At 33.3% G+C, this 71,612-nt stretch overlaps 5 protein-coding genes and 2 long non-coding RNA genes across 11 annotated transcripts; 1 reads left to right on the forward strand and 6 right to left on the reverse strand.

Moving 5' to 3' along the window:
* Nucleotides 1-3,253: 3,253 nt before the first annotated feature.
* Nucleotides 3,254-10,587, reverse strand: LOC147411616 (Acid phosphatase/vanadium-dependent haloperoxidase-related protein). The gene is made up of 5 exons (XM_086450383.1): nucleotides 10,267-10,587; nucleotides 9,896-10,052; nucleotides 9,624-9,674; nucleotides 4,134-4,226; nucleotides 3,254-3,557 (listed from the first exon to the last, which is right to left on the reverse strand). Exons 1-5 carry the CDS (start codon nucleotides 10,410-10,412, stop codon nucleotides 3,498-3,500), a joined length of 507 nt encoding a protein of 168 aa, XP_086306509.1. The 5' UTR covers nucleotides 10,413-10,587; the 3' UTR covers nucleotides 3,254-3,497.
* Nucleotides 10,588-15,564: 4,977 nt separating this feature from the next.
* LOC147411617 (uncharacterized) lies at nucleotides 15,565-23,422 on the forward strand. Of its 3 annotated transcripts, none has more exons than XR_015180515.1 (4): nucleotides 15,565-15,691; nucleotides 17,514-17,652; nucleotides 18,746-18,812; nucleotides 22,858-23,422. It is a non-coding gene; the product is annotated as an uncharacterized LOC147411617 (long non-coding RNA). The 3 variants fall into 3 exon arrangements; XR_015180519.1 differs by having other exon boundaries at nucleotides 17,552-17,652; XR_015180517.1 differs by having other exon boundaries at nucleotides 17,563-17,652.
* On the reverse strand, nucleotides 22,566-29,177 carry LOC147411618 (lysine-specific demethylase JMJ26-like). Of its 2 annotated transcripts, XM_086450405.1 has the most exons (13): nucleotides 28,952-29,177; nucleotides 27,506-28,002; nucleotides 27,269-27,402; nucleotides 27,056-27,155; nucleotides 26,841-26,973; nucleotides 26,698-26,761; nucleotides 25,878-26,607; nucleotides 25,120-25,449; nucleotides 23,705-24,031; nucleotides 23,390-23,462; nucleotides 23,204-23,289; nucleotides 23,009-23,128; nucleotides 22,566-22,911 (listed from the first exon to the last, which is right to left on the reverse strand). In XM_086450405.1, the coding sequence occupies exons 1-13, from the start codon at nucleotides 29,004-29,006 to the stop codon at nucleotides 22,834-22,836; spliced, it is 2,727 nt and encodes a 908-aa protein (XP_086306531.1). In that variant the 5' UTR covers nucleotides 29,007-29,177; the 3' UTR covers nucleotides 22,566-22,833. The 2 variants fall into 2 exon arrangements, with proteins under 2 accessions (XP_086306531.1, XP_086306523.1); XM_086450397.1 differs by having other exon boundaries at nucleotides 22,566-23,128; nucleotides 28,952-29,176.
* A 4,471-nt stretch (nucleotides 29,178-33,648) lies between these two features.
* Nucleotides 33,649-38,807, reverse strand: LOC147411619 (uncharacterized). Its single transcript, XR_015181588.1, has 2 exons — nucleotides 38,582-38,807; nucleotides 33,649-34,366 (listed from the first exon to the last, which is right to left on the reverse strand). It is a non-coding gene; the product is annotated as an uncharacterized LOC147411619 (long non-coding RNA).
* Nucleotides 38,808-41,238: 2,431 nt separating this feature from the next.
* LOC147411620 (hyperosmolality-gated Ca2+ permeable channel 1.2-like) lies at nucleotides 41,239-56,059 on the reverse strand. 2 transcript variants are annotated; one of them, XM_086450435.1, is made up of 13 exons: nucleotides 55,891-56,059; nucleotides 55,735-55,776; nucleotides 54,595-54,942; nucleotides 52,380-52,532; nucleotides 50,941-51,076; nucleotides 49,517-49,618; nucleotides 49,028-49,147; nucleotides 48,837-48,917; nucleotides 47,771-48,111; nucleotides 47,386-47,631; nucleotides 43,948-44,272; nucleotides 42,813-43,046; nucleotides 41,239-41,824 (listed from the first exon to the last, which is right to left on the reverse strand). In XM_086450435.1, exons 3-13 carry the CDS (start codon nucleotides 54,906-54,908, stop codon nucleotides 41,570-41,572), a joined length of 2,307 nt encoding a protein of 768 aa, XP_086306561.1. In that variant the 5' UTR covers nucleotides 54,909-54,942; nucleotides 55,735-55,776; nucleotides 55,891-56,059; the 3' UTR covers nucleotides 41,239-41,569. The 2 variants fall into 2 exon arrangements, with proteins under 2 accessions (XP_086306561.1, XP_086306553.1); XM_086450427.1 differs by having other exon boundaries at nucleotides 55,735-56,059.
* Nucleotides 56,060-62,864: 6,805 nt separating this feature from the next.
* On the reverse strand, nucleotides 62,865-64,868 carry LOC147411621 (ribonuclease 3-like protein 3). Its single transcript, XM_086450447.1, has 3 exons — nucleotides 64,356-64,868; nucleotides 64,125-64,271; nucleotides 62,865-63,259 (listed from the first exon to the last, which is right to left on the reverse strand). The coding sequence occupies exons 1-3, from the start codon at nucleotides 64,767-64,769 to the stop codon at nucleotides 63,023-63,025; spliced, it is 798 nt and encodes a 265-aa protein (XP_086306573.1). The 5' UTR covers nucleotides 64,770-64,868; the 3' UTR covers nucleotides 62,865-63,022.
* Nucleotides 64,869-68,718: 3,850 nt separating this feature from the next.
* On the reverse strand, nucleotides 68,719-70,721 carry LOC147411622 (ribonuclease 3-like protein 3). The gene is made up of 3 exons (XM_086454425.1): nucleotides 70,294-70,721; nucleotides 70,060-70,206; nucleotides 68,719-69,119 (listed from the first exon to the last, which is right to left on the reverse strand). Exons 1-3 carry the CDS (start codon nucleotides 70,522-70,524, stop codon nucleotides 68,868-68,870), a joined length of 630 nt encoding a protein of 209 aa, XP_086310551.1. The 5' UTR covers nucleotides 70,525-70,721; the 3' UTR covers nucleotides 68,719-68,867.
* Nucleotides 70,722-71,612: the final 891 nt, after the last annotated feature.

The raw sequence follows: 71,612 nt of genomic DNA on the forward strand, positions 1-71,612 counted from the left end.
TTGTCATTTGGTGATAGTAATTAGGAGGTGATTTTTTGGGAAATAACTTTTGAGGCCTCTTAGGAGGACCAGGGGCGGAGCCAGGATTTTCTTGTAGTGGGGGCAAACTATGATTAGTTGTATAGTTGAAGAACTTGAATGGAGGGAGGTGAGGGTGTAGGGGCAAATGAGGAGAGAGGTGAGGAAGTGGGGACAAATGGGGCATGTAATTGGTTGAAAATATAAGTGTGTCTCAAAGTTGGATTGCCCCCACCAGCTCTGCCCCTGAGGAGGACCCTGTTAATGAGAGGAATTGGTGGGGGACAGAGTGTTTCCAGAGAAAGCGATTCTATTGAAGCATTTCTCTTTGAATCACTTCTATAAGAATCGTAGATGTTAATGTGTTGTTTGGTAATAGAAACAACTTCTTCAGACATTTTGGTAATTATATTTAATATTTTCAATATTTATAATAATTTACTTAATATCTTAGAAATTTAGCAAAAAAACTTAATATCTTAGAAATATAATGGAGAGTATTTTAGTCATTAATTAAAAAAAAACATTATCGCCCGAAAAATCCATAACTTTTGAGTTCCATCAACTTCTTTTAAACATTGGAAATGAGAAACAGGAAGTTGAGTCGTTACAAAAAGTGCTTTTCAGGGGTTGGAAGCCGCCCGAAAGCGTTCCAAAACGCTACCTAAAGTTATGCCCTATCACAGCCTACCTATTAATGGGCCTAGAATCAGTCTCCCAAGCCCAACTTACATACTTTTGAATAAAGTTCTGAATTCCGGTTCCATGTCTGCTAATGATGGTCAAGCCCATCAGGAAGGTTCTCTCTCTCTCCCTCGCTCTCGCTCTCTTATCCTATAAAGAAGAAAAAGTGAGCTTTGATAGAAGAAACTCCTCCACACCATCTTATATCCATTTGAGATCATTTTCACGTACAAACGTCATTTCTTGTCTTAGAAGGATCTAGATTCAATAAAGTGAAATTGGACCAAGAAGAGTCTTGGATGGATACATTTAATTGGAATATCCATTAAAGACTTCAAACCAACCATCCTTCCCTATATTTAGCTTTTGAGTTTATCCAAATCTCTTTATTTGCTCCCCAACCCAATCTCTCTCAGTCCAGATTATGATAATGCGTCACGCTTTCGATAGTTCTGTCATGCAAAATGAGTCTGAATCCTGTACTACAGGGACTTGGCTTATTACCCAACTCCCAATCTCCTCCTCGAAACCATGATTGATCCAAATGATCTACCATCACCGCAACAACAAAATAAGCCTTATTGCAAAGATTTGAGGTTGAATAAATGAATTATGTTCATCCATTATTTCAATTAGTTTAAATTGTCATTTTGTTTGTTATTGAAAGTGAGTTCATATATGTTTCCATTATCTCCATTCACGTTCAACGTTAAATGGTCCAGATGATTCGATCTTGTAATCAATGTATATTGATTAAAAGGTCGGTATGTTGAATCCAAAGAGTAATTTAAATGTTACTAGCTAAAGATTTCTTATTAAAGATAATTGTCATCCACTTTACTATCCCCTTTCTTTATAAATTTAAAGCTTTAAATTATAACTCAAGTTTCTAAAGTAATCTGAACCATAGACCATGTACTCACTCACCCCTTTGTCTCCTTATTTCTATTTTTGTCTCTAACGTCTTTATTTTTTGTAAGCATCTCTTATAACTTTATTAAATGTAAAAGATTTTACTTTTGTTGAGATCCACATATCTGTCTATTTCTATTTTTCCCTCTTAGATCTTTATGTAATATAATCTAGAAAAAAAAAAAAGATTGGGTTCATGTTCCTCCATTTAATTCTGTCTAAAATCATACCTTCTACTCATTCAATGTTTTCCTATCTTATAAAAATATCTTTCAATAATGTAAAAGATTTCGCTTTTCTATTTAATTGACATAGCTTTAGATTGAAAATTATGAAGTAACATTTACTGCACACAGTAACCAACAACCACCCCACCTTTCACCATCTTTATTATGCAAGAGATATCCTAATCTCTTTGCCAAATATCACAAAGTTGAGTTATCTTGGAATGCTTTCAACTTTGACGGAACTAAACATTGAATTTTCAGATACACTTTGAATTGTCTTGAAATGGTTTGAGTGGAGATTTTTTTTACGTTGAATTGTCATGAAGTGGTTAAGTGGAAAACATTTTTTTTATTTTTTTTTATTTTTCATTGATTTTTCTCCTGATCAAAACATTACATCCAACCACAATTTTAAACTTCAGCAAATACATTGTCTGATCCCCTCTGTTGGTGTTTTATAAGCTTTTCAAATTTCCTTGGCATGATATTTTGATAAAAATAATTTATTTAACGGCATTTTCAATACAAATGCAATTTTCAAAGTGTATTTATTGCATGGTTTTTAAACTCCATATCTCATCCCATTCATCATTGAGGCAATGGTTTTTAACCATTTAAAAAATCTGAAAAAAATCAGAAATGATTCCTATTAAAAAATAAATCTAAAAAAATATAATATAAAATAAATATCGATTTGAGGGTGAAAGAATAGAGGGTCAAGGCTTTAACTCGTTTGTCTCGATGAACTTAGACGAGATTTTGAAAATCTTATCCGATATATCCCATTTTAATCATGAGTCTGTATTGTCTCGTTTGTATCGCCTAAGATATTAGAAAATATCGTCTGAGACGACTCACTTATCTCATGACACGTGGTCGTCCCAAACACTTAGTGAGTTGATCTTGCTCAACTCCGATACCAAGTTAACTCGGACGATACATCTCGATCTCAAACAGGTTTAAAAAAACCATGATTTATTGAGGGCATCTGTTAAAAAAAATCCATCATAAAACACTTCTCCTTTTCAACAAAAGATAAGGGTCCTTAACAGGATTTCTTTGTAGTTTTGTTTGTTATATTACACAAATCTTTATTGATAATTTTACTTAACCCATAGGTATCCCCTTTATTGATAATTGTATTACACAAATATTTCCAAAGTGTATTTATTGAGGGCACACGTTAACAAAACCCATCATAAAAAACATCTCATTTTCGTCCCTAACAGGGTTTCTTTGCTGTTTTGTTTGTTATGTTACACAAATCTTTATTGATAAATTTACTTAACCCATAGGTATCTCCTTCTCTCTTTAATAATAAAGATATCTACTTACTTTAATTCAGTAGTTCTGCAAGATGAGGATAGAGGTGGTTGAGTTCAAGTGATCTTCAGAAAGTAGAAATAAGATGATGTGTCAAAGTTGAGCAGCAATTTATATATACTTTAAGCTCAAAGTCCAAAGTATGAATCCTTCCCAATAAAACCCTAACCCATTTCACAAACCTTCAATAATCAGACCCACAATAGAGGATCTTTTTCTTTTCTCTATCTTGATAATTAGTGGCCAAACAAGTGAGATGACACTGCTGCAAACAGACGGCCCTCATTAACAGTTCAATGAAAAATGGAAGATTACAAATGGTGATCTCATCCCCTAACCAGACTGAATCATCAAGGAGGATACAATACAACCCAAGATAGCACCCGCAACAACCTGCAACAAACCAGGGAGAAAAAAAAAAAAACAAGCTCTAGATCATTTATTGATAACAAACACTGCTATGAACTAGTAAGATACATGTGTGATATGTAACCAGGGGAGTCCATCTTCAAAAAATTTGCAGGCACGAATATACGTTTCAGGCACATACCAATGCTATCCACTCTCACTCATCCATTTATTATGATATATTTGATAGGTTTAGTGTGAATTCGTTCTCACAGTCTCAATCCGCATTTAAGTTGAACAATGCATATCTATAAATATATTGTAGACTTGTATGATCTAATATTTGTAAAATATCCATCAATATGTTTGAAGTATGAGATGCTGAGCCATTCTCCAGCACATTTGTAAGGACCTACTTATATCGGATTAAATTTTGTGCCCTTCAAAGTTACACACCAACCCTCACCAAAGAAAAGTTGGTTGGCAATACTGAAACCTTGCCAGAAGGTCCCAGAATCCATCATCCAAAAACCAAAAGTAGACGTGCTTAAAAGATTAATCCTGTAATTGACTGGTAGTTGATTAAAATCATCAGAAACATGTGTTAAAAGTGAAACACACCTGAAGCGGAGTATGACCAAGCAGTTCACGTAGAGGTCTGACATTAGATAAAGGGTGCTCTTGCGGTAGTTCACATACTATTTGGTTGAGCAACTGCAATGAGAGTTCAATTAAGTTAACCTTAGCAAATAGCAGCATAAAGAACAAGCACGCATTCTCCCTTGTTCTCCAAAAAACAGAACAAAAAGAGAAACAGCTTGGGTGAGGATCAACCAAGGCGATCACCAAGTATCTAAAAACCATTGGATTAATCAACATGAGCATATTCCTAAATAAGGATTCCTTCTGGATTCCATTGACCACGTAGTTTTTTTTTTCCCCATACAACAATATACCAACACTTTGCTAAGACGAGCTCTTAATTTGGATAAACAATATGACAAGTACGCAATTATGCCACTGGGAAGCTTTAATCCAAAGGTGATTTCAAAACATCTAAAACGAAGTGATTGAAGAGGAGCATTTGACGAATGTGAGGCATTCAGTCTTTGTTTTCTTCTGTGTGTGTGTGTGTGTGTGTGTGTGTGTGTGTGAATATTGTATTAATATTTTAGTGAAAATAACATTAAAGAGACTTCCCACTTGAAAAGCTTTCTCATTACACCACTTTCAGCAGGGACCTTTGTAACATCATTTGCCTCCATCAAGGTTTGGGACAAGATAATTGACCATCCTCCAATTAGCTCTATAATATGGTAGGTAGTGCTAGAAAGAAATCCAATGATCAATACCCTAAGTAATAAGACCATGAGCATCACAAATCATCTTTAAGACCCACACAACAATTCCACAAAGTAAATAATGAAAGACATGATTGGAAAAAAAAAAAAAACCTCTCCTTGGAGTAGTGTGCATGGTTTGAGAGGCTGTTTGACAGGGAGGTGTTCCAGGCCATCTCAGGAATAAGTGGCAACAAAACCTCGGGACCTGACAGATTCTCAATGGCTTTCTTCAAGTCTTGCTGGGAAACAATTAAGCATGACTTAATGGCAGTCATTTGGCACTTCTATAATGAGGGATTCTTGGGCCATGGCTTGAAGTGTACTTTTGTGGCGTTGATATCAAAAAAATTCAGCATGGATGATATCTCATATTTGAGGCCGATAAACTTAGTGGTGGCCACTTATAAAATTATCTCCAAGTTGCTTGCTTCTCGTTTGAAGACGGAAATTTCTGGAATTATTCGGCCTGCCTAGGGAGCATTTGCGTCTGGTAGACAGATTTTGGATAGTATCTTGATTGCAAATGAGTGTATCAACTCAACGCTTAAATCAGGTGTCCAGGGGTTGTGTGCATAGTTGATTTTGAGAAAGCATATCACCACGTCGGTAGGGGCTTCTTAAGGTATAAGTTGGGAAGGATAGGGTTCAAGGAGAGGTGAACTGGGTGGATCATGAAATGTGTATCATCCCCCACATTTTTTATCCCCATCAATGGATCCCCCTGCTGGTGATTTTAAAAGTTCAAGATGCTTGAGGCAAGGTGACCCTCTCTCCCCCTTCTTTTTTATCATCATTGAGGCTTTGGGGAGAAAGATTGGGAAAGAGATCAGCTCTAGGAGACCCAAAGCTATCGAATTTTTAGGTGGGGCAGAATGGTCCAGTTGTGTCCCATGAATGATTGGGAATCTGGGGACTATCAGGTTTTTAGGTGGTGCAGAACAGTCCGGTTGTGTCTCATCTTCAGTTGGCAGATGACACCATTGTGTTTTTGGAAGCTCAATTTGACCAGCTTAGATTCTTGTGTAGCCTTTTGTGTTGTTTCTTGGAAGTATCGGGATTGGCAATGAATTTGTGTAAGTCCACGTTCGGTGTAAGTGATATCCCAGAGTTGAGTTTGCTTGCAGCTCCGGTAGGCTTCCAGTTGGGATCATTTCTTCTTATCTAGGTCAACCATTTGGGGTGTGTTGCCCTTGATGGAACAATTTCCCTTCTTGTATTTAGTATCTCTAAAAAGAGCACCAAATTGCAGATTTCACTAGAAGAGCGACTACCTCCATGTATTTAGTATCTCTAATTTGATTGAGCTCGTTAGGTAGTTCCATTCCTTCGGATGATGATAGATGGATTTTGAAGAGATGGAGTTTTCTTAGTGAGCTCTCTTTACCACTATATGGACAAAATACCCTGTGTATGCCCTTCATTTCCCTACTTGCAAGTGTGGGGCCCCAAGGTTCCCTCAAGAGTCTCATGTTTCATTTGGTTAGCGGCCTCATTGAAGACCCTCACAATGGACAAGTTGATTTGTCATGCCAAATTTTTGCAACATGTGCAGGCAAGATGTTGAATCAGCTGATCACCTTCTTTTTGCATTGTAGGGAGGCCTCTAAGGTCCAGTTTTTCTCATCGTTTGATATTGTGGGTTGCCTTCCTAAATCTATCCCAGACACACTTGATGGGTGGTCTCGTCTCGCTTTCCCTTGCTCAGCCACAAAGAAAATCTTATGGAGCATTGCACCAACTGCCATTTGTTGGGGAATTTGAAAGGAAAGGAACTCCCGAGTTTTTGACAACAAAGAACAAACGATTTAAAGTATAATCATGTCAATTTTGGACTTTCTTTTCTTTTGGAGCAAGGTCTTTAAGGCATTTAGGGGTGTTTTCTTTGAAGCTCTTTTTTTTTTTTTCCTTTTTTTTGGATTGATGGCATGAAAAATAGTGACAAATTCCTTGACAAGCATTTAGAATTCGCTGATTTTGATTCATTCAAGGGAGGTTCTCCTGAAAGTTTCTTGGGCATTAGAATCTGATAATGGTGATAAGTGGCCAAGGTTGGTTAAGGAATCCTTTGCAACAGAAGTGCAGTAACGCTTGGTTGTGGTTAAAAAAAAGTTCTAAAAAATCTTGAATTTTGGATAGCAAACCGATCATTTGAAAAATATGGAATGTAAGTTGGTTTATTGTCATCAAAGTCTCATCCCAAAGATTTGGGAACGGCTGTACGACCCATGTTCCTCTATCCACGTTCTTTTGGTTGATACATAAATGACCACAACACATCTAGAAGAGATCAAATATGAAATAAAAATTAAGGACCACAAACATTTACACAGAAGATATGAAAATGCTAGATGTGGTAAATACAATGAACATGTAAAGATTTAATAAATTACAAAGTGTCGCGACAATAAGTAATACAGCGAATATATAAAGATCAAACAGATTATACAGTGCTAAAAGAACAAGTAACCGTGAATATATAACGATAAAATAGATTATACAGCAAGTGCTGTGAGAAAAAAGAACCGGCTACTTGTCAATTAATCTAGTCTTAGGTGAGGATATAGTCAACATTGTCAGTGCTTATGTAACATATAGACGAGCATACTGAAATAATTTTGGAAAACTACGGTTGACTTGTTACAAGTAAATTCTAGATGAAGAGAGACTATTTCCGTGAGAGAACCTAAATGGGCATGTAGAGACAGACAGTAAAGGATACGAGATGATACCTGAAGAACAAGGGTCTGGAGAGAGAACTGAATACAAGGTTACAGTTCTAGAGTTTAACATGACATATGACCTAATATTAGAAAATACATATATTTCTCGAAAGGAGAAATGAACATCTTATCACTTTAAAAATGGAAAAGGAAGAAGACAGAGAACTTTTTCTTCAAAGAAGGAAACAATATTCAATATGTAAAGATTGCAATGTTATCCTGAGGAAGATCTAAACTATGCCACATAGGTCACAGATTTTGGACTGCATGAAGAGGTGGAAGAAAAAAACTTTAAAAAAAAAAAAAATTGCTTAAGAATTAAGTGGTGGAATATAAAAGGACAACATAGTGAATTAGAGAAATACAGGAAGTGAAATGGACTTTAGAAGCAAAAAAATTGAGATCAACCTAAGCAAAAAATTGAGAGTATTAAAAGATTGGTAAAAGAGATCTTGAGGAATCTAAAGCTAAAAGTCACTCATAAGAAGAAACTTGATGATGAGTAATGAGGTTAAAAAGGTCAACCTAGTGACTTCCAAAAAAATAGATAAAGTAAAATGGACTATAGACGCAAAGCACCAAGAGTATCAAAAGATTGATACAAGAGATCTTGATGAATCAAAAGCTATAAATCAATCATAAAAAGAAACTTGGTGATATGTAATGAGATTCAAAAGGTTGTCAGACAATTTTCATTGAATATTGAAGTATATAAAATAAAGAAAAAGAAAGTATGTGGAAAAACATAGAGCTTATGAAAATCTATAAAATATATTTGTACAAGGGGTGAATGAAAAGATGTTTTAGAGAAAGATAGACTAAAAACATAAATCAAGTTAAATGCATGAAGAGTAACGAATAGAGAGTCTCGGTAAGGGGAAATAAATCAAGGAAAAATGAAAGTGCCAATTCTTTATAATTATTCTTTGATAGAGGAGAAGGTTATTTCCATAAATTATTACTGAAAATCATATAGAGAGTTCAAAACTAGTAGGAATCTTAAGAGAGACAATAAGGAATTTAATTTGTTGTAGGATAAAGGTTACATAAGTAAAATATACTTTTACCAAGATGACAAATCTTATGTAACACTGAAACTATGAGAGATATAAAGAAAAGGCTAAGTCAAAAAACAACATTATCAGAGAACCAATTTGGCTTCAAGATAGGTAGCTAAACTATTGAGTGTTGAAGTAATTTGTTAAACAAACAATGAAGTTCAAGAAAAAAACGTACTCCTGGTCCTTTTACTAAGGAAAAAAAACATACAGAGTGCTTAAAATGTAAACTTTGTGGGTTTTAAAAGGTGTGAGAAATGAATATATTGACATTATTAAGGACATGTAAGAAGAATTGCGGGAGTAGTTAATGGTGATATAAAGATGTTTCCACTTATAATGGTTGGTTGAACTAGGACTAGCCTTAAGTTTAAGGATCGCTACCTAAAATTGACATCAAATTTGAAGAATTAGAAACTTGAACATAGTTAAATAAAGATTCTAGTTACATCTAATCTAAGTCAGCTTCTCCAAGCATCCCTTACACCATTGCGTTACCTTATTCCAGTATGGCCAAGAGTCTAAGACAAAATGCCCCATTTTTCTCTCACTCACTTTGATTAATCATTATTGTTCTGTGTCTCCATTTTTTTGTGAATTCTACTAATGCATATAGTTATGTCTAATTAAATCCAAAACAAATTTTACTACAACGTTTACCATGTTTCATAAAATGAATAAAAACACAATTCTAGTTTGGTTCTAAGGTGAACATCTTTTGATCTAGAGGTCAAGACTGCAATTAATTCTTTTAGACAACAATGGTTGTGAGTTCAACTATAGGACATAATTTACTGTCGAAGATTCTTAATGAAAATGCTTCACAACATCCATGTGCATCCATTAATACAGAAACAGAAACTACATCATCAACAGAATAAACAAACTTCACCACAAATGTAGATCTTTTTCCCACTTAATAAAATCAATACAATTAACAACCAAACAATAAGTATAATGTATATAGATAGATGCCATTGAAAATCTTACTTCAGCTTGACGCCCGGCATGAAGTCTAACTCCACTAGCGTCATACATCACCTATAGGTATTCCAAAAGGATTAATCTCGACAACGCTAGCTCAAATAAATCCACATATAAAGTTCTAAACAAACATTAAAAGCAAACTAAGTCAAATATGTATAACATCAAGATGTCTGATTCCATGCTCACCCTATCGTGGAACGGGCAAAAGCGAACATAAGAAACAAACCTCCGAAAAAAGAAAAAAAAAAAATGAGACCTGGTTAATAAGTACGTACAACGGCGGCAAGAACAATGGCAAGGGCAAATGCCGATCCTCCAGTCCCGTCTTTGAACCCAACTGCCACTGCAAGAGCTGTCACAGTTGCTGAATGGGACGAAGGCATTCCGCCCGATCCAAACATTCTTTTAGAATCCCATCTCTTCTCCTTGAACCTGCACATCTAGGAGGATCATATTGAACGATTAAACCATTACGAATTCTATATACTACCAAGTTGATTAAATAGATTGAAAATTGATATTGTTAAACTAATATTTCAATTTCTCCCTGTTTCTTGGCACATATATGATTTTATGAAAGAAACCTAAAAAAATGTAAATTGAGAAAATCCAAAATTAGGGTTTTGTAGTTTGGAGTTGTACGGACCAATGGGTAAAGATCTTCAGAAACTGAGCTAGGGCACAGGCGAGTAAAGCGGCGAGGAGAGGAGAATTGGCGGGTAGAATCGACGGTGCAGATGAATTCGACCTAAAGTGAGAGGAAGCATCAGCGGCAGTGACCACCTCGTCCATAATCAAACAGTTGATGAATCCAACGATCAGAAATTACTCTCCGAAACAAACGCGAGAGAGAGAGAGAGAGAGAGGTCTATCGTCTCCCCTCACTCACCTACGTTTACCCCTCTTTCCCTTCCCCTGCAAGTTGTGCGAAAGAGAAAACCTCTGTGTGTGTCTATTTTCGCATGTTAGTTGTTTTGTTAATTTGTTTTGTTATTGATTGGTGCATCTGTGCTTCTTGGTCCACCAATGAGGTGTAATCGTGTAGATGGTCCCACTCAAGAATCCATTGAATTTGAATTCGGTTTCGTCCATTGAATTTGAATTCGGTTTCGTCTCATTTTTGGAAGTCGTTCTATTCATACGTACATATCTTTAATATTATATAACGAGCGAAGGTGGGAGTAGAATTCCATGATCCATGTCAAATTTTGGATTCGGATCACTTGGATTTTGGATAAATCCAATCCATTTTAAGTCTTATCTTGGACACCATCCATTTTATAAGATTCAATGGTATCCAACAGTGGTGTTGTAGAAGCATTGAAAAAATGGATAACATTGGATTCCACACATTATGGATTCGGATCACTTGAATTTTGGATAAAATCCGACCCACTTTACGTCTTATCTTAGATGCCATCCATTTTATAAGATTCAATGGCATCCGGTGATGGTGTAGAAAGCATTTGAAAAAATGGTTAACATTCAAGTGGTGGTTTCAAAAAAATTATAACTAACATTCAAGTGGTGGTTAGTATTTTCTATTACATTCTTTTTTCAATAAAACCTCTACAAATTTTGTCTTTTACTGAAAAAAAAAAAAAAAAAATTGGATGAGTTAGCCTTTTACATAATAAATACATTTATTATGCATTTCTCAAATGTAATTATATTTTTTATATTGATATTAATTGTCAAAGCATCTATTATAAATAATACATTTTGATTGTCAAAGCATCTATTATAAATAACACATTTAAAATGCTCTAATCATTTTTTTATCGATAAAATGCCTTTAATATTTATTATATAAAAGTTTAACATACCCTTATCTTTTTCACTAAAAGATAAAATGAGTAAATATATTATTGAAAAAAGAATGTTAACGTCATCATAAGAGAGATTGAGAAAGAGGGTTTTGTTCTGTGAAAAGATAGGAAAGAGACACAAAATATATTCTATTGTTGGGTTGATAGTGAGCAATGTGAGATCTAAAATTTCGTGGGGAACTAAAACATATAGAGGGGCTTGGTTTTAATTTTTAAGGGTTTACTTATAAATTTAAAAACTTTGTACGCAAAAAGTAGTTTACAATTAATTTATTCAATCTTAGCCATTCGATCCCACAATATCTAAGGCCTCCGAACAGTTTCGATATATATTAGGAGCAGGAAACAACCTTATTTTGACAACCTACTTTGACAATCAATGTCTAATATGAGTTACAAGTTTTGAAATTGACTAATTTTTGTGAAGATGATGTCCTTGCCATAAAGAATATATTCACAAAAAAAAAAAAAACAATCCATTTCAAAACTTTTAATCCCATCAAAATTAATTTATAAGCTAATAATAAAAATTAACGGTCCATAATTCTTCAACTTGCAAACCATGTTTGATGGGGTTAAAAGTTTCAAGATGGGTTCACTTTTTGTGAGGATGATCTCTTTGCTATAGAGATCATCCTCATAAAAGATAAGCCCATAAATATTGTAACACATAAAGAACAATGGTTGTCAGAGTAGATTGTTAAAATAAGGTTGTTACATCATTCCAACCCTGTGTGTGTGTGTGTGTGGGCGTGCGAAGGTGGAAGAGTACTAATTTTTATTACATTTAAATTTACCATTTTAAATTCAAATAAATATATATTCAAGTCGAATATGATGCACATTCATATCAAACCCTAAAAAACTATTGGGTAAAATAATTACATCTAATTTTATTCAAATTATTAATAAAAAAAATAAAATGTATCAACATTCGAATAATTAGGGGCAGATGAATCAAATAAGTAGATATTGTCAGACCTATTGTTAACCTTAAATGATGATAATGGTATTTTGACATCAAATACTGATTATTGAATTCATTATCATATTTTCATAGAGTTGACTAAAAAAATAGTCAGATTGACTCAGAATTTTGTTGAGCCAACTCAATCGAATGTCTAGGTGACTCAAACCCCAACCTCAATGGAATTAACTCTTTAGCTTCATTAACTTAACTTGAAAATATTTTAAGTCAACTTAGACATTCTTGTTAGTTGCATCTAAGTTTTGGAATTTTAAAGGGACGTTTGGTTATAGAACCCATTCTTGATTGTGATTATGAATTGTGAGAATTAGATTATAGAAATTAATTTTCAGAATCCAAAATCTCGTTTTGTTAACATCGTTTTTGAAAAACTGATCTTATGAAAAAACAACTCAATTGCATATCTTGAGATTGAAAATTAAAGTAAAAAAAATATTGTAGACAATGGATTTTTAAGAGAAAAACAGTTTTTTGGAAAGAGGTTGAAGATAAGAGAATTTAAGTCATTTTCTATTCAGCGGCTCGATTTGCACACTGAAATGGCTCACTGTACCCATTTTAAGTGAAAAATGTAAAAAAGAAAAATAAACCAATAATAATCACATTTTTACACTTTGTGTTTACTCATAGCACACAACATGACTTGCCAAGCAAAAAATCCATTTATTCTTCTTCTTCCCTTTCTTTCTTTCTCTCTGTAACTCTCTTTTCATATTCATCTCATTTTTTATTTTTGCGAGAGGTCAAATCAATGGAGTTTAGATTTTAGGTTATTATTTTTAATTTATTATTATTATTTTACAGTTAATCACTAAGGGAGATGGAAAACCAACTATTAAAACCTTTAAAATGATGATTTTGGATCAAAAAACTCAAAGATTGTTTGACAAATTTTTTTGGTAGGTTCAGACCGAACTTATTTAATCAAATTCGGTAGGTACCTACCAAATATTATCAAACAAATTCATTAGATACCTATTGACCAAAACTTTCTAACTACATATTACAAAATTGATTTGGTAGGTACCTATCAAACATTACAAAACATATTCGATAGGTACCTATTGAACATAACTTTCTTATATGAATGACTCCGACTTGATAGGAAGTGTTGGGATAAGAAAAACAAGTAAGATCAAAGTCTAAAACTCTCATTGAAACATTTATAAATGCAAAGAAGAATAATAAATGGGTTTGATAAGCTATTGGTGAGTGCAACGAGAACTTGACAAAAAAAATGAATTAAGGCCATGCTTGGTACACTACATATCATTTACATTTGCAAATGATTTGCATTGCAAATAGTTTGCGATGAATGATTTACTATTACTTGATAACCATTGGGAAATCTCTTGCGAATATTTTTTTGTGATTGGTTGATCTTTGCAATACAAAATTTCAGCGTGATTTTGCAACTAATTTATTGTACTTTTTGTGCTGCAAATCATTTGTTGAAATTTCTTAAGTAATTAGGTGATCCATGCAAATCATTTGCATTGTGTAACCAAGCTCCAGTAAAATTGATTTTAGAAAATTATTTGCATTTGCAAATGATTTGTAGCATACCAAGCAAGGCCTAAGTGTGTGCAATTCGGCATTTTGTCTTTGGATAATCACGAGTAAGTGGGTGCAATGAGAAATTTATGTGTGTGCAAATAGAACCACCCTTTTCTATTAATTTTTACTAGAAGGTGACATGAACACATGTGGTCAAAGGGCTTATCTATAGTTAAAAACATTAATTAAAGAATTTTTTTAATATTACATAGTACAAATTACATTTTTATAATTTTGAAAATTAACCAACGTGGTTCTAGGGTCTTGGATAATATTTTTCTATGACCTTGATTATGTCAAGTTTAAAGGTAGAGATGGGGGCATTCGTGGGATCCAAAATTTGGAGTCGAACCATTACCACTTCGCCTTCTCTCATTATAATAGTAAAGTTAGTTAAAGATTTTTTCTAACATTACATGGTATAATTTTTTTTTTTTTTTTTTTAAATTTTGCAAATTAACCAACGTAATTCCAAGTCTTGGATAGTAATTATCTCATTTTTTTAAACTAAAATGACTTTGATTATATCAAATTTAGATGTAGAAGTGGGGGCATTTGTGGAATCCAAAATTTAGTATTGAACCACTCCTACTCCACTTTCTCTCCTAGTAAAGACAAAGAAAAAGGATTCTATACTTAAGAGGCATGAGTAAATTATCCAAAGAAATATAATGGATTATATATGAGAAACAACTTGAGAACTATTTTGATTCTTCACATTTTTAGTTTTTGAGTATGAAAAAACCATATTGATAATCCGAACCAAATGATGTATCAGGAAATCCAATTATGAGCTAGAATTGATTCATAGAATCTGAACCAAACTCCACCAAAAACTATACTCTAGAATTAGATCCTGATTCTATGGTCCAGAATTATAAATTTTTTTTTTTCTTATTCCTTTACAAGTCATATGTACAATCTCATCCTATCACGTGTTACAGCAGATAAGTAGTCACTTTATGTAGAAGGGCATATAGAGACTTAAATGTACGATTTGAGGTGTAGACTGAGTCACTCTTATCATCTCAACTAATATCAGGTGGGGAATTAGATCTTGATTGGGTAATTCCATCAAAGAAAAAGAATTTTTAGAGTCCCTCGTTCACTCCCCCACATGGAACAGATTTTTTCATTAGAATACATACAACACATTTTTATAGAGATATGCCTTATGTATCCCGACAAAGAAAAAAAAAAAAAAAAAAAAGTTATGATTGTGTGCACAGCCATGGGGGGCAGAAAATCACGACTCCTCCTAAAGTTTCTTAACGCTTAGACAGGGTATCAATTGACGTGGCCCACACGCAAGGACTCTTTTCCCGGTTGAAAATCGGTGGCGATGGGAGTAGATATGGTTTCATTATTGCGTTTAAATACAGTTGCCTAATTGAGTGCTCCTTACATTTTCAAAAAGAACTACTACTCCATTTAATAATAATTATTTTAATATATTCCTAGATATCCGTTATATATTTGACCTATGAGTAGTCATTATAAGGGTATTTTTGTCTTTTCATGGATAAAAGCTTTTGAAAACCCTAAGTTTCTATAATGAGTTGTAGATGAAGTGGCCTCCCCTTCACTTCCTCTCCTATAAAAAGGGGAGAAGAGCTTCTTCAACTCCCAATTCTTTTTGGTGTTTTTGATGATTTTGGGTTTGAGGTTGTCTTCTCCCCTTCTCAGAAGAGGAAGAGGTAAGGTTTTGGAGTGCTTTTGAGTTTGAGATCATAGACTTATTTTTGTTTTTGATATAGATGATGATTTTAGATAAATTTTATCTTCAACTCCTTGAAAAAGTGTTAGAAATAGTGACTTTGGTTCTTTAATGGTGTGATGATTGTGCTTTTGATACTATGGGAGGTATATGGATAAATCTTTGTTTACTAACTTTTTCTTGCATTTATGTGATTTTCTTTGGGAATATTTTTTGGCTGAAATCTGTGGGAAAAAGGTGTAAACTTGTGTGGCATCTCTATTTCCTTAGATTTGATGGTTATTTAGAAGGAGGGTTTGAAGTTCTCTTTAGTATTAATTGGATTTAGTCAAGGCCATGTAGGTTATCTATCATTATGACTCACTTTTCAATGTGCTTAAGTCTTGTCCTTTTTACACTTTCTTTCCTTGTTAGGCCTTTAGTCAAGGGATCTGTAAGATTATCTTTTGATCTTACAACTGGATGATAAATCTTTTACAACATTTTTTGTTTGCGACAAATTTGTCTTGATTTTCCATTGTAATAACAATTGTATTATTACAATACATGTACAGAAGGAACAATTGCTCTTTCTTGGCCTTGTGGTTTTGCCACCAGTTAATAGGGTTGTAATTTGAGTGGATAGGCCTGAACTCAACCTGATTGATGGACGAGCCTAGGCCAAGTTATGTAAAAGATGAGTTGAACTTGGGTTAGAATATCTTAACTTTTTTTTAATTTTAGCTGAGGGTTCAGGCAACACAACTTTAACTTGAGCATGATGTTATATACTAATATAGGTTGATATATAGGCTTATTCTTTATGATGAGGAGATCATCATTGTCAAAAATCAACTCAATCAAAAACATTTAGCTCACATAGGACAAAACACGTTGTAAATATAAGAGTAGATATATGTGTACACAGATCTTGGTCCATATATATATAGTCTTTTGATTCCATCTTATTGTTATGGTTTGTGGACAATTGGATATTATTAATGTGGGTTATGGTTTAATATAATTTTTCTAAATATTCTATTTATGATGGATGGATTGGAAGGTTTTGTGCGGACTTTATTTATTAGTTTTGTTTTGAAGGTTTTGTGGACTTTATGTATAGGGAGCATTTAACAAACAATCCTAAGGGATAATTTTGGAAGACAAAATTTGTCCTATATGACTTAAATGCTTCAGATTGGGCCGATTTTATGTGATGATGATTTCTATGATGAGGGGATCATCCTCACAAAAATTTAGCCCAATCAGAAACTTGTAACCCTATTAAAAGTGATTTACAAACTTGAAGAATTGGGATCATTAATGTGTAAATCACTTTTAAGTCATATAGGACAAATTTTGTCTCCCAACGTTGTCCCCTTAAAATTGTTTGTCAAACACTACCCATATATATATATATATATATATATATATATATATTGTTAATCAAATGAAAAACGAGCTCAACCTGATCAAATTACCTTACTTGGGCTAACTCGAGCTCAAGTCGATTTTAGAATATCAAGCTTGGGTTAGTGAGCTCAAGCCCATTGGTTGGATTGAGTTGAGCTTGGGTAGAGGGTTATGCAACTCTAATTGAGTCTGGATTTACCTTCCCAACCTGCCTAGGTTGCAACCCTACCGGTTAACTTGGTTTGCTTTGTTTATTTTTTTTATTGATTATAGATTTCTATATTACTTATGCTTAGAGAATATTTGAACTAGAAATCATCATCCCATTGTTGTGTGATCATCTTGTTTTTTTATCTTTATTTACTTTCATAGTAAGTATTTTGAAGATTAAAAACTCGTTATTCAACTAGGTTAATTTACTTGAAATTGGATGATCTAATCATGAAAGGTGATTGTTAGATCTTGATATCATCATCTTACAAAATGCGAGGGTGATTCTCAACTTTGAGACAATGAGCCAAGTTTGCACTTATCCTCATCTTATGATAAGTAAGCAATTCTCTTTAATCTTCTTTAAAAAGTAAAATCAGTTGATTTATTAGATAAAAAAGGATCTCAAAGAAATTCATAATTTAGAATATCCTAATAAAGTATACCAAAATTTTAAATATCTAATAATATTATTTCGATTATGACCATCCATACATCACAACTTTCCATTATTGATGAGTTACACAAAATATGATATATTTATTGCATCATATGCTATGACACCTTCCAACAATTGCATGATCATTTTAAAAAGGATTAACGTTCATTTTATATTGCAGTGTATACTCAAACAATCTCTATAGGATTAAATTGCTCTAATTTTTCACAAGTCTACGATGTTTCCTATTTACTTAAAAAAAATTAATTAAAAAAATCATGGTACAAAACCTTTGTCGTTCCCCTTTCCATTTCCTTTAACAACACTTCTCCTCTTCTATTGCTTTTCTTATAATCCCTTGTCTATGTATCTCTTACCACTCTCTATTACATGTGTCTACGACTTGGGTATCCTCTTTGGGGGGGGGGGGGAGGTAAAATAGGAAATACAATAAAGTCGGAGGGTATTATTGAAAAAAGAGGGGAAAAGGAAAATAATAAGGTGGAAAAATGGAAAAGTGAAAAATTAGTATATAAAGTTTAAAGGGGTATTTTTGAAAATAGGTAGAAGAGGAAAGATAATAAAATTGTGAGCATTTCTGTAAGGAGGAGGAATAGAAAAGGCAATAAAGATAAGGAAAATGTTTTATTGCCTACGCTTGCGTTGGACATTGGATTCAACACTGAGTTGACTTGTTAGTGCATAGAGAACCGTTGATTTTCTAACTTATATCTCGAGGAAATAAATCTATGGTCATGTATGCACCTTACAGGTCAACTCAGTGTTGGACCCAATGTCCAATGCAGTCAATGTCGACTCGAAAAATAAAGCTTCTTTTCGAAATACTTTCTTATTAAGGTTGAGACAAAAGAGGGGAACAATTGTTGTGTTTTATTATATAGATATAGATATAAATATAAATATTCTCCTCTATATCTTTTACATCTCTTTTCATATTGCTCTGTCTGTCTCTCTCTCTCATGTACTTGGTAGGCAAAATCAGGCCAAGACAAAATCAAATAGCTTTTCAAGGATTCGAAAGAGAACAATCGTATTAGAGGTGAAGTCCTTCGTACTTTATTTTAGGATTTAAGTTTTACATCGTATATTTTTTTATCATTATTTTTTATGAAAATTAGGATTTAAATTTTACATTGTTTATTTTTTTCACTTTATTGCAATTCTAGAATTTGAAATATGATTTTAGATACATTGCACCTAACATTATATTAAATAATTCTATGAAAACCTTTTTTTTTTTTAAGTCAAAAGAGTAAATACATCGATTTCATTTGGTAGCTTAGAAAAATTGAATGGTTCATTTACTTAACTCCAATTCTTTGAGATAAAACTTGATGATGATGATGATGTAAGAGCTTTTGGGCCAACTCTCTTTTAGACGATGATGATGATTGGTTTATGGTTCTAATAATTATTTTGATTATGAGTCCCTATCATTGGAGGATTCGTCTAATAATGTTCATATCTAACCTACATGTAGGGTTGTTGTGGATCAGATTGACACCAATTTAAGAAGAAATTTATTAGACTTCGGCCTACCCAATCGTATTTTATTAGAATTTGCCACTTACCCAAGTGGTAAAGGTTTGAGGAGAGTTGATCCATGACCCAATTTCAAATCCCATTGAACCCACCTTTACTTCCATTGACCGCTAATCCATATTTGCGGATTTATTTCGATCCTAGAAAATCAATATCTATAGATCGTTTCTAATCCAACCTTCTTTTACTTAATTTATATCTATGTAATAAAATACAACCAAGTTGAAATAGTTGTATATAACATAAATGTCCAATCAATTTCAATATAGTGGGATTAAAACAAACCTCCCATCATTTACAATTTTATGCATTAAACTTCCTATCAAGTTATAGTGTCATGGGACCAACTTTATTTCCTTTATTATTTACCTCTTGTAATTTTATTTTATTTTCTCTTTTACCCCCTTGATGCACTTTATTCTTTTTCATCTTTTACTACTTTATTCTCAAATTTTTTTATAATACTCTTTCAATTCTATTTTTTTCACTTTTACCCCTTAACCCGAAAGAGGATGTCCCTTCTAACTTCTATATTTTCTCATTTACCCTTTTAATCCGTTTTATTGTTTTTCATTTTTTATTCTTTTAATCTCAATTTTTTTTAATAATACCCCTTCATCAAGTTATAGTTTCTTGAGACCCATTTTATTTTATTTATTCTTCACCTCCCCTAACTATACTATATTTATTCTTTTAATCCACTTTATTGTTTTTCATCTTTTACCGCTTAAATCTTATTTTTTTTTTATAATAATATCTCGCTAATTTTATTTTTTTCACTTTTATCCTTTAACACAATAGAGGATGCTCGTGCCTTAAGCACGTGTGAACTCTAACATATATATAGGGTTAGGTTCTGTAGACACATAAAGCTACAACGTTTTTGTCTTATATGGTTAAAAAGATTCGGAATAAGCTGATTTTTTGTGAGGATGATCTCTATGGTGAGAGGATCATCCTTGCAAAAAATCATCCCATTCCAAAACTTCTAACCCCATCAAAATTGATTTACAAAAATTGGACGATCTAAAAATTTTCAACTTGTAAACATGGGGCTAGAAGTTTCATAATAGGCTGATTTTTGGCAAGGATGATCTCTATGGGCAAGGATGATCTCCTCACCATAGAGATCATCCTCACAAAAAATCAGCCCATTCCAAACATTTTTGCCCATATAAGACAAACACGTTGTAGCTTTATAAGTAGCTTTATGTGTATACGGATCCTAATCCATATATATAATAAAACACAACTTAGTTTTTCTAGTTTTGTATTTTTTGAGTTGGATAAATGTCTCCTTAATTACAATTTTGTGGTTTGACAAATATCTTATCAATCTATACCAATTTTTTTTCCTCTTCACCCTCTCTAACTTTATTATAATTTTGTGAAATTCACTTTATTTTTATTACTCTTTACTCATTCTAATTTTACAATATTTTCTTTTTTATCCCTTTTAACATTTTTTTCTTTATTGTTTTTCATTCTTAACCCTTTTAACCTCAAAATTCTTTATTAGTATCTTTCCTAATTTTTTTTTCTTTACTTTTACTCATTTAATCTTCTCATCAAGTTATAGTTTTATGGATCAATTTTATTTTCTTTACACTTCACCCCATATAACTTTCTTATATATTCTACTTTTTACTATTTAAATCATTTGATTATTTTTCATCTTTTACCCTTTTAATCTTAAATCTTTTCAATAATACTCCTCTAACTTTATTTTTTTATGTTTTTACCCGAAAGAGGATGTCTATGCCTACCATATATAATAAAACACAATTGCGTTGTTACAGTTTTGTATTTTTTGAAGTAAGGATAATTATCATTTCTATTATAATTTTGTAGTTGGACAAATGTCCCATCGACGTACACCACAATTTTTTCCTCTTTACTCCTTTTAACTTTATTATATTTTCTATTTAACCATTTTATTATTTTTTTGCCTCTTAACCTCAATTTTCTATGTATTAACGATCGGGAATTGTCGAGGGATTTGTGCAAATAGTTATAATCCATGTAATTACAGAAACTATCATCCTCAATGGACTAAGGATGATTTCTATGATGAGGAGATCATCCTCACCAAAAATCAGTCCGTTTCGAAACTTCTAACCCCATCAATAGTGGCTTACAAAAATCGAACGGTCCACAATTCTTCAACTTGTAAATTAAGATTAGAAGTTTTAGAATGAGCTGATTTTTGGTAAGGATGATCTCTTCACCATAGACATCATCCTCACAAAAAATCAGCCCATTCCAAAACTTCCAACCCCTACTTTTAAAAATGTTTGGCTCTTTTTAGGGCCTAGGAAAGCCACCCATATATATATGTTAGAAGTTTTTGAATAGGCTAATTTTTTGTGAGTATGATCTCTGTGGTGAAGAGATCATCCTCACCAAAAATCAGCTCATTCTGAAACTTCTAAGCATAGTTTACAAGTTGAAGAATCATGAATCGTCTGATTTTTGTAAATCACTTTTGATAGGGTTGGAAATTTTAGAACAGACTAATTTTTTATGAGGATGATCTCCTCATCATAGAGATCATCCTCACAAAAAATCAGCCCATTTTGAAACTTCTAACCCATACATTGAAATGTTTGGCTCTGCCACCCATATTTAATAGGTTTTATTATTTTTTATATTTTATTACTTATTTTTTCTCATTACTATAATAGAATAGTAATATATGCTTTAATATTATTATTAGATTATTTGTTTATTTTATTAACTTTTCTTTTCTCATTATTACAATAAAACACTGCTATAATTTATTATTGTTACTGTTAATATTATTTTATTTTTTCATTATTATTAAAATAAATTAAATGTTAAAAGAATGGATGAGAGGAGAGTTCCTTTTAGAGTGAAATTTGAAATGCTCCAAGTTTAGGAGTTAATGACTCTTGTGAGTTCAGCCTTTCAAACACATACTACCGTCAGCAACTTTTGAAAGTTGCTCTCATATTTTCAACTTTCCCTATTTAAGGGGTCACACGTTAAAGTGCAAAAATATACGCATTGGAAATTGTATTTTGTTTCGAAAATGCCCTTAATAAAATTATTTTTTACCAGAATACTCTTAAATTCCAATTTCCTACACTCGTGTGCCCTATCTAAACCCTTCAAAAAGACCCCTAATTGTTTAATGAGCTGTTCATACTATTTAGCGGAAGTCATCAAACATTTTTAATACGCAGTTATGAAATATCTGAAATTTACAAGCATGAGTACAAATTGGGAGTAAGATGAAATTGAGGAGATTTATGGTTATTAAATCATAAAAAAAAGGATTTACAGTTTATAACCAACCATAAATCAAAGATGCAATTGTTCAATGTTGAAGAACTTCAATAATGTCTGCCACTAAATTATAGAACTATCCTAGATTTTGTTACAATTACCAACATATTGCCTAATAAAAGAAGATAAAAACAACAAATCTCATCTGGTGAGGGTCCTCTTATTTCATTGTTGGCTTTTCGGACGACCACTAGTTAATGGTATTCATTTTATTCATCTTTGGATGCCAACAGATCCTCTAAATCTTCCACAGCTTGTTTGATGGCATAAAGAAGCATTTTCTTGATCTGTTCCACATATGAACCAACAACATTCAGAACAACAAATAACAAGAAAAGAAAACTTCATGATAATATTGACCTCAAATTTGATCAATTTACTAACCTCTAGTTTGTCTTCTCTGGCCTTGTGATTCTTGGGAAGTTGTCGAAACTCCTCGGTCAAGCGGAAACATGTGCTGATGTTTTCAGGTGAGACAAAGTCAAGTGCTACCTTTGTACATGACTGTTCAAGGCAAGAAATTGAAGTTCATAAAACATGCTCATGGTTTTGAATATGAAAAAGCTTTCAATCAAATACCTTGAGATTTCTGACTTGATGTGGGCAACCAGCAGGAATAAATACTGCCTCTCCTCGTCTTTGCTCAAATGTCCATGGTTCAATTCCTTTAGAAATGTATCAAGGATTATATAAAGTTGCCGAATATAAAAATATAGTTTTGCCAAAACAAAAGAAAAAAAAATTAATGCCATGTAATATACTAACCATATTCCTTCTTGAGCTTCTTTTTGTGCTCCATGGTTAAGTAGAAAACTTGGTCATGAATGGGATGAGCAACCTAATCATAAAGGAAAAAAGAAAAAGAATTTCAAATTACAATGATAGATAAACAAGAAAGGCATTTGTATTACTAAGGTCATCTTTAAAAGACAAGATGTTAATAAGTGTGCCTAAATTCTATTCTATTTTAGATCAATTTAAAAGATTAAAACAAAACAAAATAAGTAAAAAATTATTTATTAATCATTTCTTTAGAAATGAACTTGGAAATAGAACTGCAAAAATTGGTATTACGGTTACCTTGTCAACTGGAGAGCAATATGCGTGCCTAAATTCTTTTGAATGATATCTAAGGTAAGCCAGCAGTTTAGGAACATCTTGTCTCCGAAAAATATCCCACAGAGCACCACCCGTTTCCTCTGTATTATTTCCTGTTTCAAAACCAGGAAAGCAAGTTCCAAACTTGTGAGTATCTTTTGATGATGCATGGAGTGCTCCATTAGTTTCAGTTGTGATGCCTGGAAGCTCCCTTTCATCTTGAGCTCTGTGCTTCTTTTTAAGCGTTTCTATCGCAGAGCGTTGCTCTTTAGTCACCCCTACTTCTGCTGTGTGTGTCAAAATATTTACCTGCATCAATAATAATAAAAGATTGGAAGGACTCAAGTTAAATGAAATATGTTCTTTCAAGATGAATATAAATATAATGGTATAGAGGGTTGTAAAAAGGAGGATAAGCAACTCTAATTCTTGAAGTCACATGGCATATATATATATATATATATCCAGACAATTGAAACGTTAGGCTACCCTTTAGAAACTTGACCATGTCCTTTTTCTTATGAGAGCTTTATACATTTTGCCACACCAACTTTTCTTTATAAAACATAATACAGAAATTGTATATAATATGAACTAAAAACGGATACATGTACACCAGGAAAAAGGTTCTGAAATTAGAAGAAAAAAGAAAAAGAAAAAGAAAAAAGAAGGTAGCAATTGTGATGGAAATCCAACAACAGCTAATCTTCCATTTATTCCTCAGCCACTTTCGCTATTTGGAGCACCAAGGCTTCTACCCAAGTAGAAACCCAAATCAAAAGAGCTTCTTCGGAGAAGGGTGTGGTTATTAAATAGTATAGTTATCCGCACCCAAACATTATAATGTGGCATGGCAAGCTCTCTTTCTTATTGATCAAATGAGGCTGACTTGCTTTTTATTTTTGAACTACAAAATTGATACTTTGGTATCATGGATGGTTAAAATCATTTTGATCTACATGCATGATAGTGGCCTATTGGGTCGTCAAGGAATTTAACATTTGGAAAGTCACAAAATCCACATCCAGAACATGCAACTTCATCCAGATGTATGTCCGGACAACATATAGCCCAACAAGCATGGGTAATCTTTTTGAAGAAAAGTCGATCCAAGAACACAAATCTCCTTGTTAAGTTTGATCAAAGCCAATTGGAAAAAAAGAAGTTACCCTTAAAAAATTAGGTGGTAGATTTGGAGATCAAGATCAAGAATGCAAGATGCTTATGGAATTTAATATTACAAAACTGAAACTCATTGATGGGTTCCAGAGTTCAACACTCATTTGGATAATGCAGACACTTAATTTTGTACCATAAGAAAAGAGAAAAGGGGCAATAGAAAAAGGAAAAATCAGTGTGAAATAAATCAGATGCTATGTCAGATAATGTAGGCATACCGCATCTGCCACATCGCAATGAAGCTTAGTTACAGAATCCCCTCTCCCGAGCTCTTCAGCAAACCCATAAGCAATATATGTTTTAGGCCCCAGGTCCGGCTTTATGATACCCTCCGGTAGCATAGCAGCAAGATTAAGAATACCAGACTTAGGATCTGTATATTCTTGGAATGGCAATGCACAGATGAATTCATCAAAATGGCGTGGCAGGAGATCCTCAAAATTAGCAGAGGGGGGCCAGTCCTTCAGCTTCAGCATCTCAGGCCAGGAATTCTCATATTTCCTACCCTCTGTATATCCTTTAAAAAATTCTTGAGTACTAATCTCAACCTGCATATTACAACTAACATTAGTGTTCTGATACATAATTCTTATAGAAAAACATTGATTCAATAATAAAATATACAAACCATCAATGAAACTGCCCATTAAGCATTCAGCTAATAAAACATTTTGATCAAGAATCGATCTTATTAGATGACTTTAACCACGCAAAATCACATTGTTTTACAATATCTCCTGGTTAGGACCCATCAAATGGAGTTCCTCACACTAGTGCATGTAACATGTGTATGGTCCTTAGCTATCACAGAGACCATGACAAGATGATCATTAAGGTAACCAGGGAAGAGGATTCCCTAAGAGGAACTTTATATCCTTCACACGTTAACATATGAGAGGAGATATATAAGAAATAAATATAAGTTTGTTAAGTTGAAATACTGTCAAGGCACAACGAGAAGGGAAATACAACTAACCTCACAACCAGCCAGGCAGTCAATAGTCTTCACTTCTGAAAGCTTCGATCTAGCCTTTTTATCCATATTGTTGCATAGTGCACGCAACATGACTGATGGCTCCCAGCTCAAACCAAATGTTCTTTCAAGCACATCACGTACGATCACCGGTTCACCATTAGCCCAATGTCTTTTGAAGTACTCTAGTTCTTCCTCCTTTAGTATATCTCTTGAAGCCGGACAATACAAGTAATTGTCAGAAGAACCTTTTCTAGAAGCTGCCCTCCTTATCATCTTATTCCCCATGATAATTGAGTTGTGATTGGAAGGGGCTTGTATAACCACACAATTTCTTTTTACTTCTTCTGCTTTTAGTTCTAGATCTGCAAGCCAACTTTCATGAAGGATTCGCTTAAGCTCTAAACTATAATACCCACAGCCACCCATTTCCTTTGGAGGGCAAGGTACAACTCCTTCACCATTGGCTTTCCAATCAACTCCTTTGCCATCGGCTTTCGAATCAATCAATGGTTCAAATTGATCCACAGATATTTTCAAATCACAAGAACCTGGAAGAGAGTATTCACCCTGGATGTACTCAAACCCTCTGTTTGGATAATTGAATAATACTTCCTCAGCACCTCCTAGAAGGTTCCCCTCACGAATCTCACGACAACAGCCAAGACATAGTTCATAATTACATTTTGGGCAGCTCCGATGAAGATCAAAAATTGAAGTTGCACAATTGTTACTACACCAAGATGAGAACAGATCAGTATGCAGAAGGGACAAATAACCCAATAGCGGGAACCACTACTATGAACAAAGAAGAGAAGCCTACCAATAGACGCGTTCATCATTGTAACTGGGAGCCTCGGCTACTTCGACTTTACTTGAAGACATCCCTGTTCATATACATGCCATGTTAATAATAAGACAACTAGAAAGATAAAGACCTGGGATCAAGAGTTGCGAAATCAATACCTCTAATCCTGGCCTCAATCTCCACCTCCATAGATTGTTCTTCACGTATTTTTTTCAGAGAGGGAAGAAGACACTGAATCAAGAATTGGGTATGCTGGATCTTTTCTTGTTTGGTAACATCCTTCTGTGAGGTCTTCAGGTCAAATCATTAAAGAGGTTAGCTGCTAACATATAAAAAAAAGTGCTATTATATTTCAAATGAAATGAAAGCGAACCTTGAAAGTTCCACTTGAGTTCAAGCACATGTTGCAGTTACAATTTCCACGACAGAATGGGCAAGCCTCTGCAATTTCTTCCTCCGACATTTGAGGATACCTAATTATGAGAAAGATCCATTATAACTAGAGATTAAATATGTGATACTGTTGGCCGTAATCAGAACTCTCATTCAAGAAAAAAAACACAACACAATTTTTAGAGGAATTTACCATCGTTTGATGCATTGAATACAATATAGTCTCTGGTTACACTTGCAGCATGGAACAACTGTTCTTGCATATCCTTTTGTACATTGATGGCACTTTGTTTCTTTGTCTCCCTTTCCCTGCTTATGGAAAGAATCCTAAAACAAGTAATGATGACCATCCTTCAGCAAGAAGAAAAACTTATTACATGGTAAACAGATGAAATGAAGGAAGAGAAAAGGATTATGAGATATTGCTTGCCTTAGTATTCCTTGTTCTGCTTCTTTGCATGCTAGCATCAATGTCTGAAACTGTAATGAAGGAAGAGGAAGAAGTAGACATAGAAGAACAAGCAAAATTATCAGACTCGGAATTTCTCTCTTTCGCCTCTATTGATCTTCTAATTACACTCATTTTTGTCGGAGTCAAATATTCAAATTCATCATCTAACGCCTTCAACTTAGTAATAGCACACTTCCTTTGACGTTTTTTCTTCTCTGGAAGCTCTTCAACATCTGAAAACTCAATTTCTGGGGTTCTATTCCTTTTCCTAGATAATGCTCGTCTCTTTGTTGGTGAAAATACTGCATCCATCTTTTCTTCTTTTGGTGATTGATCTTCATGGTCATTCTTAGAGCATATTCGAATGGGTTTACTTGTTGAAGTCCAAACATCATCGGAGTTTTCTCGTATCTTTTTCATTTCATTGTTAGCACAATTTTCTCGCCTTCTCTTTGAAATCAAAATGGCCATTTTATCTAGAGATAGAAAGAGAAAGAACTTTGTGGTAAGTTAGTGGTATCTGGAAAAGTTACATTGGAATATAAATTGGGATTTGTTTCATTATTCCATTTAACATAGTTAATAAAAGGATGACAAATACAATCTGCCAGTGAGAGATTGAAGTTGATATATAGTTATATTATTTTGAAAATAAACAAATTAAAATTTGTTATCGAATTAAACAATGCTCTTATTTAAAATACTAAACTAATGAAATCCACTCAATTAAAATAAGCACCAAATCCATACAAGCTTAATCTGATTCCGGCTTTATTACTGTAAACATGTACATGCCCATTCATGGGATTTGTCAAATATGTGGACAGACAGGGATCTGGTCGTGTAATACATGTGAACGAGAATCACGATTAGTGATATGGACCAAAATAAAAGACATTTTTCTTTTGGACAAGTTATTACGAGAGATTGCAGAAGTATGTGATCATATCAGACGGTTAATTTTGCACAATTAGAGTGATATTAACGAATCAAGCTTAATAAGGTCCAACCCATCAATTAATTTCTAATTTCAACGCAAAACCTTTGATGAAAAAGATGATAGTGACACCCATTTACCATTAAACCTAGTTGTGGTGCATAGGTCTGATTACATGAACATTACAATGTAGGTTTTGCCCACAATGCCACTCTGCAAATATCAATCTAACTATCCACAACCTATGGTCTTCATCAGATACATTAATCTACACCAAAAAACCTAGAAACTAGGGCATTATAAAGAATCAACAAACAAAAAAAAACTCAACCGATTTACTCGGATCCAGCTTTTAGTAGCACATAATTGAGTATCCGAATAACTAAAACCCTATATTCAGTAATAAAAATTTCACAGATATCTACAATCAAAATAACCTAAAAAAATCGGATTAAAAACCATTAGAAAAGGACCAACAACCAAGTTACCTGGAAAAAAGCTATCGAAGTGATTCCGAGCTCGAAAACAAGATTTCTGAAGCATTACATACCATTTTTTGAATCCAAATCCAGAAAAAACTGTTTCCTAGTTGTTGATATTGATGGATCGAGAGAGTGATAGAGTTTAAGAGGATAGAACTCGAAGAGGGATTTTTAAAAGGGGAAATAGAAGCATTAACGAAGTATAAACCAAGGACAAGGAAACCGATAAAATATCGTTACACAATTCTTTCCGCGTTACAGATACGACGAAGACTTATAAATGTTTTCCCTTTCTGATTCTAACTCTCTCTCTGATTTGGTGGGACCCATGCGGACGTTTGAAATAAGTAGAATAATGATGAATGCACGCGATTGAGTACGCGGATGACGTGTCAAGATCACAGGACCGTACATCTTTTTCTTATGTATCCCGATGAAAAAGATCTATGATTCTTGAGTCCCATTCAGCACCAAACATTTTGGCCAACCATTTTTGTCCTACATGGATTAAAAGTTTTGGAATGGACTGATTTTTGGTGAAGATGATCTCTACACTAATTTAAAAATCGTGGACCGTCCATTTTTTGTAAATCATTTTTGATGGGGTTAGAAGTTTTGGAATGGGCTAATTTTTAGTGAGGATGATCTCCTCTGATTTTTTATGAGGATAATATCCTCACCGTAAAGATCATCCTCACTAAAAATTAGCCAATTCTTAAACTTTTAACCTATGTAAGACAAAAATGATTAGTCAAAATGTTTGGTGCCGAACATTTCCCATGATTCTTTGCTCTTATCATGATAGTGGTTGCGTACATTCATCATTACTCTTATTTCTAATCATGAAGTCTTCATAGGTCAATACTCGGATGACGTGGTACAGATCGAAATCATAGATCTTTTTTCTTGGGATACACAATTGCCTATAAATTTGAATAATTGTGTATATCGAGGAAGAATCTATGATTTCGCTTCCGTACAATGTCAATAGAGTATTAATCGAGTGAAGAATTTCTTGTTCGAAAATCAGCACTCTTGAAATAAATCAAGTTAGGATAGCGTACTACTATTAGTTGATTAGCTACCTAACTCCATATTTATATTAATAATGTGTTAATATAGTAGGCCCACCATAAGTAGATTATATACATAATGTGTAAGAAATCAAGATCCCATCCCTATAGTTAATAGAAACGTTGTTTAGTTGGCACATTTCGATTGGTCTTTAAAACATATTGGCTCGGCAATTTTTCTGCATTGCACTCTGCTTATAGTTCAATGTATTTCATCTCCAACCAAAACATGCCACGTAGACACAACATGTTGATATGGGAACTGAGGCATCGTTCTGGATCACTATTCATGAATAAAAATTCTAATAACTCTAATCCAACGGCTATAACGCTTTAAGCAGGATGTACTTGATGCACAAGAGATCCCAAGTCGATCAAACACTACAGTCTCCTGAGTCAGTCGATCAAAAGGAATGTGTCAAATAGTGCATCAAAGAGAGGTGAGTAGCTTAGCTATACTACTAAGCTGAGTACGAAAACGATGCTCTAAATAAAGGGAGTGATTTAGAATTGATAAACCCTAAGATTCCACAATGTTTTAAACGAATAACATGTCCCTATCAAAATGACTAACCTGCCCTCGCCCCCAACCTTCATCCAAAATCCTTTGATTTTTCTACCCAAGGTAATCTTCAATCTTTTGGGTACATTTTTTTATCCCAATCTTCAACTTTAAAATCCTATCTCCTCCAATCTTCAGATTTTAAAAGAAAAATAGAATTTTTTGAAAAGTATGAGGTGAATTCTAAGAAAAAACAAGGGTTTTAGAAGTTATCACAAGATTGAAAATAATGTATTTAAGATGGTGATTGAAGCCATTGGATTAAAAACAAGGTCGAATGGCTTCAAAATAATTTATAATACAAATTGAAAAGCATTATTATTATTAGTTATTATTTATTATTTGCTAAGCAGATGAAAAACATTATAATAACACTTTTTTTAATAGAAAAATTAATGATTTTTTATTAGTGTTAAAGATGTCGAGTTTCTTCAAATTCATATAATAAAATAGGATTGTCGGGCCCTCTTTGCTATAGGGGGACAAACCTCCCATCAAGTTACAATTTTGTGGGATAAACATTCTATCCACCTACATTTTTTGTCGGCTCAAATTATTGCTTTTCACTTTACACCCTTTAACTTTACTATATTTTTTCTTTTACCCATTTAACTTATCTTGTTGTTTTTCATCTTTTACCTCTTAATCTCAATTTTTTTAATAATATTCTTTAACTTTTTTTTTTCATATATTTTAACCCTTAACTCCAAAGAGGATGCTCGTGCCAACATTTAATTTTAATATATTTTCTCTTTTACCCATTTAATCAACTTTATTAATTTTTATTTTTTACCCTTTAACCTTAATTTTTTTTAATAATACCCTTCCATTTTTATTTTTTTTTTGTACTTTTACCCTATTAACCCCAAAGAGATGCCTGTGTCATACATCTCATCGGGGGATAAGAAGTTTGTGAGATATAAACCTCCCAGTTCCCTTTCCTATAATTTTGTAAGAGAAAAAGTTCCCATTGTGAGGTCTACACTACCTACTTTATTACCTTCCCTCTTCACCCTCTTTCAATTTTATAATCTTTCCTCCCCTCCCTTAATAAAGTCCCTCTAATTTTATTGTCTTTCATCTTTTAATCATTTTCAAGAATACTCCTCTAATTTACTATCTTTCATCTTTTACCTCTTTAACTCACTTTATTGTCTTTCCTCATCTCCCCATTTCTTAATAATACTTCACCAACTATATTATTATTCCTCTCTTACCCCCATTAATCTCAATTTTTTTAATAATACCTGTCCAACTTTTTTTTTTTTTATTTTTTTTTTAGTTTTGTGTGTTTACCCCCTTAACCTCAAAGAGGATGTCATAAGCACATGTGAACTTTAGAATATCAATAATTCATAATTCTGGGAAAAGATTATACTCTCGAATCAAAACCAAATGCCTAACTATCAAGTATTACATGCAATTATTCATTTTCCTTGAAAATATATATTTAGGGGTGTCAATAAGTTGATTTTGGGTCGGTTTCACATATACCCAATACCAGAATCTAGATAAAATCTCGGTTACAATTCTCTTATCGATTTTGATTTTGATTCAGGGTATGAGATCATTGGAATCAAAGCCGACCCTACAAATAGCCAATAGCCATTAAGATAGAAAATATTTTTTTAAATGAGAAAACAAAAGAGATACATATGCAATTAAATAGACAATTATTTATGAATGTAATAAGTTGACTTGTAATTCCTCAATTCAAAATTCAGATCACCAACGAATTCTTCAAGCAAGTCAAACTTTTGATCATAAAACCATACAAAATTATATCACGGACCATTTATTTGCTGTTAAAATTATATTATATGTGAAAAATGACTAGACGTTTATGCAGAGAAAAGGTTAAAAAAAAAAAAAAAACCCCATACACTTAAAATTCTCTTTGTATTTTGATATCTCTTTGTTAATATTTAATTAAATTGCTAATTCGATTATAAATCAAATAGATAAACTAGTCTAGTACCCCTACCGGGTCCTTATGATAACTACCCAGAGCCGGACCAAAAATGATCGAGTCCATAATGGTACAACACCCAAAACGAACTAATCAATTTTCTTGAAAAATGTTTATATCATTTTCTTACGAATTGTCATCTAAAGTTCACACTACAAAAATATGGACAACTATTTAACGATTGGTGCCTAGAGTGGACATCTTCTTGAGATGGCATCAACATTTTCATGTCCGAACCGTGAGATTAGCTACCTTTGGTTGATGGCCTCAAGGTTGTTATGGTTTTGTCATTGAAACAAATTAAAAGACAGTTTGGATACACTTAAAAAAATTACTCTCTTACTTTTGAAAGTTGAAAAGTTAAAAAGTATAATGATTACAATCACGACGACTAAAAAAATAACTTGAATGCATAAGACTTTTTTTTTTTTTTTAAACCTTTTTTGCTAGGGTCCCTTTTACAGTCCTTTGGACATCTCCTGACTACCACGTGGCATTTCTCCATTGGTGCCCTTAGGCTTCTGTCGCCAACGCATACTCGGCCACGCGTCCCTTTCTCATTTGTTTCATGACAGACGCTATCGTGGTTGTACATACTCCCTGGCTCTAACGAGTATACAAACACCAAGTTGTCCACGCCAATCCACCCTTGACAAGGGTCATCATTTGATGCCTTGTCTCCCCACGATGTCTAATCCACGCGGCTCAAGCCCAAAACCGCCATCTGGCATTCCACATGACAAGAAGACACGTGGGGCATTGGTGTATGCCCTTGTGGCACACACTATTCTTCTTCTTGTCCCTTAAGGCCACTTGATGTCATGCACGTAGGTCATTCTTTTGATCCCAATACAAAAAGTTTGTTTGGATTAAGTTAAAAATATATATATAAAAACCTTGATTTTTTTAAAGGGTGTTATTAAAATGTTAAGATGCATTAAATACATCTAAAAATTTATTATCTAAAATACCTGGAAAAAAAATCACTTATTTCCAAGGTGTGTTTAATGCATATTAGCGTGTGCCCTTAGGGCATGTTCAACAAAATCTCATTTTTAAAAGCAAAAAGAAAATTACTTTCTAAAAATTACTTTAAAAAAAAAAAAAAAACTAAGAAAACATATTATCAGGCATAATAAATATTTGAAATGAAATGAAAACACTTTTAAGAGGGATGGAAAGCAATACATATTTATAAACGTATTTGTGAAGGTAGGGTTTGACACCAAGAATGTGGTATTATGGCATATACACTTTACTACCACACCAAGGTGGCATCTTTCACTACCAAAATACATTATAGAATAAGAGCATACAGACTCAAATTTCTCTCACTACTAACATCAAACTTTTATAATCTATGGACAATTTTAGAAAAAAAAAAAAAAAAAAAATCAAGCCATTCACGTCACAAAGGTTCTATTCCTATTGAATTTGATTGTGAGAGAAAATCAGCAAAAAATCAGTTTCCCTACAAAATCACCAAATATGAAAGTTCTAATTTGATTGTACTTTTTAAATGAAATGATTTTCTTGTTAAGGAAGGAAAATGATTTTATTATAGTCAAGAAGATATTAGTTGTGTGTGCCCAACCCTGGGCAAAGCAGTTTCTCTTCAACCAAAAAATTTATATGATGTTTTTGTCATGAGCACGAGGAATGTATTGGGGTCTAATATCTGCATATTAAGGATCGGAGAACAGAGAGGACAGCCTTTTCAGTTTGCATCAATATTTTTCTTATTCTGATACAATACGTACCTTTAACCCATGGGCGGTGAGTACTTGGTGATTCCAGTGCCGTTATAGCTTTGTCACCTGAATAAATTTGAAATGAAACAAAAATAAGTCTGAGGAGGAGATGTACATGTTAGGAATCCATTTGGATACACATAGAAAATAACTATTTTACTTTGAAAGTTAAAAAGTTTGTTCCGGGTTACTTTCAAAAAATTATTTTGAAAAAGTAAATAAAAAATTAATTTAAAAAAATAAAAAAAAATTACTGCCTACTTTTTAAAAGTTACTTTACTCCCTAAATAGTTACTTTCTACTCTATATTCAAACAGTTGAAACGAATTAAAAATACTTTATAGATCTTGATATTGAGATCTGATAAAATCCTATTAATCCAATTCCTATTGGATCAGTTCTATATCCAACCGGATCCTTATCAAATGTGTCAGATCCATTGACAACTCTCTAGATTGGGTAGCCAGTCTTTCCCTTGTAAAACAAATTCTATATTGACGACTATTTATTATTTAGAAAAAGTATTTTTTAATATTCTTCTAAATTAAATAAACTAATATTTAACTTGATTCTATCAACACTAATCTATACTAATATATTAAATGAACTTTAGATAGTTATTTCGAATCTAAGGTGCTGTTTGTTAAACTGAAAAAAATAAGTGTTGAATAGCATTAAGCGCTGAAACTTATAAGCGTTGAATTTAAGTGCTAAAAAAGTTGTTTGTTTAGATGCTGAATCATGTTTGTTACACATTGCTGAAACTGGTAAATTGTCTTTGTTACCCTTACAATCATATTATACATTGTTTACATGTTTTAAATGCTTATTTATTATCAAACACAATAAAATATATTATTTCTTATAAAATTAAAATACAATTTATTTTTAAATAATAAATAATACTCAAATCTTCAATTTAGAAATAATAATTTCTATTTATAAAAGCCCACAAATTTCAAATTAAAAATAATAATGTCATACAAGTCACCAAAATTTGAAATCAACTTTAAAAAGAACTTAATTTTTTATGAATAATTTTCGATGGAAATGAAGGATGTGTAATTATAAAAGCACCCTATGAATTAATAAGGGCAACCCACACTATAGCCATTTTTTGTTTTGTTTTATATGGATTAAAAATTTTGGAATGACCAAATTTTTAGTGAGGATAATTTATATGGTCTAGAGATCATCCTCACCAAAAATCAGTTTATTTTGAAACTTCTAACTCGTTAAAAATAGTTTTCAAAAAAAAAATGGACAATTTACTATTCTTGAACTTGTTTTGATAGGGTTAAAAGTTTCAAGATGTGCTGATTTTTTGTGAGAATGATCTCCTCATTGTAGAGATCATCCTCACCAAAAATCAACTCATTCCAAAAATTTTAACCCATATAAGACAAAATAATTTAGCTATGGTGTGGGTTTATTAATTTGTGGGGTGTCTATATACTTATCCATGGGATATAAGAGGTAATATCCTTTTAAGAATAAGGGCATAGTTGTCCATGCTCAAAAAAACAAAGGGCATACTTGTCCATGTTGAAAAAGTGAAGTGCTTACCGCTTCAGCACTTTTTTTCAGCATCAAAATAGTGCTGAATTTTTTTCACTTATTTTCAGCAATAAGCATGAGTAAACAAACGCGCTATTTTGACAAAAGTGCTGAATTTAATTTTTTTCAGCAATAAGCACTGAAAAATAGCGCAAACAAACACCACCTAAGTCGACATTATAATACCTTCACCTTTTAAGCAAACACATTAAAATATATTCTTAAACTAATATATATTGTTTATCAAAATTAGAGATAGTTACCTAACTCAGTAACCCTAGTTGTAGTCCTCTTTAACGAGAGGTGTTTCTCACACCATCTTCACATGACCATCATCTTGGCCATTTCCAATGGTATCCCCTGAACCAATCTAGAGCTAATTGGAGGTGATCCTTCAGAGTATCATCTTAGGTTCTCAATGACAAAGGACATCGTAAGATACAATGCTTAAGAGGAAGATTTGCACTGGAGGTCCATTGACATGTGACACACTCTATGTGTACATGTATGCCTAATCCTTTGCTCTAATTGTGGGTGAACAATAAACGAGAGCCCATTAGGAGTATTAAACAACATGCCTAGAGATTGGAATCGAAGACAGTCCTAATACCGTCAACGTAAAATAGATAGGGAAAGAAAGAATTTAGTTTAGGAATTAACCCCGCCCCAAGAGAATAAGTCACATTTAGTTGTGCATCACTAAAAGAAAAAATCAACTGTAGTGATGGAGAAAAAAAATCGTCACTAAAAATGTAGTTTCCATCACTAAAATTTTATAGTGATGGATTTTCTGTCATTCTATTGACATGGTAATTTGATATCAATAAAAGGTTTTATATAGCTACCCCAAGAAACCCAATTCCTAAGATCTAGAAAAGCTCAGAGGCAAGATAAAGATGGGACATTGTGAAAATTAAGTAAACAAAACAGAAGGCGGTATAAACACTCTCTAATTGCCTTGAATTAGTTTTTATGTGATTTTATTGAGTGCACACAAACTAGAGATTTGACTTTGGCATTTGAGTCTCTTTGGCGAAGGGTTGAACACTTTAATTTCTACGATATCATGAATCAGTCATTTTAAAGCTAAAATGATGAAATAATTTTCATTGACTTCTCACCAAGGAAAAAGAAGAGCACCCCATTTGTATCAAGAAAATTGAGCAAGATAATCAACTTAAGTCATTCATCACCTTTCCTCGTTTGACATACATTTTAAAAAGGTGATTGAGTTAATGAAGATTTGGTCAAGTCAATTGGGTTTTGTATTTTTATAAAAAAAATCATTATTTTTTAATAATTAAAATTTTTATAATCTATTTAAAAATAAAATTGGGACTATAATAAGAAAAAATTTATAATTCAGGTATAAATATATTAATTAATAATTTTAAAATGAGTTACATGGTTAATATAGGAGAAAATGAGATGAATCAAACAAGTCAACTTGATAACTTGACAAGACACTAGGACTGCAACTCGAGCCGGTTGAGCCAGGTTGGTTAGGTTGGGTTAGTTCATTCCCGTAGATAATTTAGTAATGATAAGGCATTATATAAAGATAAGTGGTATGTAAAAGAACTTAAAATTTATAGTTATTTGTCTTAAAAATGTATTTCAAAATTGACCTACATAAAATTATAAGTATACTTAAATACGAATATAAATATAATTATCTAAAGTAATCATTTATATTTATTTACTTTTAATTGCAATTTTCAACAAAACAAACCTTTAAAGCTGTGAAGGTGCCAATTAACTTATTTGGTTCAAATCCCATCAAAACCAAATCATTGGACTAATTAAAAATAGGCTCACTAATCAAAAAATAAATAAATATGGAATTGCAAGAAAAAAGAAGAAACCTTTATTCTGAAATATGAATGAGAAAGTAACTAAGATATAGAATAACAAGAAAAAAGAAGAAACCTTTATTCTGAAATATGAATGAGAAAGTAACTAAGATATAAGAAATATTTTGAATTATAACCCTATTAAGTTCGGTTCGGACTGGTTACCTGATTCCTATGCCAAAATCCAATCCGATTTGAATCAGGCATTTTTTTTTATTGCCCGAAACAAAATCCAAGCTAACTATGCACAGACCTGACCTAAGTTCGGATTCAACCCAACGGTTCGGGTTTGGGCCCCACCCAAGTTGGTGCCCTATGAGACACCAGAAAAACCATGCACGAAAAGGAAGAGCTAAACTAAACTAAACTACTTTTCCAAGCATATTTAACCACAAAAATATCTAAAATAAGAGCAAATACAAAAATTACAAAATCCAACCCTCAGCTTATTAACATGGTTTTCAATCTCGGTTTATGGTTAACGTTATCTCCGCCAAGAAGGACAACAAGAAGAAGAAATGGGGGTGACTCAGTAATGGCGACTCATCTAGTTCAAGTACCATCTTCAACTAAGTTTAAGTTGCAAACCCTAAAGAAAGCTTTGTCTGCTGCTTTAGATAATGATCTTATCCTTCTACAATGAAAACTATTTAACGTAAAATCTTACTCACCATCAATCGATCTAAATGATATCCATACCAGCAATCAGTTTTCATCTTTTAAACTTAATCTAGCAAATTAACTACTTCAAAATATCGAAACTCAAACTAAAAATTAGATGATCTACAGAAAACTCAATCAAGTTGAGAACCCTAGATTCAAAATAAGATCCCAAAACAAGAGAAATAATTAAGCATCAAAACAAACTCACTTTCATATCAGCGATGTTTGATAATGTGAGCTCAAAATCTTGATGACTGATGATGTGGTTAACGATCTTCGAGTCTGAAATCGGAAATCGTGTGCCAGTTCATGATCGAGAGAGCGATGGGGAAGAAGTTTCTTATTTGGTTTGGCTCTGTTGTATTGTTACGTGAGTTTCCGTATGGTCTCAGGTCTCTCTATATATAAAGCCTGAAGAATTTAGGGTTTCAGGTCAATTCTGCGTGACCCACATGTCTGTATGAAAAGTACACATATATGATCCTGTACTTCCGTGAGTCAAACAACGTGGTAGGTTAGTGGTTATCTGAGTATTGTGCCTCGTTATGCGCAAAGGAAAAGGTGGGCAGCAGAGCACACAATATTACAAATCCGGAAATACTAGTCTCAAACCACGTTTGAGATTCTCCATCAAACTAACAGCTGACAGGATTAATGTCCCTTGGGATTCTCACATAAATAGATATTTGTAAAAATTGTTCTGATCTTTTAGAAAATAGTATGGATCTCTAGAACAATTTTTTTTTTTTTTTTGGTTAACATGTGCGATAAGGGCACACGTTTAGGTGCATTAAATACAACTTGAAAATTGAATTTCTTGCAAAAATACCTTCAAAAGATTTTTTTTTTACCAAAACTAAAAATACAATCAAATGCTTATTTTCATGCGTTAACAAGGCCTTTTGAAAATGTTTGGGGAAATTATTTAAAGGACCTTAGTGGAGGGTTTTTTTTCTTCTTTTAAACATCCCTTAAATTTTGGGTAGTCTCTTAATAATTCATTTAGTAAATTTTTCTTTTCTTAACAGTCCTTGACCCCCATCTCATACGTATTAGGTCTTTGAGATACCCAAACTATCATTTTCTCATCTTCTTCATATAGTTAGGTCTTCTAATAGCAATAGCGATCTATGAACATGAATGACGAATAGAGAATGATATTCTCTTAATTTTGAAGATCTAGAAGTAATTTTTATTATTTATTTCAATGATTTATAAGGAAAAATGAATAATGAAGTTGAGATTCAATTTTTTTTTTTAATAATTAAGTTGTAATTTTTTATTTGCAACTATAATTTATGTATTTTAGGTATTTCAAGGAAATTTACCAAGTACCGAAGTTGGAAAAACAAAAAAAAATAAAATCCGATTCACATTTACAATGTCAAGTTTTCCATCTTTTATTGTCTAGTTCACCATAATTACTCTCGAGTTCAATGGCTTTTTCTTATGAAAATATTGTCGAGTTTGACAGTATTTTCATTAGAAAAAAAATCGTTGAACTCAGCAATAATTAAATGGTGAACTCGACATTGTAATGTGAATCAAAATATTTTTTTTTTTTTTTTTTTTTTCCGTTTTTCCAACTTCAATGCTTGGTAAATCTCCTTGAAATCACCAAAATGCATAAGTCGTACATGCAAATAAAAAATTATGATGTAATCATAAATAAATAAAAATTGATTCTGAACTTTGTTCTAATTTCTTTAAAATCATCGAAATAAATTGATAAAAAAACACGTTTAGATGTTCAAAATTAAAAGAATATCATTTTCCATTTGTCATGCATGATCAAAAATCGTAAAAAAATGATCAGCGATCTTTGGAAATGATCGTAATTACCATTGGAAAACCTAACTATATGAAGAAGATGAGAAAAGTATAGTTTAGGCATTTCAATGACATTATGCACGTGCGATGAGATCTAGGGACTGCTAAGAAAAGAAAAATTCACTAAATGGACTATTAAAGAGACCACTCAAAACTATTTACAAAATAGTCCCTCTGTCGGAATCCTTTAAGTAAATTTTTCCAAACGTTAGTTAAGTGTCATATATATATAAATGAATGCGTATCGTATGCACCCAAATGATAAAGTTTGCAGTTTTGGGATCAAAATCCTACCTTCACCTTCTTGCCTATTTTTTTTTTTTTTTTTAAATCAAGCCGAAGTAAAGAAACTCTTTTGAAAATTTAATGTAAAGGCATTGATTGAAGGGTAATTTCTCAAATAATTACCAAATTTTTTAATATTTTCGAAATGTTGCTAATGTTGACACAACTACCACATAATATTGACAAAATGTTATCAAATTGTCAACATTAACAGTATTTCGAAAATACCAAATTTTTTTGTAATTATTTGAGAATTTTATCCTATTATTTGCTTTTAATTAATAGGTTTCCAAACCTTATACAGGGAACCTTTTACCATTTGCGATTTGCGAGGATACAAAATATCATAATAATGATGATGAGGTTGGGTTTGTGTCCTAATTATATAGCTTGTCTTTCTTTTTATTCCCTCAACCTCCTTTGAGCATCCCATGGTGGCTGTTCTCTGAATTTTCCTGTAACTTATCAAACAAAGGAAGAGAGATAAACAGATTAGAAGGTCAATTTAAATATTATATTTGCAATTACAACGATGATTAGATAAACATTAAATATTTATAAGTTCGTTTGAACTATTTTAAATCGTATTTAATTATTTCTATGTAGCGAATTTTTTCTGACAATTACCATGTCTATATCGTAAACAATATATTCGGCATCTATTTATTTTATTTATTTCAAAAGAAATGCTAGAAAGCGTTGGCCCTAACTCTAGTCTAGCCAGCCTAACATAATCAAATTTCACAAAGCTTGTCAAACAGAATTTGCTCATTTAAAACAAACCAACAAACCAACAAACAAACAGACAGAATTTTCTTTTAGACACACAGATCAAACCCTTGAGCTAATACACATTTTCACAAACAAACTGCCACACAGTTACAGCCTTGGGCTACCTCTGGTTGATCTAAATTTCCTGCACAATCCCTTTTAACTTTCTGCAATGAAGCCACGGGGCTGCACGGATTAATTCCTTTCTTTACACATCAATCCGTCTTTCTCATGTCATTTACACTGCCAATACTAGGACTAAAACCTTCACAAGAGCCCAAATGTACAACGAAATACAAGTTCACGTAACCTAAGCTTGTTCTTGAACAACCTCAGGAAGGGAAGGTGAAGACGAACCACTGTATTTGCTAGGCAATGGTGTATTCCTTCGGGACTGACGTTTTGTTGGAACCAAACTCTCCTTTTCCCACTCTTGGGTGATTTCGTAACTGTCATCATCATCTTCACCCTTGAAGATCGGGTGTATATAAGCATTTTGAAGGTACCCTTTTAGATTCAGGTTTGGCTCCCTTGCACGTTCCAGCGTATCTTTCATCATTGCTTCCTAAAATCCACAACAAAAAAGGAATGAATCGGTTCCAGCACAAATTTCATGATAAAACATCATAAGAAAATAAAAAAGAGATACATTACTTGTAAGTACAGAGCATGCAATGTCACATTTCCTTTTAAGCAATAAGTTTCCTCATGTAGAATAACAAATCACAATGGGGGGATGAGAAATCATTCTCCCTACAATAGAATACTCTCATTTCGTGAAAATATTTATTTTTGAAAACCAATGAAATTGAAACTCTGTACATTTATAAAGGAAACCCAGAGAAACTTGTAGGAATCTGACAATGATTTGCAAAATCAGACATCCCACAACTAGCATTGAAGTTGATCAAAGGTAAGCCCTCTATAAACTCAACCTCATAGCTCATTAGTCAAAACAAAACATAGACTTTGCGGGGATTACTTTTGAAGACTTCATTTTTAGATGGAACACTTTTTCGTGATCTTTGATTTTTCTTTTCCTTGTATGGTTTCTTTTAGAGGCCATCTCAGCCTCCTTGATTGTTGTTTCTCTCCTTTTTATTAATATATTACAATTATCAAAAAAAAAAAAAAATTAATAGAACTGGACTTTGTTTCAGGACCAACCCGGTTCATTAGAAAAAATAAAAATCAATCCACTAAATCATTTTTTTTTTAAAGAATAAAAAATACCTATGTATATAATTCACGCTCAGATTTCCCATGTACTTTTATTGTCTTTATCTAAATCAAGTCACTACGTATAGCAAAGAAACATGTCTAATCACAACTGTAGCTTCTGTATTGAATTGTAGGAAAAAAATGGTGTCGAAAGCAATTTATAAGGAAAAAAGATGATCAACAGTCAGAAAAATCATATTATGGTCAATCCAAAAAACAAAAGGCACAATATATAAGCATAAAGATGGAAAATCAAGTTTCATCCATCATTAGAGCTATCAAATCAACTAATAAAGGAGTTCCAACTGTGCAAATTCTAACTTCCAACAAACCTGTAACGGATATTTAGTAAATGCGGATTCAAAACGGTTCTTGCAGAATATATAGAACCATATGGTCAATACAGGAAGCGCAAGGAGGAAAGGTGTTGACTGGGCAGCTTTTTTAGTACTCAACAATCCCATTAGAAGAAGCTGTGAGATAATCAATGCAGCTATAACACGCCCATGGACATCAGGCCAGAAGGCTGCACCACTCTCATATTCTTGATTATAAACATTTATAATCTACAACATAAAAGAATAACTTTAATTAGAAAAAAAATAAAATTACTGTACCGATATCTAGTATGATTTCAGACAGCATAAAGTCATTCAGAATTTCAACAGGAAGGGAAAGTTAAATGAAAGATCTTGAACACATTAAAAGAAAAGAAAAATTTGCTTATGCACACAATCTTGTAGAAATCAGAGACAGATTGATATAGCTTTCTTTCATCTCACATTACGAGATTAGGAGAATAAATATATTATCAAGCTGCAATTACATGCATTGGAGTACAATGGATTACAAATATGGTTACCCAATTCTGCTTGGATTTTAGAAGTGAAGAGAACCATTGGACAGTGTTTCTATAACTGCTCTGTTCCTGAGTCTACAAGTGTGTGTCGTATTGTCCGACACAATGCAAGCAGTAGTAACTTACACCTTAACAAAACAAAACAAACTCTGTCTAGAAGAACAGAAATCACGGATGAGAGATTATAAAGATGACAAGGATTCCTGTTGCAGGAAACACCTATCATGCACAAGGATTCATGAATCTTCGCTTATTAATGAAAGGGCAACACAAGCGACCGGAAAAACATCAACCACCTTCTTAGGGACTACCCATTCTGACCCAAACTTAGCAAGAAAAGACTCCATACTTCTCTAGCAAGATTTCCATGATAATAGTCTTAGCTGGCATATAGGAATTAATGAGACTGGATCTATTAAAAAGCTCAATGTCAACCTGATATAGGTGTTAAATTTTATTTATTTATTAATTGAATTTAAGAGGTGGGAACAAAAACTTTCAAAGGTCCTACATTCATGAATCAAAAGAGAAGAAACATACTTTTAACAATACTATGATATAGAAACACAAGGCCCAAGATTTCATGAACCAAAATGTCAAATATTTACCTGATGGCGGAATACAACATATGCCAATCCAAAGAATACTATTATGAAAGGAAGTAGTATGGGAGTCACCACAGCATAAACGAGGCCCAATAAGAAATAAAGTTGTATTTGAGGTTCGCCCGTGTTAAATCCAAGGCTTCCCGGATCCATTGCATCTTCCCTGTCCTTTTCAGTCTTCACCAAAAAGAAATTCTTCAAGTGGAAGATGATCAATGGTTTCAACCTTAAAATCTCCCCGGAAACTCCAGCCCATCCATCAACCATAATATAAGTAATGAAAAAAGTCGCTTTCATTGGAATTGAAACACCAATTGTCTTCGGAATGCTGCACACATATAATGACATGAATTCATACATGGCATCTCCAAATAGAGCAACACTTCATACAAAAGCAATATATTGAACATGAACAAAATAGACTTGGATTTTTTTTTTTTTTTTGATGAATAATATATTTGGAAATTTTATTGAAATAACATAAAAGAAAGTCAAGGATTATATACATTATGGTTAGAGGAGTATAATATAGTTACATAAGATAACAAGTGTGCTACTAATTTGCACAACCATGAAGGGAGAAGAATATTTTTTAGATGTATGGATCGGAAAAAAGTCCCAACGTGAGTGCTCCTTGAGAAAAATTCATGACTTAAAACAAAGAACATTTAGACACATCTCACACCATCGAGAAGCAAAACAAAACCATCTAGGTGCATTGAGTCTTAACTTCATATACAATTAAGTTAAACATTATATACAATCTGATCAAATAGAGATCATTCAATTATCCCAATCACAAGAAATAAAGCCAATGAACAATATTATGATATAAGCAAGTATGATATAGTATACTCAGTAGATGTTGGTGGCGTCATTTGTTGTATGTTTAAGAAAAGAAAAATTACAACTTTTAGTCTGTCCTAAAACAATGAAGTACGAAAAACAGAAAAAAAGAAGAAAAAAAGAATGATGGAAGTCAAATTCTTCCTCTTGTTATTCTATGTTTAACGTACAGGAACCCTTTATATAGAACTAGGAATTTTCCTGATTCTATGAAGGTAGTATCTACTACAATAGAAATTACTTATCTATGGTAGTCTGAAAATAGAAATTTTCTTTCCATATTATTTGTATTTGGAATTACAATTGGTGGAAGTCAATTGATTTCAACTTCTTACCTTCTCCCTTCAACTGCCATTTGTTAAACCACATCCAAACAGATTCTTCCTCGAGGAAATCACATCTTAATATGTGTCGATCATGTCGGCCTTACACTTTCGTTGTGATCTTAAAATATATTGAATGGGATGGGACCGGAAAATTCAAGAGGAAGTCACTATTTGAATCTCCTTAACACCAATTGATGAAGTCAAGGAAAAAATTTAACTAGGAAATTCAAGTTACATAATGCCTTATTAGTGTGCTTCCATAAGCTGCTCGATCTAATTTTAGTTTCATGTTGCTTCCATAGCTCTGCCATAAATATCTCTAAAACTATTAAAATCTTGTGTATTGACCAAGATTTTCAAGAATAAATCAAACAAAGAAAAACTCTAAGAATCTGTGAAAAACCCAATATCTTTCAAGATATTAATTTTTTTTTTTAAATTTTCTTGCAAAAATATCATGATAGTTTCACAGGGCTTTGATGTGCATGGTTAAAAAACAAAATTATTTAAGTTTATTATTTATTAGTTATAATTTAGCCATTCAATGCTTATAATTTCCCAACCTTTTCTTAAAAAACTTGACAAACACTGAATAATCAAAATGAATTCTATAGAAGCTCCCTTTCTGAAAAACTCACGAGGAGATTTTTTTTTTTTCATTTATCCCACAGCAGTTTCTCATTCACATTTTTCTGTTCTGTTGTAGTAAAACATCTTTTCTGCAGCTTATTTATGGAGTTCATTTCAGTGGGCCACAAGGAAAACATTGCAGTTTTCCTTTATGTTTCGAGTTAAAGTGGGCTACGATGTTAACTTCAAATGCAAACAACCTAAAATGAGATACAACATCTTATAACCATTAGCTTAGCTTTTGCACTATACACTATATAAACTATGTCTCGTCTTCGTTCTAGAGACCATGGCATTCCAACTGACACAGGATAGAGACGATAGAGATTAAATGCATTGATTGACAGAGGGTGACGGACAGGTGGAGTGTTCACATTTCATCCCAAAACCTAGGATGAAAAACTTGTGGGTGGTATCACATTAGTTTAAAATTCTATCAAATACAAACACATGTCATGGTTAACCAGTATATAATATGGGTGTACAAAGGCGATAAGAGATCAGAAATCGATGGTTCCTTGCAAATCCAACTCGTCAATGATGACTAATGCGCCTCGGTCAGATCACCCAATGAAGAATGCAAGAACAAGTATAATTAATCAATTAGTCACATGATAAACACAAACCAAGTTTTTTCCACAAAGATTCACTGTTTCCCATGTACCAAGGACTCTATTTTCTAAAAAAACTCCATGTCGAATACGGCGTTATACTCAGGTAAGACACATGAAGCAAACTCCTTCAAACAAATATCAAATTTTCCATATAGTTTGTTTCAGCTATTAACTTAATGCATTTTTTTTCCAGTATTCATCAGTTAACATTAGCTGAAGTACTTCAAAAAAATCTCTCTCAACATATGCAACAAGCTGGACAGACAAGTTGGTGTATCGTGTTTGTGGGGCATAGTGGGTTTGACAGCTGATATCAGTATCAATGTCAGACACTGTGTTGTATCCATGTCCTCATCATGCAGCTAATCATCAAAAATAAATATAGTAAGAAAAAAGATTTTTTTATCCAAGTGTCGAACTAGTGATCTACACCACTGATTACGTAGAAGCTACCATTTATTGGACATTGGCTCACCTAATGGGGTTGTTGTATTGATTCTGTATACATTTTGTGGGCATAACTCAGGTATCAAGGGAGCAGTTTCTCCGAACAGACAGCACACAGGAAGTAAGCACAAGGGGAGTTTTACATATGGCAGTTGAGGTATTGGACCAGTGGAGTCCATGTGTTATGCCATCTCACATTCTCACCTCATTCTGCATGAGGCAAGTTTCAGTGCAGCAGCCCTGTACTAAATGGCAAAAAAGGAGGCATATTCAAAAGGGTGAGGCAGTGAACATGTGGACCCCCTTTGCTGCTGACACCTCATATGACATGTGAGATAACCCCGGAACTTCTGTGTGCAGTTTTTCAGAAACCCTTTCCTGAAAACTATCCATTCAAATGTAATAATGGGGTTGAAGCTATTATCAACCACAAGATTTTCCTGACACAGGCACAAAATAAATAAATAGATAAAAAGATACAACACTATTTACCACAGTACACAACAAGATGGTCTTTTCGAAAGGATAGGGAGAAACCTAATAAACTTAATATGTGGTGAGTTGGTGAGAAAACGTACTCATTTGCTGATTGGTGGATAAAAGAATGTAGTTGTTGAAAAGCAGTTCCAGCGATGATGCTCGCAAGAAATACATTAACAAATATGAAAAGATAATATTTAGATGCGGATCTCCTCTCCAGAGATGACAGGGAGATATAGCCTTCAATTTTAGACATTAGCATCAATATTGTTGGCAGAAGAATGAGGAATATCTTTAAAGCAATCCCAGGTAGAAATCCTTGGATGACCGACTTGATGAATTCCCTGCATGACAGTCCCAATATCAACGTGGCTTGATATGAAACAAAATCTTAAATATTTTTTTGGAACAGACAACACATATGCCACGATTTGCACAAAGAAACTAACTCTACAAGATGTTTTGGAAGTATAGGGAACTCACTTTTCAATTATGGGCTTCAGAAATGGGGCTGCCTTCTCAATCCCTTCGATGTTTGCAAGGGACTGTACAAGTGCTATGGGGACTATAAAAAAGAAGGTAAGAAAGAAAAATGCAACAGCTATTATTAGCCTCCTAATTGTGAGTGAAACAAATGGAATTGCCAAGTTCTGCCAATATACATCCCGGGGTTCTGGAGCCCATTCAGTTAACCATAAAGTTGGATTTCTGGTTTGCTGAGTTTGTGCACAAACAGCCGCACCCCACCGAGTTTTAAAGGAAACAAAAGCTGCTGGCATGGTAGACTTTGGATCAGTTGAAATCCTTTCTCTCTCTTCTGCTATCTGCCATTCAAAAGAATCACAAAGAAATGGGAAATGAATAATAAAATCAGCAGCAATACTCAGATTGCAAAAAAAATAAGAATACAAAAATATCAAAGAAAGTTCAAGGCTCGAAATTAAAGCTCAAGTCAGTTCAATTATGTAACTGCAACATTATTGATGATAAAGAGACCCCAATTGAAAAGATGATTTTGAAGATCAAAGCCTTTCTTCATTTTTGGAATTCCCACTAACTCTGAATTAGGGGTGTGAAATTAGCCTTTTATATTAGATGGGACGATTGTTCATAGGATCAATAAATGTGGGGTATATTAGTATATTGTCTCCTATGGGTGTGAATTCCTTACCAATACAATTCATTCATTCATGTGTGTGTCAGGTTCCTTGCCCTCATAAAATTCACCAAATAACTGTATAGAGTCACGTATGCTTTCTTAACAAAGATCACAGGAGATTCATTCTCTTCCTTGGAACCCATTAATTCTGTAAGAGGATATGCTTCATAATTGATCTACATTATTGCCGACTCTAATATTTGGAATAACGCATAGATAATGATGTTGAAATAATTCAGGGGGAAAAAGGGAAAATTAATTTTTGGAAAATAGCATATAGTCACACATAGTAGGAGTTATAATACTATCGACAAACTACGAATTTGACCACCGTTAGGAATTGGGCAAAACAAAATGTACTACAGAAGGAACTCCAAGGGTAATACTTACTTCTTTCGATAGCCTATCAATCTCAGCCGTGTAAAACTCGATTGGGTCCACTCTATCTCCGAAAAGGCCAAGAAAACCAGTCTATTGAAACAATGCAATGATGGACGAGAGAGACATAGTCAAAACGAGAAAATATATGGAAAAACAAGGACACTAAACTGAGACTTTTCAATATGAGTTATTTAATGTACCTTCATAGTCAGATTTTTGGATTGATTTCTAGAAGATTTAATCTCATAATAATCAAGCCAGTTCTGCTTCTTTTTCTTCTCCTTGACCAGCTTTGCAAGTTTGTTTGCATTGTAGACAACCTGCATGACATTCTCTTGATAAGATATAGAAGTTTGAAGTCTCCCAACACTAGGATGATAATTAGTAATAGTAAAAGGTATATGGATCACCAGTGTTCAAAAAGAAATGAAACAAAACAGTTGAGTCAATATAACATTATGAATTAGAGCAATAATATTGTTTGTGACTAATTCCCTTGCTCACTGGAAACCAACTATGTTACAATGGTTATAACCTTAATCATTTATTAATAAAAATACCAAAAGAATTAATATGAAGCTACAACTTGTATACAAATGGAATACATACATCTCCTCCCACAAGTTTCAAAGTATTTTCATAGTTGAGAAAGAGGGGAAAAAACAAAAACAAAACAACGAGCATCAAACCTGATGTGTGAGATAATGATCTGGATGGTTGACCAGGAAAAAATGTTCCACAAGCTCACTAACAGATTCATCTGGATCTGGCGGCACATTTCTTACAAGTACCTGTAAAAGAACAAATCTCATTCTACCACTTAGGAATGGAAAGCATGATGTTGAAAGGGAACTCCAACTATCAAATGGAAGCATTGCGATGTATGAATATTTTTTGACATACTTAATCCTTTGAATTAAATGAAGAAAATAAACCAAATTGTTCCTACAATTTAAATTGCGATAGCTAAAATCTGATTAATCCCTACTGTTCTTATGCAGACCAAAATGATGGGGGCAATGACCAGTATTAAAGGGGGAAAAAATGATCAGACAAAAGATGTCTTAACGCTAAGAGTGAACATATATTCACAGTGCTATTAACAATCAGGAACTGACAAATAATATGATCCCATAATTCACGCTTAATATCACAAAAAATGTACAATAACAAAAAAGTTCAAAACAAAACATATACTAGCAGCCTCTTAATTCATTCAGTGGAAATTTTTCCATCATGAAGAGAGAGAAGCAAGGTACACAAACGTAGATACCGCACCAATATAAACAATAAAAGGGAAGAATAGAACATACAAGACCACCCAAGAACAATTAAAATAGTACATCCAAGGAAGCATTGACAAAGAATTACATGAGTTGTAGAACCATGAGAATACTGAGGTGGATGAATAGAAATGGTAGGAAATCAAAAAATAAGATAAGAGAGCATATGAGGGAGCCAACAGGTGGCTCCAAGAAAGAGAGAAAATAGAGGAAAGTCATTGCTTAAGACGGTTTGGCCATGTACAACTAAGAAATTTCATAGCACCAGAAGAAAAAAACGTCCTGGTTCAAGTTGAAGTCTCCAAGAGGAGGAGGAAAATTGACAAGGATGCCAATTAAAGTATCAAAAAAATAATAATAATAATAATTATTGAACAAGTACACTTTTATTGAAGATATGGTCTAAGACAAAGTAAATGGTCTCAAATGTTAAAAGGCATGCAACAAAATTGATCTGAGATCAATTTGCTGGATTCAAGCAAGATATGTTCCACAAGGGACATTGGGCAAACCAAAAAGTCTAGCACACAAGCAAGATTTGCCGCCTGGACATTTCAAAACCCAGATATGCAGGTTTGTAATTACTAAATTGCACTTTCTAGCTGAAGCAAGAATTGACACGCAGATCTAACTTCTTTGCTTGTATTTGGTCAATATTTATGTCCCTAACCCAGGGGGTTCCATAACTCATACATTCTCACATCAAAAAAGCTAAAATATCAGTTTCCAATCCTGGTAAAATATTACCGGGAAAAAAAAATCACACAATTACGAATTAATTCACTGGAAATTATATTAAATTGGTGTGAGAAACATAGAATTAATCTTACTGTAAACTGATCGGGGCGGCGTTGTTCTGTTGCGAGGAAGTGTAACCTCATGGATGCTACTCTTTCATACTCCTTGTGCAAAACATAGCATGTCCAAAAAGTAAAGGCATAAGCCATCATCAAATGAGCCCAAAACCTGCAATTTGGGAAGTGAGAAGAGAACTTCATTGCACTAGACAGAAAAATAACAATAATAATAATAAAAGGAAAGAAAAGATTTAAGTTATGCTCTCTATGTTCTTGAGCCGGTTGAGCCAAGATCTCTCGGGAATATGGTGAAGCAATGTAATGAAAAAGAAAATGACAACCATTCAAACCATTTGAAGTACTGAACAGAGACATTTGGGTGTATGCATTTCATATAATTGGCAGGTACACCATTGAGTATCCTTTCAACATTCAACAAGAAACATATAATTTTATGTGATGAACAACATCAATATTTCAAGCAAGAGATGCAATTTTCTGACATTCCTATGCTACAACAGGTACGTTCATGGCCGGAATACAGGTCAGGCCTTTGGTGAGAAGCCGAAAACCCTATATGGATGTGCAAACCACACCCATATAAACTCATCTAAAATGCTGAACTTTTTAATTGTAGAAATATTAGTAATGTTGAAAGTTTCATTGCCTATGAAAATGAGAAAATCACATAACAATGTTTAAAAGTCAGAGAATTGTGAATAATGCAGATGGAAATGTAAATAAACTCATCAACATCAAGTAACTAATGCATTATGATAGTACCAAAATGCTCAAGTACCCACATCTACATGATAAGATACCCCGGGTACTCCATGAATACCTCGATCCTCTACCCAACAATTTTCATATTTACTATTTTATAATTGTTTTATCACTGTTTATAGAAATAAGAGAATCAAATAACAGTGTTTAAAAATCAGGCAATTGTGAACAATGCAGATGGAATGACATGAATATCCAATAACTAATGGCCTATGATATACTTGAATGCAAATGGGATGAAATTAAGCTCATCAAAATCCAACAACTAATGGCCTATGATATATCTGAATAGTTCCACATTGCTTAACATACCCACATCCATGTGCTAAGGCAGTGGCAATGATAAAGGGTACGGCATGGCACTTCAATCCCTTGTCTTCAATTTTCTTATTTATTATTTTATTAATTGGTTATCTTCTAAACTAAATCCTTCACACTTAGAAGTTTCTAAATGATAAAACATACTTTTTACAGGGAATTTTTCTAATATGTTTTATTTAATAATAAAAGATACTTTTTCTAAGAACTGATTCTTTAAGTTTAACATGATGGAAACACTAAAAGAACTGTATCTACATTCATATTCTGGATTTTGGGATCGAAGAAATGCACTGTGCCTGTATCCATCATCTTAGCCAATGATATTTTGAAAATAAACAACAGCTTACCAACAGAAAATGGTTACGCACCTTTGTGATCCCTCAGGAATATTTGAAATAGAAAGTTTATCTATTTCACTGTAAGTCAGACTAGATTTAGCTCGCTCAAGTGTGTCATTAGTCCAATTCACAGGTACCAAGATTGCAAAAGCAAGGAATGTGATCGGAACAAAGATTTTAAGTCTGCAAGAAGGAAAAAAAAATTAGCACCAAATTTAAGGGATAGAGGCTTTGATGATGGTGATGAGCACCAAAGAAGAACTTACACAACATATTAGAGTACAAATTCAGGTTAGGATTGTCTTCACTCTTCACAGCATAATACAATACTCACGAGAGAATTTGAAACAATAATGATCATACATGCTACTTGGGCATTCAAAAGCTGCAAGTTTATCCAAAAAAAGAGTCGTGTGTACAAGAATGTGATCCAAGTCTGATACAGTGGCTTATAATGACTTCCGGATAAGAAGGGAAAAAAAAAAGCATAAGAAAAGGGTATTGAGTGTATTATGTGAGTGTCTGTTCTGCCACTACAATATATGCATTTTGGATATTTTGAAAAGATTTTTCCAGTATCGGTCACAAAAATCGAAATCGTTGAGGTAGGGATCAAATGTTATGACTAAATCTTCAAAATTATGAGTATGAAGTTATCCGTTCACCATTAATTATTATAAATGATTGAAATATATTGAAAGTTACAACTAAGTCTTTGAAATTATAAGTATCTCATTCTCTATTCATGATTCATCATCATTATAAATCGTTGGAATTGATCACAATTGCTGTTGAAAAACTAAGGTAAGTCAAAAGAGGTGAGAAAATGAGAGGTGGGAAGTAGAAAAAAAATATAGTTTAGAGAAGAATTTTCAATGAAAACATTTAATGAGGGTATTTTGGTCCAAAAATATGTTTTATTATAGAAAATGACTTGTTTTGATCTATTACTTTATTTTAAACTATGTTGGTATAAACTACTAATAGTCATGGATTTTTTAGGGTTGTAATTTGTTGGAATTTTCTTTTTACGATCCAGACGCCAGGAAAAACACCAATATTTTCTAGAGTTCTTTGTAATCAGTTTGTTGCAATAGATTTGACTAAAGTACTCCTAATATTTTCAATTAACTGAGGTGTAAGAAAAAGCTCTAAATGGGTTTTAGATAGTGCCCATAAGGTTTTCCTTGGGTACTGAGGTCAACCTAACATCATCTGATGTTGAGTCCTATTTGTTGGACTTTTCTTTTTACGAAATGAGGTTTGAGGCTCTCCATTAAACATACAATCCAGATGCCAGGAAAAACACCAATATTTTCTAGACTTCTTTGTTATCAGTTTGTTGCAATAGATTTGACTAAAATACTCCTAATATTTTCAATTAACTGAGGTGTAAGAAAAAGCTCTAAACCGGTTGTAGATAGTGCCCATAGGGTTTTCCTTGGGTACTGAGGTCAACCTAACATCATCTGATGTTGAGTCCTATGCAATGTTAGGTTGATATTTTCTTATAGTATCTCTCCATTGTGGGCGAAGTAGTAACAAAAAAACAGAGACAAGAAGTTTGAAAGTTCAATATAAGGTAAGACAAATCTTTGGTTAATATGCAATAAACCATATTGGGTGTTTGAGCCATTCACAGATAGATGTATATCGATACCATCATACAATACAAAGAATAAAACCCCTCCAAGATTACCACTTTTTTAGAGTTTAAAAATTTTCTTAATGGATTTTAAAAGTACTGATTGGACTTCACCTTTTCTTTCTTTTGAACAAACTGAGTTTCTTATCTGGCCAAGACCACATTGGAAAGTTGTAAAGCATGAGAATAAAAAATTGCAAGAATTAATGACGGTATTTTGTCTTTCCATTTTCCAATTTCAACCTACTAAAATGTGGAAAATTGCTAACTTTATTCATCTTTAGATAAACTTTAGGTGTTTAGAACAACAAGATAGGAAGTGAATATCTAAGTGTTCAACTCTGACATTGTTCAGGGATCTAAAAGGGAGTTTATAAATATTAGAAAACCCTCTACAATTGGGAATACCAAAACATATAAAAACCCTGCCTAGACCCATTATGTTTTTTAACATAGTTAAAAAAATTAGTTTGACATATGTAGTAAACTGGCACATCTCTCATTTATTACAAGTAAATAAATTAAATCCAACATTGAAAAGCAAATCAACTAAACAAAATGAAAAGAAAATGTATGCAGTTAAGGTTTATCGGAGCATACCCAAGCAAATAAATCCGCAAATAAACAGCAGAATCAAGTCCAGCATGTTCAATAAGTTCAGGTTCTGGCATTTTCAGTGCAGCAGGCATCCAATTCAGAAACTTCAAATATGATTTAAAATCCAAATTGACAAACTTGCGCACAGCTGCTCCAGAGTGCGAAGGACTACTTCTTAGACCTTTGAGATACCATTTTGGGAAGTATACCCTATCATTGAAAGGTTGTAACCGTAGTATGGCAAATGCCACAAGGAACGCAACTGCAGAGAGAATATTGATAGCTGCTGAAACTCCCATGTCTGAAAGTGAACCCATTTCTCACTCTCAAAGCAACACAGCACCTATTTCCCTGTAAATGAGAAACTACATAATCAAACTAAGAACGCTTAAAATTAAACCATTAGATTATGTATAGATTAACAAAAGAAATTTTCAATTCAATCTAAAAAAAATGAAATTCGAAACAATATATGGTGATCAAGAAATCAAATCAAAATAGTTTCCATGGATGAATCAAACAAAGGAAATTTTCAAAGCCAGTGAGATCTTCGGAGATTGCGATTGATAAGTGAACCTGTTAATAAGTTTATTGCCTTCAAACTCACAATTCAAATTCACTTTGTTAGTTATGTACATTTTGTAGATATTAGCTTTCCTTATATCAGTGCAACTAAAATTGAATTGTTCACCATCATCGTCGTCTACACCATATCCCAATTAATGGGTTCAGCAACACGAATCCCATTTTTCAGTTTAAATCTAGTGATCCTAAATAAATAGAATCATTAACTTTTTGAAATTTCCACACATCTTCTTCGTCCATTTGTTTAATACCTTTTATTATTAGCTCCAAATTCTTACAGATATTACTACAACAACATAATTCTAAAAGTTTTTTTTTTTTTTTGATCGATGACATAATTCTAAAAGTTCAATCTACTCGAACTATTAAAAACAACAAAAAGTGAGTTTAAATCTTATTCAGGTTCACACACTTTTATAAACCGGTAATTCGGGAAAAAATGCAGATCTTCCAAAAAAGTTTCAAGCATGCATGTTTCTTTCCACAAATCAAATAAAACTCAACTAAAAAAAAAACGGAAAGATAGATCCATCAGAATAGAAGTTCAAAGGTTCATACTCTGAAGTCTGATATAGCCTTCTGCCGAACTCTAATAGGTTTCTGAAACACCAAAAAAACCTTAAAATTAAACTAAATCTCAAGCTTGAACTCTCATCAGAACTACAAATTGACCTCTTGAGAGAAGCAGAGTATCAGATCTGAAGATGAACTAGCCTGAGAGTTTTGGTTTGCTTTAACTTCAATCAAAGAAAGAAGTGAGATTCGACCAAAAAATGCGCCTTTTTCAGAGGAGAGAAAGATTAGGAGGATAGGATATCTGGTTGAAAGGGTAGCGTAAGATAGCGAAATGGTGATGGTGGTTTGGAAACTGTGGGGTTCGGTTTTATTATACAAACAAAAGATAAATATCATTTATGTGTCCCTTATAAAGGAAAAAAAACATATAGTAACCGTTAGTGTCGGCAAATGGACACGTGGCTCGTTAACAGGTTTTTTTTTTTGTTGATTGTCTGAGATTTGTGATGGTGATGTTAAAAAAAAAGGTCCAGGCGCTGAATAACGGTCGAATTGTTTTTCACATTAACCGCGGTTAGCATAAGCCCGGTAACTTACCGTGTTTATTGTTGTTTTACTGTAAAAGGCAACAAGTACTCTGGATGAGATTCCAGTACTGAAGTCTGAGTTCATGATACCATGTAAATTATTTCATGAACAATGATTTTCGGACTCACCACCTGTCATACTCCTCATACTCTTCTAACATGGCATGCGTTCAAATTATAGATCTTTCTTGGGATACACATGTGTATATTTATGGGGATGTTCATTTGTGTATCCCAATAAAAATATATATATGATTTTAGAACATGTCACGTCAGAAGAGTATCGCGGAGTACCTCTGAGAAGGGGGTGTCAAAACATCACTCTCAAGGTTTTGTTTTGACAATGAATAAGTCTTACTAAGGCCTTTTTTCCTTACAATCTTTTTTATAGGTAAATGAGAGTTAAGGCAGACCACCTACTAGAGAATTAAAACCTTTAAAAAATTATAATCTTACATAGGCCCTCCCTAACAATGATTCCTAACTCAAGAGGTAACAAAGATGGAGATAGAATATTTCATATGTGTTCATAGTCTTGGAAGCCCAAAAAGAAGTTGCTCTATTACATTCTTGAAAAGTAAAAACAAACATAATAATTTGAAAAAATGCTATTTGTCCTCCAAATTTGATTTGTAATCACCCTTACTCTCTACTGACAATCAATTTCTTTGTTAATGATTTGCATAATTGTCAATGAATAAAAAGCTATAGTTATGAAATAACATTGGTTGTTGATGGTTGCTCATGCCTCCAAGAATGACATTTAACCTATGCCATAACATAGATACGTCTTCATTACTTGCTAACCAAGTTGTTATGATCTCTTCTCTCTAATCTCGTATCAATGCCCCATTGCCCCCTCTAGTCTTCTTTGCAAGACCCATTAGTGTTAACAATCCCATGCCCTGTAGTAGGAGGAACCCAATAAGAGTAGACTAATGGTTTAGTCAGGTTAGTCCTACTCTATTTCTTTTAGTTTGATTTTGGGTTTAAACTTCATATTTTACCATTGTAGAACAAAACATAAGTTGAAAGAGATAGTTTGTTTCTAGATCAGCTTAGGTTTATATATTATAAACTTTTGATAATTTCAAAATTTTATATTTAACTTTTGATATGTGTTGACAATCAAAAATGTTGAACTGGCTTCCTTCGACACTACACTCCACACTACTCTGGCATGGTAGTGTGCAAAAAAAATCATATATAAATTTTCCTTGTATCTCAAGGAAAATCTATGATTTGTTGCACACTGCCATGTTAGTGCAATGTTGAAGGAAGTTAGTTTAGAACAATCTTATGATAATTTATGACAACAAATGATAAAAGAATAACAACATACTCTTTGAAAATATATTATTATTCATTCATTATTTATTATCACAAAATATTGAAATATATTAAAATTTTATAATTGAATATTTGAAATTATATGTAATAATTCTCTACTTGCAATTCATCAGTATAACTCGTCGAAATTAATCACAATTATCGTCAAAAAACTAAGGTAAGCTAAAAGAGGTGAGAAAATGGGAGGAAGTAAGTTGAAAAAATATAATATATGGAGAGGTTTTGTTCTATTTATAAAAAGAGGAAGAAGAAGAATATATGACCCATGGGGTATTTGACATTTTTAAAATGATTTAATTATGACATCTTCTTCCACCTTTTCGACCCTAACATTCATGAAATATAGGATTGTAACTCATTTAACTTTCTTTTTTTGAAATGAGGTTTGAGACTCTTCATTGAACGTACCATCCTAATGCTAGAGAAAATACCAATATTTTTTAAAGACAAACAAAATACGATTTTTTTTTAAATGATCGATATGATTTTTTGAATATCTATTTTCTTGAGAACTTTGAGGGATAATATCCCATCTCTACCATTGGTTTGATGGAAAACCTCAAACGTTGTTTAGTCATAACCACTGGAACGGGTTATTTTTTTGTGAGGATGATTTCTATGGTGAAGAGATCATCCTCACAAAAAATAAGTCATTTAAAAACTTCTAACCCCATCAAAAGTGATTTATATGCAAATAATAAAAATTGACTGTACATGATTCTTCAACTTATAAATTAGTATTAGAAGTTTTAGAATTGGCTGATAATTTGTGAAGATGATCTTCTCATCATAAAAACCATCCTCACAAAAATCAGTCCATTCTGAAGCTTTCAGTCCCATATAAGATAAAACACTTTGATTAGGACTTTGACAACTGAACGTTATCGAAGATAGCTGCCTCGAGTTAGTTACTAAGGTAAATATAGAGTCAATTTTCTAATCATGGATTTGAGCATAAGGCTAAGTCTGTAGAACTGGTAAAATGAGAACTTCAAAACTTGCCACATTAGCTTCTCTGTGTTAGAAAAATACATGCTTGTGCACATAGAGATTAGAAACGACTCTCTAGAAAACCCAACAAATTCTAATTACAGTTTAGTTTTCTAACTATTAATTTTGTCTTTCTAAGTGGGTCAGTCGGCATTATTTTATTTATTTAACTCCATTTGTCAACACAAAGCCGATGATCTGACACGGTTCATCCGCGTGTGAGGAAGATTAAATAAAGTCTAAGTCAGCTCACTGAATATTATGGTGAGCGAGTTGTCGACACCGCGGCATTGTTTGATTGATTCAAATACCAAGGACGATCGCTCAAAGTCCACATTACAGCCATCTTTAAAGATCCTTGGGTGACATTGAATTATTAGGATAGAAATTAGAGTAGTGGACAGATTTGCATGATGTCAGCATCCATTATTATCTCTCTTGTCTTTAACGATTCAATCAGTTGTTGATGAGACCCACCAACTCATCATAACCACCATTTTATGTTGGAATGGGGCCCACCTTCAATGTCGCATTCTTAGACGAAATGATCGCAATTAATTAAAGTATGGGTCTTGTTAGGACGCAAAAGTGCAATAAATACACTCAGAATATTGGAATCCAAGGGCATTTTGGAAAAAAAAAAAAAAAAGAAGCTTTTTTAAAGTTTAAAATCCAGTTTTCAAAGTGTATTTATTGCACTTTACCATGTGCCATAAACGCACAGTTTATCAAGACCGTTAAAGTAAATAATTCGAGATCAAAGATGCAAACAAGACGTAGAGACTTACATAATTTTATTAATTGACTCTACCAATTACACTAAGGACTTTTTAAATGATTTAAGTGATTGTGTGTGTGATCGTGGGATTAGTCTTACTTGTAGGGGTGGGGATACATATGATTTTAAAAAAATGATAAGTTATAGACTCACAATAGTGCCAACTAGTTCAGTTGGTAAAGTATTTGAGAGATGATATAGAGACCTAAGTTCAAATCCCTCTAATATTGAGTTACTACACTCATTAAAAACAAGTTTACCAATAAAATAAAAACTAGAATGTTGTTAAATGACCCCAAAATTGTACATCACATCACACATTCCTACCATGAAAGTGTGTAGGAATCATAGATTATTTTCATTGGGATACGAGTGAAAAAACATTTACCCTATTAAAAGTTTTTATGATTCCTATACACTTCCACATCAGGAGCGTGAGATGTGAGGTACAATCTTAGGTCACTCCAATACTACTCTTTTCAATAACACTGCCCTCAACATGATACTGGATATGATGGGAATCATAAATATTTTTCTCAAGTTATGAGTGTTGTATACTCGAGGAAATCGAGGGTTATCTATAAATATAATGTTAAAGGTTATGTTTTGATTGAGAGAAAATAAACTTATTAAGAAAAGAGAAGAGAAGAGGAGAAGTTCAATTTCTCTTCACCACGTTTAAATTAAGGGGAGAAAACTTGGGACAACTTTGAAATTTTAAAATATCTTAAAAGTGATGTAGGGGCAAAGTTAGAATTATAAAATATTTTAAAAGGATTTCTCTCCATTTCTCTCCACTTTTAGAGAGAAAGAAAACTCATATTTTTTTTTTCTTTCCTCTTCTCTCCAATTCTTTTATCTTTTCTCTTCACTTAACAATTCTAACAAGAAAAATAAAGAGAAATTCATTTATTTTCTTTTCTCTTCTCTCCATTTCTCTCAATCCAAACACAACGTAAGACTAACTTCAAGATATATGTGAGAAGATTTCAAATATTGTTTTAAAACTCATCAAATTGAGTTGATTGAATTTTGAGTCTTAATCAATCTACTAAATCACTTCAAAGTTTCATGAGGTATTTTTGAAATGATACGTGGACAGTTATGCAAAGAGAAAACACAAAATAAAATAAATATAAATTATTTTTGTTTGATAAATAATACATAATCATTCAACTCACCCAGTTGAGTCACGAATCATCAAGTCGAATCATCTCAAGAGGCACCAGAGTTTAATTTTAGATAACCCACCACTTCCTCCTCACCTAAAGTCAAGAAAACATCATCATTATCAAAGCCTTATCCTAATGAATTGGGGCGGTTAAATGAATCATTTATTCTATATTTAATTTTGATCATAAAATATGTTTATATATTGTTAGAACAATGATTTTCTATCTAGAAAGTCATAACTCAGTTGATGTGGCATGGACACGGAACCATAGATCTTTTTCCTAGGGAAACAAAAAAGATTACAATTACATATCCCGAGAAAAACATCTATGGCTCCATGTGCATGCCGTTTCAACCGAGTATTGATCGAGTGAAGACTTTCTAGTTAGAAAATCAGCACTCTATGTGTTATCAACTTATCATTATTTCATTTCACATTCTGTTCGCTGTACATAGTATCACCGATTAATTTGCATAATCCCTCCAATAAAAGTTAAAATCTACTTCGTTGAACATGCTTAAATCATCCAAATTATGTTTCTCTTTGTTTATTATCAATTAGAGGGTTTTTTTCCCCTTAAATAACAGTCATTTATTCAGGATCAAAATAAATTGTTACTTGATAAGATCTTTCAAATAAAACAAGTCTCGCCCCAATTTGAATATATCTTAGCTAATCCACCACTTCTTTCTTTTTCATTTAAACTTTTGTATGGGCTGTTGATGATCCATAAATTAGGTACAATAATAACTACAACAACAACAATGTCTCATCTAAAGATTTGGGCTCAGTTGAACAGATCACGTTCAGCCCATTCCACCTTATTTATAGCCAAATCTTATATATAATGATTTCTTGACACCCCCTCGACATGCGCCACGTGTGTGGCATGTGTTAGAATAATATATCTTTTCCTTGGGATACACAACTGCACATATTTAAGGAGATGCACATTCTGTATCCCGAGGAAAATCTATGGTTCTAGCCTATACCACGTCAGGGAGCTTATGTCAGAAAATCAGGACTCAATCTTATATTATTGAAAGTTAGTTCATATTTACTTTTTTTTTATTTTTATATATTTTATATTATGGTATTCCCGTAGACAATGGGCACTAATATCGTATCTGGGCTTGTGCTAGTCCCAGACTATTGGGCCTTGTCTGACAGATTAGTCCACTGGGCATTGGTCCGACCCACACAATCCTTTCATATTTGCTTTTACCATCACCAATCACATGCTTTTAGGTCTTCGTCTCATTCTTTTAGGCATTCAGTTTGAATATTTCTTTTAATTAGGATTATAATTTATTTCAAATCATCTCAGCCAACTGTCTCGTATTTTATCGTTTATTGGAATTATTCCTACACTGTTCCGAAAATCCATCATTTTTAATGTTATCTTTCCTGATATTTTACTTGGCTACATTCAATTTATTAACTTATTGACCACACAACATTCAGTCCCATAAAATATTACTTGTGACTCGTAAAATTTTCCTTGTTAATTTGGTTGATAAGTATTTATCACATAACACTAAAAAAAAAACGATCCTCGATTTTAACCATTTAGTTTCTATTCAAGGGCGGAGCCAGGATTTTGCCCATGTGGGGCAATCGAGTACAAATTTTGTGAAAAAAAAATATTTGTGGGGGTAACTAAGACTGAAATTTTTTCTTGTGAGGGTAATGGTAACAGATTTTTTTATCCACCACTAAAATTTATAGCAATAACTCACTAATCCATAAACTTTGAAAATTCTAGTGGGGGCAAGTGCCCCCACATCCCCGATCCGGCCCTGCTTCTATTCTATGGGAACATCTTCCTCAATTCATGATTCATAAGCCAGATCATTTCTTGAACAACCCAAACCAATCAAATCCATGTTTTGTTTATGATTAATTTTGAGAGACAGCTTGGGTTTGACTATAACAATGTGTTTGGATTGAGAGAAATGGAGAGAAAAATAATAATAATAATAATAAAAAGTGAGTTTCTCTCAATTTCTCATGTTTGGATTGTTAAGTGAGGAGAGAAGAAAAATAATAGAGAAAAACGAACTAGGTTTTCCTCTATTTTTTTTCTCTCCAAATCGGAGAGAACTGGAGAGAAAAGAAACACTCATGACTAATAAGAGTACTAAAAATTACAACTCTACCAATTTTTCTCTCCAAATTTAAGTTTTTCTATTGTTAAACCAAATAAGATAGAAAGAAACTAGATTTATCCTCTTTTTCTTTTCTTTTAATGAGTTTCTTTTCTCTTCATTTCTCTCAATCCAAACAAAGCCTAAGTTCACAAATCAATTTATTTCACAAGATAGAAAATAAAAGAGACAATGAGACTTCCACAAAAGCTTGAAATCAATATATACATATATATATATAAGCTAGATGATATTTGAAAGTCTCAAAGGTAGTCCTTCTTGTGAGTTGTGATATCTGAAAGTCTCAACCAAAATGAAAATTTTTTAAGGCAGCTGTAGCAGCTATGTTACAGGCAGTGTCTTTACTGGTAGCACTGCCAGTCCCAGCCAATTGGTTATCCACCATTACAGAAACGATGCCATTCTCCTCTATGTACTTAAGAGACACTACGTTCTTTTGACAAAGTTCCTGAAGCTCGGTCACCGGATGATCTCTTACTTCGCCGTGACCAATCAGTGGCTCCAACAATCCCTTGAATGCCTATCACAAAAAATCAAAACCCATTAAATCACACAATTTCACATGCCTTTACTAATGGTGCCCTATCAATTGTTCATTCCAAAATTTGACACACCTCTGCTTTCAACGAAATTCTCTTCGATTCTTGGAAACACTTATGGGGTCTGAAATCACTTTCAAAATCCATGGGAGGTTTAAAAGAAAGAAAATGAAATTTTACTCCAAAATCTGGTAAATTTATATTGTCCAGCTTCTCGAAAAAAGTGAGAAATTAAAAGAGGTTCTCCATAGTATCAAGTTATAACTCCATTTTAACTTCTAGATTTTGTGGGAATTAAGAAATCCAATGCTCATCAAATATGCTTTTGATTCTAGAAACTGATTTTAATTGACAGGAAACTAAAAGCTACCCCCTATGGCTATGCCGGACTATAATATAGAATAAAGTATTGGTTTGTTCTTGAAATATTTTTTTAAAGCAAATAAATCCAAAGTTTGTCTATGAATAACGGATCTAATCATGTTGTGCTCGTATCTTGATGATGTCTAATGCCCTTGTTCAACATATAATAAAATGTCTTCACATATTTTGCGTTGTATCATAATTAATTGACTAATGATTTTTGAACTCAGCCTGACAGCTGGACTCAAAAACTCAATGACGTGTCATACGCAAAGAACCATAGATTCTTTCACTTGGGATACACAACTGCAGATGGCAGGTTGGCCAGGTCGGTTGTGTATCCCGAGGGACAGAATCTATGGTTCTTTGCCCATGACAAGTCAGTGAGTTTTGAGTCCGGCTGTCAGGCTGAGTTCTAAAATCAGCACTCTTAATTAATTTGAGGGAATGGGTAATTGGAATGCTCAAAATAAACCAGGATACCTTCCACACAGTGTTGATATCGTTATTGCTATCAATGAAAACAGCTCCTGCAGTGGACTCGAAGATATCAGCGAGGAATTTTGGGGGGATGATAAGCCCATTGGAGTGCACTGGATATTTTTCAATTTCCTTCTTGAATTCTTGAATCTGATTTTGTACACACGAAAAAAAAAGATGTATATGTGGAGATCAATTGAAGTTATAATTTGAAGTATAAAATCAGGTAAATACCGTATTTTCAAATTTTTTTGCATTCATTTGATGACGAAGGTATTTATAGAAGCCATGTTTGATGGAGGCACGAGCAAACTTCTCATTGTCAACATTGAGACCTCGGAGGCGTGTGAGTGGACCTTGTGCGAGGCCTGGGTACATGTTATAGAGATCGTTAGCCATCATCCAATTGATCAATGCGTCTCCTATGAACTCTAGCCTCTCATAGTTACACGAGTTGCATGACGAATGTGTCATCGCCTCCTCTAACAACTTGGGATTGTTAAATTTGTACTTCAAGATCTTCTCGAGGCCGCTTACTGCCTTTGGCTCTTGGGACACGGTTTTATTTTTCTTATTCTTCTTCCTGTTTTTGGTAGGTAAGGATGTGTTGCGAACTGGGTTAGAATCACTTCCAGAAGCTGATTCCATAGTCAAGATGGGAAAAAACTGTGTTTTATGAGGTACAATAGAGAACCTTGCCTTAGCATCTTATAAGGTTTCTATGTAACCCAGTTCCTATAAAGTAAAAAAAGTAGAATACTTGGAAGAAAAATCTAAGTTAGAGCTTGGTAGACCATAAGGGCAATATGCTCACTTCAAAAAGGACATGTGGCATACAAGCAAGGGGTGGGACCGAATGTATTTGATATTCGAAGATCAATTTTACCTTGAATTCATGATTTAAAGTCTGGTATCATCTCAAAATGTCTCAGTAGAAACATATGAGTTTTGATCAAGATTTGATCGAAACGTTGATCCAAGATTGGTTTGATTGAGATGGTCTTAAGTTTTCTCCTGATCAAGACAATGCCTCTAAACTTGGTGTGGGTAAGAAATATTGGGTTGACGATTCCAAGAGAAGTTAATACATTGGATGGTTGTGATTATTGGTCCCATTTGAGGTTCAACTCTTAGGTTCCAAGCCCTTCCATGTGTCCTATTTTGATACTGTCAGAACATGTATGTGCTGCATAAATGGGTACCATAGATTTTCTTTGCAATGGAAAAGAATAAGGTGATGGCAGAAACTGGCGCACAATTATAATAAAAAGAGAAGAAAGAAATTCCAACTTCAAAGTTTGGTCGAGACTTTGGAGAATAAAGTTCTTTCGGAAAGAACCCCATCCCACTTTACCTAAACTTGGTTGCTAAGTTTCCTGTACTTCTAGAATTCTACATGACTAGTAGTTGTAGACGATGATTATTGTCCAGAAGCTCAAGAAGAAGACAAAGTGCACGCATATAAAGGTTATTTGAACCCAAATTTCTCATTCATTCATCCAATTATCAAATTGATCCAATCGAAAGTGAACCAGTTTGTCATTGTTGAGTTTAGTCCCACATCGAACACAAATTACCTTGTCTCTCTCCTTATAAGCTCCCGGACCTCTCCACTCATTGCCAATTGGTTTTGAGTTGGACTCCCAAATTTATCAGCGGTATGTTACTTCTAGGTCTTTAGAATTCAATGAATAATTTATTTGTAGATTTACGACCCCTATTTTTATGATTTATTGAAAATTTTTAATCGATTTCAACAAACTCAATAAAATATAACATTTTGCTAGGTAGAACTGGCTTGTAGTCACTAATTAGTGGGTGAAGGTGCATTTTGAACCGAGTCATGGTCATATCATCCTCAAACATTAACAACTAAGCAAGCTGATATCTTCAAATATGAACCTCAATCCACCATTGAGATTCTTCATCAAACGGACGGTTGAGATAATAGAAAAAACAAAATTTCCTTAAAGATATGTTCTTGTCTTATAGGATTAATATAATTTAGTCAAAGATACATTTTTTCTTAAGAATGAATCCCTAGCATTTCAACCGTCTATCTGGTGAAGAAAACATACTTTTTTACAATATCGTGGAATATTCGGTAGGCCCTCCAACCCTTTGGATGGATCTTTACTTGAAACACTCGACTTAGATTTAATAACTACTTGTTCATTAATCATCTATTAATTTAATCACTTTTGGCACTGAAATTTAACATTAATCTTATCATGGGATTGGTGGGTTTAGTCAAGATTACCACAAATTATTTGTAGGAGCTAGCATCAAATTCATTCTTGACTATACTAGTCGGGTATCACAAATTCCTAGTTATTTTCAACTATGATGGTTATGGTCTTCATCTGACAACCTCCTCCTCTTCACGATGGTGGTCTGACTCTCCCCTGCTCCTCTGTGGCTTTTGAGACAATAAAATGATGGGCCCCAGAGTGGTATCTGCCAACGATCCTTCAATGATTTTGTTAGTAAAATTATTTAAGTAAGAGAAAAGTAAGAGTAAAGAGTGGAGAAGAAGATGAATATTGATATCGAGGAGAGTTTTTTTTTTTCCTTTAAAGTCTTTAGTTCGAATTTTTTAATCCCACCCTCAATTTTTAGGTGGTGATTTTATAGTCAAATTATAGGACATGTGTCAACACATTGCTTGTTCAAGTGTATGATAAGTTGGATACTTGAGATACGCTTAAGTACTTTGGAAGATGAATCCATTACTTGTCAGTAAAGGCTTAAATCTGATATATAAGTGTTGCAAGTCATGAATGCAAAGTAAAAAATAAAAATCTCTAACACGTGAGATCATATCAGTCTGATAAGATCTTTAACAGGGATTGTCCACGTGCTAAGAGCTAGGTCGAATGTGAGCTACGGATTAGATCTGGAATGTGCTCAGGTAAAACATGATCTCGATTTTGGATCAAATACGAACTTAGAATTAGATCCCTATCGATTTGTACATATGTAAGTTGAATTTAAATAAGTTCAGGAGTTTGGGTTTCATTTTTCTCATAAAGATAAGTCCATATTTTGGGAACAGGTGATTTAGGACATGTCGAATTTATTCATCATGACAGGTTTTGTTGTCATTGTCACGAATGAGGTGATTTAGTGTACAAGAGAACTCTTATCTCTGTAGAGCATTTGTCTTATTAAGTTATAGACTCTGTGTCTGAGCTGAGGTCAAATCGATCCGATTGATTTCTTTTAAATTAATGCAATTTATCGCCCTACACTTATCAACCCAAGATCTTAACCATATTTTGTTTTGGGTGATCTTAGTTTGTATCGAATTTATGTTCATCTTATGTGATTTAGGTTTAACCCCTTGGTTATTATCTTGGGCCCTATTTTAGTGCTAAATTGTGCACCCTCAACCATCACCTTGATTTGTAATAGCCTGATGGCACCATTCTCAATACCTTGGTATAAGGCGTCTTCTGACCCACCCCCCATGAAGTATGAGGAAGTGATGATTGTACTTTTGATGGTCGGTTGGAACCGTGTTTTGTACTCTATATGACAGTGAGATAAATCCCTATTATTTTCTTATTGTAATATACTCGGCTCAAAGCACTAAGTTCAATATTTTCTTGTTTATTGGTTTGATTTAAGACCTTGACCCATTATCTCTTCCTGGCCCCCTTCGTTTTCATTGTGGCATACATCGTTTTCATGTAGTGTGACAAAAATGGTCTCCACAATGATGATATGGACTATGAGTATACATATCAAATATTTAAATATAGAATCAATATTATACTTTTAATATAATGCTCTTAGAAAATCTGACTTTTTCAACAATTAATAATGATGTTAGACAAAGTAATATAATAGTTTTTTACTCTTTTAATAAATTGTATACTATTTCACCTAAAAGACTATATTATTCAATGAAGAACTTTAGTTTATATATTATTATTCCTACGGTTGGGTATGTCAATTAGATAGTGAAGAACATTAACTTAACCCAACTAATTAGGTTAATCTGGATAAATTAAAAAAAAAAAAAAAAAATTAGAAAATTTTCGCAGAATATACAATTTTTCTTTACTCAGATTAACTCCCTAAACACGTTTGGTGAGAGAGAAAACTTATTTATGAATTTGGTTTTGAACTCCATAGTGGAATATAATTTATGAAATCAACCGTGAGATGATTTTTGTGAATGTTCCATGAATGCAAATGAAAAGATGGTGAGTTTTAACTTATTTTATTAGTAGATGATAATTTAAATTGATTAGGTGCATCAAAACTACTTTCAATCCAGTTACACTAAAAATTAGAGAATGTGAATGCCTTTATTGGCATGACCATGTAAGTAAAATTCAATACCTCACTCACTGGAGGTTAGCTGAGATGGTAAGGAGGAATTGGGTATAGTCCCAAGTCTTGACTTTGAGTTTTTATATGTCCCTCCAAAGTAATGTGACTATTTAAATGGCGTCACGTGACAGAATGTTGGATGGGGCGTGTAACTCAGCCCGTTAGAACATCCCTTCAACAAAACAAAAAAAAAAAAACAATTCAATAGCTCATGATTGTAATTTAGTGTGTTTTTTTGAAGTCTATTACTTAGTTCTAATTTGTAAAACATTTAGGTGCGTTGCACATGTATTTCAATAGTTTATAAAAGTTAAAAGATGAAATACAATTTCCAACCATTATGATTTTACATTCCAGAGTGTCTAATCACACATCTTGACACCACAGCATCAAATCGTGAAAGTCTCAACCAAAATTAAATTGATCTAAGGCATATTTAGCAGCTCTGTTCTGGGCAATATCTTTATTTCTAGCACTCCCAGTCCCAGCCACCTTGTTATTGATCATGACGGTAACGGTTACTCTACCCTCCCAGTGTTCCTCTATGAACTTACAACACCTTCCCTGTTTCTTTTGACAAAGCTCCTGAAGCTCGGTCTTCGGATGAGGTCTTACGTCATCGGGATCCATCAATGGCTCCAACAATCCCTTGAATACCTAATAGAAAAATTAAAACCCGTGAAACATATATCGTTAGGTTCAACATTCCTAAACCAATGATGCACCCTACCAATTGTTCATATTTGGTGAAACTTTGCTTTCAATCGAAGTGCTTCCATGAAATAACTTCTATAAGACTTGTGATTGTGACTTTGATTGTTTGTTCTTAGATTAACGAAATGCTTTTTGGGTCTGGAAACGTTTTCAAAAGCTGTGAGATTTTTGGTGAAATTAACTAAGAGCAACTCCAAGCCCTCTAAAACTCTGTTCACATCTCCAAATATAGAGATCTTTTTTAGTGTTCATGTCTCTAAGTCACTATTCATCTTATTTTAATACCAATTTTATCCCTCTTTTCCATAAATGTCAAATTTAGAGAAGATACCAATTTATTGAAAAAATTTAGAGACATTGGTTGGAGTTGCTCTAAAACGTAACTTTTACATTCTGGATTGATAAGGTGAAAGAGACAGCCCTCCAAATAATTAGGGGTAATTTTGTTATTAACATAAAAAGAGGAAATTTTAATCCCAATTCTTGATATTTTTGTACCATTCAGCTTTTAAAAAAAAGCCAGTAGCCAAAAGCGGGGTTCTCGACAGCTTTAGAATTCTTAGAATTCTGACCGCATTTTGATTTCTAAATTTTTGGAGAATCTAGAATTCCAATTTAATCAATTTCATGGTGCATGTATTTTAATTAACTTGATGGAATTGGTATGTAACATGTAAAAAAGAAGAGATGTGATATAAACTGACACACTAAAACATACCACAGACAACGTGGCAAGCGCACAAAACAATAGACCTTTTTCTTGGGATACACAAGGAAAAAAGATCTATGGTTCTGTGATTTTGCCACATCAATTGCGTACATTTCTGGGCGTCATTTTATCATTAGTGAAAAAAGAAATAAGGACAATGATCAAGAAGGATACCTTCCACGCAACACGGAGTTTATATTTGCTATCGATGTAAACAGCTCCTACTGTGGATTCCAATATATCAGTGAGGAATTTGGGTGTGTCGATGAACCCGGTGGAGTGCTTTGGATATTTTTCAATTTCCTTCTTGAACTCTTCAACCTAAATGTGTTCACAACAAAAAAGTTGAGATCATGAAAATATCTCAAAGTATCTACAAAATTTGAAATCTAAAATCCGGACAAGTACTTGTTTCTCAAATGTCGATTCCTTATGATGCAGGTATTGATCTAAGCCGTGTTTGATGGAGATGCGTGCGAACTTCTCAGTGTCAATATTGAGAGCTCGTAGACATGTGAGTGTACCTTGCGGGAGATCTGGGTACATGATAAACAGCTCCTTAGCTACCAACCAATTGATCACCGCATCTCCGTTTAACTCTAGCATATTAACGCTCAATTTGCACGACGAGTGTGTCATTGCCTCTTCTAACAGCTCTAGTTCTTTAAATTTGTACCCGGCCAAGACCTCCTCTAGGCCGCTAAGAGCCTTTGGTGGCTCCTTGGGCACATTTTTACTGGATGAAGATCTGCCATTCTTCTTCTTTTTGGTTCCGGAGCAGGGCTAGAATCACTTCTAGAAGCTGATTCCATGGTTAATGGGAAAAAGCTGTATTTCACGAGGTACAATAGAGAGCATCTTATAAGGTTTCTATGTAGGGTTTCGATTGAGAATGCCACGTTGGTAAGTTAGATTATCACGAATCTATAATGATGGGCCAAGGGCTGATAATCTGACTTAGGGGACGTGTCAATTCAATTAACTTACCTGACGTGATATGCTCAGGAATCGTAGATGTGCTCTCCTTGAGATACAGAACTACGATTCCCCGTAAAATGATGCAGTTTTGTATCTCAAGAGAGTAGATTTACAATTTCTAAGCCTGTCATATAAATGTTTAACAGTATCAAAATAGGACACATGAAAGGGTTTGGAATCTAAAAGTTGACCCTCAAATGGGACCAATAATCACAACCATCCCATGTATTTCGTATCCACACCAAGTTTATTAGAGGCATTGTCTTGATCAAGAGAGAACTTAAGATCATCTCAATCAAACCAATCTTGGACCAACATTTCGATCAAAACTCATATGTTTCTATCGAGACATTTTGAGATGATAATAGACTTTAAATCATGAATTCTAGGTAAGATTGATCTTTGAATATCAAATACATTAGGAGGTCCCACCCCTTGCTTATATGCCACGTGTACCCTTTTTGAAGTTGGCACATTGCTCCAATGGTCTACAAAGCTGTAACTTAGATTTCTCTTTCAATTATTTTACTTTATAGGTATTGGGTAACATTGGATTATTATTATAATTATAATAATAATAATAATAATAAAAAGAAGAAGAATAGAGAAAACCCAACGTGACTTTTGCCTAAACTTCGCTCCTAAGTTTTCTATAGTCGTAGAAGTCTACATGGCTTAAAGTTATAGACAATGGTTATTGTCCAGAAGCTCAACAAGAAGAAGACAAAGGGCATCCAAAGCGAACTAGT

The sequence above is a fragment of the Akebia trifoliata genome, chromosome 1, assembly GCF_017979445.1.
Source record: "Akebia trifoliata isolate Shusen 1 chromosome 1, ASM1797944v1, whole genome shotgun sequence".
NCBI lineage: Eukaryota > Viridiplantae > Streptophyta > Magnoliopsida > Ranunculales > Lardizabalaceae > Akebia > Akebia trifoliata.

Bases quoted from the DNA above. Each gene is read 5' to 3' on its own strand.
- LOC147411616 (XM_086450383.1), bottom strand. From the start codon at position 10,412: ATGGACGAGGTGGTCACTGCCGCTGATGCTTCCTCTCACTTTAGGTCG. The intron at 9,675-9,895 runs GTACGTACTTAT...GAATACCTATAG, and splicing joins CCATTGTTCTTGCCGCCGTT to GTGATGTATGACGCTAGTGG. The intron at 4,227-9,623 runs GTAAGATTTTCA...CTCTCATTGCAG, and splicing joins ATGCCGGGCGTCAAGCTGAA to TTGCTCAACCAAATAGTATG.
- LOC147411618 (XM_086450397.1), bottom strand. From the start codon at position 29,006: ATGCTTCAGAAATCTTGTTTTCGAGCTCGGAATCACTTCGATAGCTTT. The intron at 27,403-27,505 runs GCAAGCAATATC...TACTTGTTTTAG, and splicing joins GCAGAACAAGGAATACTAAG to GATTCTTTCCATAAGCAGGG. The intron at 23,290-23,389 runs GTTAGTATATTA...ACATTTCTAAAG, and splicing joins GAAGCTCAAGAAGGAATATG to GAATTGAACCATGGACATTT.
- LOC147411620 (XM_086450435.1), bottom strand. From the start codon at position 54,908: ATGGGTTCACTTTCAGACATGGGAGTTTCAGCAGCTATCAATATTCTC. The intron at 49,619-50,940 runs GTAAGATTAATT...GTTCTTTTACAG, and splicing joins GCCGCCCCGATCAGTTTACA to GTACTTGTAAGAAATGTGCC. The intron at 48,918-49,027 runs GTACATTAAATA...TTGTTTCAATAG, and splicing joins CCAAAAATCTGACTATGAAG to ACTGGTTTTCTTGGCCTTTT.
- LOC147411621 (XM_086450447.1), bottom strand. From the start codon at position 64,769: ATGGAATCAGCTTCTGGAAGTGATTCTAACCCAGTTCGCAACACATCC. The intron at 64,272-64,355 runs GTATTTACCTGA...GTACAAAATCAG, and splicing joins CAAAAAAATTTGAAAATACG to ATTCAAGAATTCAAGAAGGA. The intron at 63,260-64,124 runs GTATCCTGGTTT...TTTTTGTGATAG, and splicing joins ATATCAACACTGTGTGGAAG to GCATTCAAGGGATTGTTGGA.
- LOC147411622 (XM_086454425.1), bottom strand. From the start codon at position 70,524: ATGACACACTCGTCGTGCAAATTGAGCGTTAATATGCTAGAGTTAAAC. The intron at 70,207-70,293 runs GTACTTGTCCGG...GAACACATTTAG, and splicing joins AATCGACATTTGAGAAACAA to GTTGAAGAGTTCAAGAAGGA. The intron at 69,120-70,059 runs GTATCCTTCTTG...TTTTTCTATTAG, and splicing joins AACTCCGTGTTGCGTGGAAG to GTATTCAAGGGATTGTTGGA.